The 72089-nt window shown below is 34.1% G+C and overlaps 2 protein-coding genes across 6 annotated transcripts in view; both read left to right on the forward strand.

Moving 5' to 3' along the window:
- The first annotated feature begins 1913 nt into the window (after positions 1-1913).
- Positions 1914-51090, forward strand: LOC106053598 (phospholipid-transporting ATPase ABCA3-like). 4 transcript variants are annotated; one of them, XM_056025845.1, is made up of 26 exons: positions 1914-2072; positions 28488-28977; positions 31130-31360; positions 31813-32075; positions 33109-33346; positions 34307-34480; positions 35369-35550; positions 35760-35885; positions 36455-36572; positions 36746-36900; positions 37113-37268; positions 38641-38851; positions 38991-39240; positions 39872-40089; positions 40499-40833; positions 41544-41717; positions 42063-42281; positions 42945-43233; positions 43707-43919; positions 44675-44834; positions 45260-45399; positions 45910-46124; positions 46747-46934; positions 47204-47374; positions 47630-47834; positions 48008-51090. In XM_056025845.1, exons 2-26 carry the CDS (start codon positions 28659-28661, stop codon positions 48269-48271), a joined length of 5214 nt encoding a protein of 1737 aa, XP_055881820.1. In that variant the 5' UTR covers positions 1914-2072; positions 28488-28658; the 3' UTR covers positions 48272-51090. The 4 variants fall into 4 exon arrangements, with proteins under 4 accessions (XP_055881820.1, XP_055881823.1, XP_055881822.1 ...); XM_056025848.1 differs by lacking the exon at positions 1914-2072 and adding an exon at positions 13354-13479; XM_056025847.1 differs by lacking the exon at positions 1914-2072 and adding an exon at positions 18546-18689.
- A 9573-nt stretch (positions 51091-60663) lies between these two features.
- Positions 60664-72089, forward strand: part of LOC106053587 (POC1 centriolar protein homolog A-like) — a 19146-nt gene continuing 7720 nt past the window's right edge. The window contains exons 1-9 of one of the 2 annotated variants that reach the window (XM_056026347.1): positions 60664-61053; positions 62668-62752; positions 63218-63297; positions 63447-63538; positions 63867-63975; positions 64120-64190; positions 70029-70136; positions 70453-70568; positions 71059-71192. In XM_056026347.1, the coding sequence (XP_055882322.1) occupies positions 61042-61053; positions 62668-62752; positions 63218-63297; positions 63447-63538; positions 63867-63975; positions 64120-64190; positions 70029-70136; positions 70453-70568; positions 71059-71192 (807 nt within the window). In that variant the 5' untranslated portion in view covers positions 60664-61041. The remainder of the gene's footprint in view (positions 61054-62667; positions 62753-63217; positions 63298-63446; positions 63539-63866; positions 63976-64119; positions 64191-70028; positions 70137-70452; positions 70569-71058; positions 71193-72089) is intronic. The other variant, XM_013209171.2, reaches the window with a different exon arrangement.

The following is a 72089-nucleotide window of genomic DNA, read 5'->3' on the forward strand; positions in this document are numbered from 1 at the left end:
TGTGCAAGCACTCTACGTAACATAAAAATACAAAAAGATAAATCGCATCAACAGTTACGGGAAACAATTAATCGAAACGCTGCCAGGTCATGTGCTATGCGCTCTGGACTGTCCTTTCGATGGTCCCACATTTCAACCCTGTCCACAGCCATTCTCCGTCGCCCTGTGGGAGTTTTGGGCTACGATGTTTTAATATAATCTTCAAATCAGAAGGAACGCTCTATATATGTTAAAAAATATATTGTCTTTTAATTCTTTCACAAACAAACAAAACGAATTGTCTTTTAAATCTTTATTTCAATTTTTTTAGTGAACAATAAGTATATTTTTTAAGAAATATGACATTGAATCTTTCTTTGTCGTATCGTAATTTCCTTGTAGGTATACGTCTAGGTTGTTCTCATTCAAGTAAAGCAAAAAGTTGCGTTATGTAAGTCAAGATTAGTCACGAATACCTAGCTATACACACACACTCACACACACAAGCGCGCACTTGTCCTCAAACAAAGTAGGCCACGCATCGTGCAACTACATTCTAAGTTCGCCCGCACCCAGCATTCTGTTACCCTGTGACGTCAAGGCAGCACCTGATCACGTGACCGTGACGACAGATGCCGAGATCAGTGTCTGTGCTGGATCGCTAGGCCGTGTAGCTAGTTGCACTCTACACTCAAATGCACATCAAAGAGATTCGATCAGGGGAGTTGCGTCTTCCAAGTTACACATATTGACCTAAAAACACGATCAATTAAACTAAACATTTTAAGCACAAATACCCCCCCCCACCCACGTGATACCTTTTTTTTTCTCTTTCCCCGACATTTTTTGAGAGGTTGCGTTGGGAAGGTTTCATTCAAAATGCCTTCAAGTGATTATGTTGTGACACATTGACTCCCTTCGAATGAAAAACCAAAGACGTGAATGTGTTAATAATACAAATACAGAATGACGTCATCGATTTAAGTGTAGTTTGGAAAGAACTGAATTGTAGATTGTGTTGACAAACTAATACTATCACTTGTATTTTCTGCCTCAGTTACTCAATTATTTTTTTAAAGTTTTTGACTTCAAAATTAATGTTTGCACCAGCGGCTTCGCTTGAGGGAAAGCAAAGGATCCGGGCAGCACCTGGTGACAACTATAATGGGTCCTAGTAATTACAACTCATTCTCAATAAGGATCAATAAAATAGTTTAAGACTTAACAGGCTTTAATAAACAGAACTCGTATCGTCCCTTTTAAATCAAGTTTTTTTTTTTATAACTCAGTCAAACATCAATATGCCACAATTGCTACTTCATCACTGTTACCCACCCCCGTTCAGGCACACATACTAGCTTGCTTACCCATTTAAACACTGGACAGCCACACAAGGGCATAACTTAAAGGGTGAACATATAGACTAAAACACAAACCCTATCACCAAAATCCTAATCACAAAGTGAATACACAAACCCATGCTGCCAAATGTGAATCAAAAATACCAAAAACTGTACTCTCTCTACCAGGACTTTACACACGACCTTCAGCCAAAAGTCAAGTGCTCTACCAATCAGTCATTTTTATTTTAATTAGTTGTTCTTTATTTTATTTTACTGACTCACAGTTCACTTGTAAACATATTAGATCTAGGTCGTTTAAATATCGATCGCACTACCACGTGACCACATGAGAGAAAGTTACATCTTTAAACCTTTTAAATTCCTAACTAGTGCTTCATTAATGACAGCATAGCTTCGTGTTGTAGCCTAGATTGTAGATAATTGTTAGTCCACTAAACTGCTGATGTTATGGATAGGGAAACCAACTGGCCTATGTGTTTGAAGAGAAAGATACACGATTTTTTTCCCTTCTATAAATAGCAAGAGCCAAGTCAATAGCCCGTGACATACACATGGCACAGTATAAAAACTAATTCAGCAGTGAATTGCTGAGATCCAAGCGTGTCTTGCTGCGGGGCATTTGAAACCAGAACAACTGTAAATGTGTACTATTTGTTTGTTTACATTAAAAGTGTTTTGAGTCAGTTGTTAAGACCTTTAAAAAATTTAAATTGTTGCGCCTATTGAAAGGTAAGACGGTGTCAATATTTATTTTTAATGTATTAGATTTTACTCTCTGTTTTTCTCTATCTTTACTTACAGATGCTATTTACCTTTGCAGCTACCTATGACGTAAAAGCCTACAAAACATTTTTGTTCCAAAGTTTCTTTCGAATGTTCTTTTGGAATTGAAGATATCTATAAACAGTGGCTTTTTTTTTGTGGGAAAAAATATAAATAGGTGCCGGTACTAAGAGGTGGATAACTTAACTTTGAACTATGAATAAATTAATAATAAACTTTAAACTACAAGAAAGTAATATTTTTTCTCAAATTGAAAAAGGTGCCGGTAAGGCGTACAGGTGCACTGTATTATATATATATATATATATATATATATATATATATATATATATATATATATATATATATATATATATATATATATATATATATATATATATATATATAGGCCTATATATATATATTGGAACTTGTATAAATTGAAAGCTCAAAAAATTAATTTTGAATTCATGTTCAGCCATTGAAGGCATAGTCAACTCTTCAATGACTAGACCTACAAGTTTGAAATGTAAATTACAAGGAAAACACACACACACACACACACACACACACAACAACAATACAATTTTTATTATTAATTGGAAAGAATGCAACAGACCACTGCATGGGTGCATAGAAGTTAAACCATTTTAATCATAGAATTAATGGAAATCAGGGCCGGTCTTAGGCCACTGCAACCTATGCGGCCGCAGTGGACCCCGCACTTTCATAGGCCCCGCGCGGTACGAATTCTAGGTGTAAATGATTATTATTTCGTGAACAATTATAAACTAGTAGAAAAGTCACGTGACATTATGAAACATCTTCTGAAAAATGATGCAAATCTCCTTAAATCAGACAAAACTGTCATTTCTTGGTGTCATTCAATATGGAAAACGCCAATCCTACTCATGATTAAAAAAAAACGGCATTGTCAAATATTGAATTTAGTTTTATAGTTACTGGCCTACACATCTAGATCTAAATCTATCTCGACCTTTTAGAAAGACAAAAACAAAAACGATATTTTGCTAGTCGTAGTAAATCTAAAATGCAGATCTAAATGTTTTGTTAGAAAACTAACTTCTATTGTAAAGATAATTTGAAAGTGATTTTGTACTTAGTAAAGTATAAATAAAATGCAAAGACGAATTTATTTTGTAATACAAAATATTAATTTTCACTTATTATTCTTATCACAACCCAAATTAGGCCCCGCGCAATCCGTTTCGCATAGGGCCCCGCAACCTGTAGGACCGGCCCTGGTGGAAATTATATAAAATGCTTTGGACATTTGGCATGTGTGTCTTTTAAAAGATAAAGTAAATTTATCTCTGTAAATAGCTAAACGATAAATATTCATAGTAAACATAATATTTATTAACAGGTCGTCAGAGGTAAAGTACTGTCTGCTCTGAAAGCACATAGAAAGCGTCTTTGTCTTGTGAAATAACTTTATGAGGAGGAAAATATTTTTTCTTTGTACTCTCTCTCTCTCTCTCTCTCTCTCTCTCTCTCCACTCACTTTTCCGTCACAACTAAGGGCTAAGTTTATCATATATTCAGATCTAAAATAAAATTCAAAGGTAGTCATGATTTGTTTCATGGGAGAGTTTTCGTTTTATAACAAGTCATCTACCATGACCTTAATAATCTCACTCTGTTTTATCCCAAGTCCAGCTACCATGACCTTAATAATCTCACTCTGTTTTATCGCAAGTCCATCTACCATGACGTTAATCTCACTCTGTGACACACATGATTTAGTCTCTATCTCACTCACAATCACCATTGTCTTATTCTCCAACCACTTAACGCTGGACCGAAATTTAAGACGCTTAGAAAAAAAGTATAAAATCAGTGCAATGTCCGTTACAAAAAATAAGCTAGGAAGTATAATTATGGTAACTTAGAAGCAGAAGTAACTGAAACATGTAAAGCGGAAGCGAAACTTTCTAAACAAATGGACAGCTTGTAAAATGATCTAGCAAGGGAAAATGTAATTCTTCGGTATGAACTTCGACGTTGAAGGAAGTCAAATTACAAGCTGTAAATCAGACTTGGACAACTCAATGGTTTTCAACTTTGCCATCTCTTTAACTTCTTTACACGTTCTGTTCTTTGTTGTTGGTATATACTCTCTCTCTCTCTCTCTCTCTTACTCTCTCACCAAACTGGGATGTAACTCAATGGTTGTTGTTTTTTTGTTAAATAAATATGTTGCGTCCATGGCTGTGGTTGCGTCAATAAGTATTTTAAATTCGGCTTTTCACAGAATAAATAGTACACACATCTAATAGGGTCACATGTTAAAAATATAGAGTGGTCACGGTTAATGTTTTTATTATATCAATCATGAATTTTAGGAGCATAGGAACTAGAAGTTTAATTACTTTTTTTTTAAATATAGCCTAAAAAGAAAACAAAATTCTATTAGAAGCTTGGCTTATGACTAGATATTATATTAATAATAATATACTATATTAGTGTATTATACTATTACTAGTCGACCGGCGGCGTAGCATACGCCGCTATTTTGCAGGGCGGACTTAGGCCACTGCAACCTATACGACCGCAGTGGGCCCCGCACTTTCATAGGACCCGCGCTAATTCTAGGTGTATAAATTATTTATTAAACCATTTCATAACTTATAACAGATTTCCCGCGGCCTCCTGATTTACCAGGAGCTCCTGGAAATTTCAATTGCAAAATATACGAAAAGTCCTGGAAAATCGCCGGAAATTATTAAAATCTTTAGAAAACTCATACAAATCTCCTGAAATATATAGACGAAAATTGTCATTTTGGGGTGTCATTCAATATGGAAATCGCCAAAGTACGCGCGATACCCATAACTGCGGAATCTAGTGAAAGAAGCTTCTCACGTCTCAAACTAATGAAGAATTACTTGATGTCAACAATTCTCGTAGATAGATTGAAACATTTGGTAATTATTGCTATTGAGCGTGATCTATGTAGGAAACAGAATGTTTATGATATACTGTATGACTTCGCTACACGCAAGGCTCGTAAAGTAATTCTGTACGTAGTAAAGAATGAATAAAATGCAAAGACGAATTTATTTTCTAATACAAACTCTTAATTTTTACTTATTATCCGTATCCCTAACTTGGCCCCGTGAAATCCGTTTCGCATAGGGTCCCACAATGGGTAAGTCCGGCCTTGCTATTTAGTGAAGGGTGAATACAGAGTAGATCACTTGTTCTCCTCCCCCACCCTCTTTTTTTTCGCCGCTCAAACTACTTGGGGTAGAAATAAAAAAGAGTGATCTTTCCATGACTTCTTGGCCACAACGGTTGAGTCCGGCCCTGCTATTTTGTGACGGGTGACTCTAGTCCGACTTGCAGAAATAAAAGAGGATCTTTACTTCTAGTCAAAACTCTTGAGCCATGGAGAGAATTATATAGATAGATTATACTACATACAATACTATTATTAAATAAGTAAAAGTTTTTAAAAAAGTATCCCTCAGTAATGTTTGATTCACGTCAAGCCCTGAACATTTGAAAGCGAACTCCTGGTCATATTTCGATTGAATGTTTGACTTGACGCTAGGAGCTATTAGATGCAAGCAGGAAGTCGTACATAAAAATAGAGATTACAAACAACTTCCATCCTCTTTTCAAGCAACATAAAACGCGTCAGTTTTGCTCCAAGAGCGAATATTCATAGTCTTTACGCCCATTATACTTTGAACTATCAATTTAGATAAAGAATTCCAAGTTGGCCAGTATATATTTATATGTCAATGTTTATGCACATACGAAGTTGCACCAAGAAAGAGAGAAAGTAAAAGTAAGCATTTAAACATCTTGTAAGAGAGAGAGAAAGAAAAAGACCATAGACTTAATACTATTTGTGTGCCTTTACCTTGTCTAATTATAGAAATGATAGATTTGTCTAATCTTAGTTATAACCCCAACCCATCCCTCGTTTTCCCTACTGACTAAAGAAAAAATTAGAATTTCAAAAAATAAAATTCTGCAGTCTAGCAATTTTTTTTCTTTAATTCGTCGATGGAACATAGCATTTTCTTGTATCACGCCCTGGTCTGCGCATGTGTCGAGAAAGGATAATCGATCTTTCGTGAGCAATTAATCGTCGATTTCTTCAAGGTGAACCACTTGTGTGTGCACTGTACACTCGCAGACTGGCTCTGGCGCACTCACTTACAAACACACGCTCTCACACACACAAACGAATGCAAAAAAACATAGCCCTGGACGCCTGCTATAAATTTCACTGCAGCGTGACCTAAGATAATTTGTAGTTGTCTGGGCTTAAGGTTTCTCCAATCCTTCTCTGTTGCAGTGGCGTAGCATCCATGGCGCGAAGGGGTTCAATGAACCCGGACCCATGACAACTTAGGGGCCCACACCAGATAGTGTAACAACCATGGGCCAGGGCCGGATCTACCTCTATGCAACATAAGTTCTAGCTCAGGCCTCCAAGAAATATTTAGTAGTTACATACAATATCTGGACTTGTATGGGGCCCCATAGTTCAAATAGTTTATGGCCTTTTCAACTCTAATTAAGGCACTGCATGGCGCGTAGGGGTTTCATATCACCTGGTCACATGACTAATGACCAATTGTGGCCAACCCCAACACTGCAATTTTGTAAAGAAATGGTAAAAAAAATATTAAAAGTTTCCTTAAGATATCCTGAACGTCATGTCAAATTTTACCTTCAAATCATGTTTTCATTTGGAGTCAGTTCTTTCATCAGTTTTATCGTATTGTGGTAACGGTGTGTTTGTGGTAACGGTGTGTTTGTGGTGACGGTGTGTTTGTGGTAACGGTGTGTTTGTGGTGACGGTTGGGTCCCATACTTCCATTCTTTCGTGTTTTTTCCCGCTGTGTTAGTTAAATCATTGATAGTATTAGGCTTACTTTTTTTAATGCTTGTTTTTTTTTAAGTAAGCATCGTTGTTGTTGTTTTTTCATTTTTCTATAGCAAGAAATCTAGATTTAGACTTTTAAATTGAATATTATGCAAGGAAAAGAAACCTCATACTCCGTTACTTATGGAAACGTTAAAAATGTTGACTTTTTAGCTACTTATTGTGACTGAATTTGGGAGGAGGTTTATAACAAACATTTTTAAGATAGAACGATAATTACATTTATCAAGGACTAGTGTCTTTCACTTGAATGGCTGCTTTGTCGTCTGTTATGTGCACTGGAAAGTCGTTCGCATGGTCTCGATGGTCTCGGGTTTATACCCTGACACAGCATCAATGTTGTTTGTTTTCCAACCGAATCGTCAAAAAAAAAAGATAGGCCTACTAATGACTTAACTTCATCAACAATCTTGCTAAGCCTACAGATAACATTAACGACTGAGAACGGTGGGTGACAAGGAGCTCATTGAAGAAGTTGACAATTACTGACTGAAAGTAACTCATCGCATAGTGAATGTTTGTTGTAACTTGAGCATGCAACATACTTTCATTTAGTTGTCATCGCGAAGAGAATCGTTTAGGTGAAGCAGGTAACAACGGCAATGTCTTATCAGTGCATACATTCTTAAGAACACAAGCCTTTACCTCGACCCACAGATTCAAAATAATAGACCTGTTGGGCAATGCAATTTTTGCAAAAAATACTAAAGGAGATCCAATCTGCAACATTTTTTTCTCTATCATGGTTGACAGCACTCAAAGAGAATACAAAATGTATTTAATTTACTTTTTTTTTCTGAAAATGTTTTATGAACTCCTATGACGAACCATCCAAAGAGATGTGTCATTTTTAGGTTTTCATACTTGTGAGAACCAGGGGTCTGAAAGATGAACTGAACAAATACTCCAAAGTAATAAAATATCCCCATCTTTCTTTAAATTACTTACAATGCCAAGTACATTATGGTTTTTCAACATCAGCGGACAGTACAATGGCCTTCAAGTATTGTTTCAACAAAGTAGCCACTAGCGCATTCTGTTCACTGTGTTATACAGTACTTAAACGTGTCTTAAATGATTCTGTCTGCTGTGCTCATGAACTTGCATTGGAATGTCTTTTTGTAAATGTACCGATACATAAAAAAAAGCTACTGGATTTCTATGTCACAGAAAATATTTGTCATACTGGATGGGGGGAGGGGGGCCCATCAATATATTCTTGAACCCGGGCCCCCGAGTACCTTGATGCGCCACTGCTCTGTTGATGTCTAGTAGTCTGGGCTTATAGTTGAATCTATTTCTCCAATCTTTTCTCTGTTGACGTCTAGTAGTCTGGGCTTAAGGTTGAATCTATTTCTCCATTTTTTTCTCTATTGATGTATAGTAGTCTGGTCTTACGTTTGTATCTATTTCTCCAATCTTTTCTCTATTTTTGCTTAGTTGTCTGAGCTTAAGATTGCATCTTAACATGTCTTCTTTCATTCAAGTAAAATCGAGTTACTTACATGTATACATTAGATCTGATGTAACGGTTTCTTTAACCAAAATACGATAGATCAAGTGAAAAAACAGTGTTTTTTAAAATTATAACTTGATAACATTTATACAAGAACCTACAACATTGGATTTTGCAGCACAAAAAGTGCACAACAACCATATCTCTGTAACTCTCGATGAAAAAGTCATGGAAAGATAACTCATTTATTTCTGCAAGTCGGGCTAGAGTTACCCCACGTAACTTTCGATGCGACAAAAAACGCGGTTCAGAAAAGAAAGAATGGGGGGGGGGGTGAACAAGTAATCTTTTCTCTAAATAGCGGCTTATGGTCGGCTATCGTATCATAAAGATGTACAAATGACGTTAAAATTTTAATTTTTATTATGTCTATTATGTGTCGGGATAAAATATTGGAGATTTATATATTTCATATGAACTCAAACGCCCATGGAGTCCAAACCTTGCTATAAACTGCAGACCACATACATGGCATGGGTAGGTTTGGTACGCTGCAGATATGCCTTCATCTTTTCTAAGTTTTATTTTTTATTCGTTCTTTTCTAATGGCTGATCACCTTGCCTCGTATCTCGAGACTCCGACACTCATGGCTTCACGCCATGAGAAGCGATCGAGAGCTAGCCGTTAGTGTCCATTGAGATCTTTATTGTAAGCCCCAAAGAGGAAATTTGAAACAGGATCACAATGGCAATATGACTTGTTGACCAGTAAGAAAATGCAAACTTAAATTGAATCTCCATATCGGGAGGTCCTCTGGATTTGGCAAAGATCTTCCTGCAGGGAACGGTATCAGGGAAAAGAAGAGGCATACAAAGAAAACGACGAAAAGACAAAATAAAAGAATGGACGGTCCTTTTATTGAAAGAAGATTCTTGTCGAAGTGAAACAAAGAGAGGAATGGAGATAGATGGTCGACAGATCATGCGTGGTACCCTAACGGCCCAACAGACTACTGGATAGATGAAGGTGAGTTGATTAAGACCGAAAAACCGTACCGAACGCTTGGGTTTATAACTGAGTGTCCCAAAGTAGAAAGTAATGATGGGTCACGATTTAAAATTTGTGAAAAATAAATAAATGTATTTATTGTAAGATATATAAAATGTAATCTGAATAACCTTTTACATGAACTGATCAAAGTCTGAGGTACCTCATAACCTGAAGTGCACCCTAAAAAAACATGGCACTCTCAGCAACTTTCTACTTTGATAAGCCTGTTCCAAGATATTACCTCATCGTACACACAATTAGAGTCGCAGTAGAGGTTACATGTGACGCATATTCAATATTGGTCTACAGCTCATCTTGACACGACATCGTGACTCAGAGTCTGGATCAAAATAATAGCTGTCATGTCTTGATGCCTGGGAAAATAGTTTTAAAAATTCAAAATAAAAAAAAAATATACAAAAATAAATACATAACAGAGGAAGGATTCTTTTTCGGCATCAGCCTTGAGTTCAGCAATGCAGTAATAAAGACAAATTGAAGATAGGTTTTAGACCTAATCAATATATACATAGGCCCAGTGCTAGATTTGAGGGAGCGCCGGCCGTGGCCATGAATTTTGTGGAGCCCCCCCCCTCCCCTCAAGCTTTAAAATAAATGCATCTCTCTCTCTCTCTATGTATATATATAAACGTAACATACCACTGGCTGATTCATCAAGAGGACTCTGCTATTGCCGAATGGGTTTTCATGAAAAGTATTAAACAGGTTTCTTTTACGTTATCAATAAGAAACGGTTTAGAGAGATTAGAAATCTGAACGCCGCAATTCACGAACAATTGCAAGTTTCTTATTTTTTTTACTTTTTTATTTCATATTCGATATTTCCTCAAAAGGCCTGTCTCGATATCAAAATAAATACAAATAGCACAAATATGTGATTACCTCGGTATTTTTAAAAGCAAATTTTGTTATTTTCCTTTTTAATTCAATTTATTTTTCATTTGCCTCACGTCATGGTGCATTTTCCATTCCGCTTTCCTTTAGAGGTAAAGAACAATACTTAGCCTAATTGCATCAAATATATATATATATATATATAAATATATATATATATATATATATATATATATATATATATATATATATATATATATATATATATATATATATATATATATATATATATATATATATATATAAATATACTGGCTACGCCCATGTATATATATATACATACATGTGTTCCATAATTCACAAGCTAAAAGGGTCAAGTTAAAGAATCAACTGAATCCACTAATCAACTTCTGTTCAAAATAATTGACCATACATATGTCTAAAACAGTTGATGCTAAAATAAGTCATAGTGAAAAAGAGGCAAAATAGAGAGGGCAGATAGAGAAAGAGAGAGAGAGAGAGAGAGAGAGAGGGAATAAAAATAAAAGATAGCATTCATCACTACACCGACCTAGTTAGATATTTCTTTATGTTGAAACACAAATTTTTTTTTAGCGTTGTCCATTATATTGCATAATTGTGTTGTATTTATATATATATACTAGTAGAAGGCGTCTAAATCATATCATACTATGGCCGAAATTGATTGTAACCTACTTATGCTCCTTTTTAAAGGCCTATTATCAGTGAGTAGTTGTCAAAATGTCAGAAATGAAATAGTCATCTCAGTAGGCTTTCAACTATTAAGAAAGACATAAATGATACAATTTTCTTTTTTTAATTGTAATATAATCCATTATCATACAAACGTACACATTATAATATATATATATATATATATATATATATATATATATATATATATATATATATATATATATTAGTAAATTTCTTTATAATATGTATATGAAAAAAAGTATGTCAAATATGCGTGTGACTATTTGAATAGTAGCTTATCTTGTTATCAGCTTCTTAAGGGAAGCTTGAGGAAAAAAAAAAGTCTTTAGCAGCTTCCAGAAGTGGAACGCGGTAACATCGCTATCTGATCAAATAAGGATTATGGTTATTGGATGTTTTCAAATTTTTTATGTTTTTTTTCTTCCTTTTTTTTTTAAGCTGCCCCCGAAAGGGGAAAAGACGCTTATTAGTTTTGTGTGGCCTGTCTGTCAGTCTGTCCATCCGTCCCGTTTAGATATCTCCATTACCGGAGATATTAAATTTTTTGCGAGGGGAAAGTCTTGTCCAAGTCTGTCATGTCATTTCTAACTAGCTTAGTACCTAAAGTAGGTCAAGAATTATTTTTTTCGTGTTGTCCGTTTATCTAATTTTGTAAGAAGAATAAATCTTTTTTTAGTTTCTCTTTATTACATGTAACATGTTATTGATTTTGAATTTTTTGAATAAGGTTAATAATTATTATTTTAAAAATATTAGTGTACGCTAAATGAATTATGGAGATGCTGTGGCTGAGGGGTAAAGCACTTGGAACCGGAAGTCCCGTGTTCGAATCCTGATGAAGACTCTAGGTAGACCACTTCGGGGGCCGATTTTGAGTTTGTGTCTCCACACAAACTGTCCTTGTAACCTTGTTTTGAATTAGAATAGCGGACAGTTCCTGAGTAAAGAATATGGGGGAAACTGCAATAACTAAATAATAAATCTTAATCAATAGTGACATGGAAACACACAAGGAACACGTTAGCTTAGAAATGCTAATCAAAATTGTTATTTCTATAGTCGATGGTAGTCACAACAAATATAGAACTATAATTTGTATAAATAGGCTACTAGGGCAGGGCCGGCCTTAGGCATAGACAAACTTGGAAACCGCCTAGGCCTCCAATAGTAGGATGAGAATATTTAGACCATATAATTATAAAACTACTTCCTGTCAGTAACCTAATGAGTTCAGAGTTTGAGAAATTATCTTTACATAATAATAATCAAAATGTCGTTCATGCGTTCTAGAGTTCTAGTTACATAATTACACACACACACACACACACACATTTTCCCTGTAAAAAAAACTGTAGGCCTATAATTAAATAATCTTAGTGTAGTGAAAAAAAAGGACTTATAAGAGTCTAGATATCTATCTTATGGGCCACATTTTTTATCTCAACTCCACGGCGATTAAAAATGTTGAATTGGAAGCCACGTGACGTCGTAACGTTAACGGATCAAATTGTTACAGTTGTATAACTAATGTGTAGCGGGCTTGGAGAATTTATGACTTACTATCAAAACCATGAACACGCGGTCGATGTACACCCACCTTTTCTACAATGAAAACCTATTAATACAATAGCAAAAAATAAAAATCGGTTTTGGGTATACATTTTTTTTTGGGGGGGGGGGGGATGGAATGTAATTGTTTTTTTCTTCAAAGTTTAGATTTATTTCAAGTTAAAACCTTTTTTTTCCGAATTTCAACTGTTTTTATGCATGCAAAAAATAATATTTATACACCTTTTAATAATCCAAAAGTAATTCAAACATTTAATATATACATAGAAAATATGAAATTAAAATGTTATAGCCATATGAGAGTTCTGAATACTTTAAAGAACAATGATTTATGTCCAAATCCATGAACTATATATACCAGTCAAACTAGATTTTTCCCATTGTTGCCAACGAGCTAATAATATTTTCCTTAAGATATAGGCCTAGATCAACTGTCGTATTTCCAGGAAAATCGTTAGAACCGTTTTCGAGAATCACGTAATCCCCCCCCCCCCTGAAAGTTCCACTCCGAAAGTATGACAATAGAGGTATTGAAATAAAAAAGCACACGTGTGTATAGGGCTGCCAAAATCCCAACCAAGGCCTGCCACTTATAGATTCTCTAACGTCGTCACGTTTTTCCGCTCGTGTTAGCCTCGTGACTTCTGCATTGTGTGATCACTCATGTGTAAATCATCGGGTTACTAGACTGGCAAATAAATCCCCTTCCTAGACTAGTCAAACTGACTTACAGAACTAGGAACTATGTGGTAAATCTTTGAGATGCTCGCATCACACGGTACTGACGTTCTATTTTATAGTTATATAAGTTAAAGGCCTTAGTAAGTTAGTAAGTTATATACTTACTATTGGTCATTCATTGATTTTAAATTACTATTTCTACTTTGATTTTTCCTGAAGCTGTTTGAAGCTTAAAAATGTACAATTTAGAACCACTGGCTGTTCCTGCACTCATTGCTAAAGATGATACAAGAGAACTGATATAGTTGAAATCATGATGATACAAATGAATCCTGTGCTAGTTGTGGCTGAGTGGTAGTACGCTTAACTTCCGAACCGAGGGGTTTCGACTTGACTCCTACCGAGTCTGGGATTTTGAGCTTGAGGATGTTGTTTGGACACCCTTAAGTCCAGTTTGTGGCCACTTGCTATTAGTTGGGGGGGGGGGGGGAGACATCTTCAGTATCAAGTCAACTGTTACGGGCTAATCTAATCTGACTTCGACTTTGTATCAATTATTACTTCACATTAGCCACAGAACATTACAAGTTAAATATATACTTAATAACAACTTTCAATTCTATAAAATGAGACTTTTATTTATCACTGGGAAATCCGTCCAGTCTTCCTAAACGTCGCTTTTTCTAACTACTATAATTCAACTACTATTCAAAACAGCCTACTTCTAGATTAACGCCATGTTGGTCTCTTGTTCGCCTAAGTCTACTATGTCATTCGTCTGTCTTACTACGTCACTACTTTTACCGTCGCTAAAAACAATACACAATATATTTGCCTAACAAAACTAACCTACTCTCTAATCTAGTACATAACACAACCATAGACATAAATATACATAGACTGGCCGATTAAAGAGCTTTATGAAACGAAAATTTGTGACTTGCAATTTTGTGTACTTTATTATACAGCATTTACGAGCAGTATAAAAGTTAAGTATTCAGATCTATTTCAGCCATAACCTATATAAGTATTACAATATTGTCACTAGTGTTTTGTTTAATCTCTAAGAATGAAGATCATGCAATTTTTCATAATTCGGAAATCCGAATACAATAGATATACATGTTTTCAAGTTACATGAAGTTACTTCCTTCGGCCAGTCTATGTTTATTTATGTCTATGAACACAACATTCACACTCTTCCGTATTCTTGGCTTGATCGGAAGTCAATTTGTATTAACCTATAATGCGGAGCCCCTCTCCACCCCCACATTAAACATACACATAAATAGGCAATAGATTCACGCACGCACACACACACACAAGAGCCTGGCACCCAAGGTACGCCACTGGTTTCTAGTGTTGATTTCACCTTTATGTTTGTGATGCCTATTTGGACAAGGCAAGTTATTAGGCTTGAGACAAAAGTCCACCCATTAAACACAATCGTCATCCCTCCGAAGACGTATGCATGCGTGACATGGAAGTCATCTGCCAAAATCGAGAAAAAGCTAAATGTGGCACAGCAAAAATGGCTAAGACCGATTTTAGGAGTCTGTTACAAGGAAATCCTATGCCCAACTAGGACTCGACCACTTAATGAGGTAGTGACCGAGAGTCGCATGAAGTTTGTTGGACATGTCCTCCAACAGAATGAATAACACACACCAAGAGTCGCTATGACATGGAGGCCAATGTGAGTAAAGCGCAAATAGAGACGTCCGCGTATAAGTTGGCGCCACACTTTAATGGAGTACATCAGAGCAGAGTGTTATGTAGTGTATTTTTGGACATGTCCTCCAACAGAATGAATAACACACACCAAGAGTCGCTATGACATGGAGGCCAATGTGAGTAAAGCGCAAATAGAGACGTCCGCGTATAAGTTGGCGCCACACTTTAATGGAGTACATCAGAGCAGAGTGTTATGTAGTGTATTTTTGTGTTTCCTAGGTAACGAGTGTTGGTTTTTGGGTCACGTGGAATGATGAAACCATAAGCTTTTGTCGTAACTCATAATATATGTTAAGTAGGCACGTGGGTCAGATTTGAACGAGTGACCGAGAGATTCAAAAGAGTAAAGATGTGTTTTATTAGCCTACTATATGTCGGTCTATATCTCTAGTTAAAACTATGTATATTGTTAATAAAAAGTTATATTAAGTTTTGTTTTTATAAAAGAAGTTTATTTCAAATTCTATAATTCTATGATTAAAATATAATACAGCTACATCGGTTTAGTTGTACCGGTACTAATAATCTAATATTATAATCCATCGACCGACATACAAGTGGACACCAGGAGGGAAGGGACTGCAGACGTAGCCAGTGGCAGATCCTTATGGAGAGAGCTTGCCTCCCTATGCGTCGAACGGCGCGGGAGGATCTAAGTCTAAGTAATTTTTAATAAATGTCAACCGATGAAGATGAACTTTTTCCTTTCGTGTGACTTGCTCATCATCGACTGTATGCTACATTTGGAATCATTGATGACTTCGTGCTTCTCTCCCCTAGTCTTATTTCTATAAATAAACGCAACACGATTTTGATCGCTCTGATGATACAGGCTGTGTTCAACGAATGAGATCAAGTTTGAAATAAGATGTAAATCTAGGTCTACAAGAAGTCAATTTCTTTCCCGTAGATCTGATAGAGATTATCACGATAAACTAAATAATTTCAAGGAAGCTTAATTGGACTTGACAGTAACACTATCTCAATGCGTGACAGTTCATCTTCATAACAACCCCCCTTTATAACCGCTACTTAAATGAACATTTGTTTTTTAAATAAGTGCTTTTTTTTTGACGGTACGCACAGGTACGGCGTACCGGCACCTTTTTTTTAATGTGGGCGAAAAAATATACTTTTCTTGCATTTTAACGACGTTTATTATTATTTTAATAGTAGTTAAGAGTTAGGCAATCCATCACTAAGTACCGGTGCCTTTTTTTAAAACACACACACACACACTATATATATATATATATATATATATATATATATATATATATATATATATATATATATATATATATATATATATATATTCATTTATTTTACCTTTACCTATGCCTTAGGCCTTAGTCTGTTGGACCGTTGGGGCACCAAGCAAGACTCGTCGACCGTCTTTCTCCATTCCTCCCTCCCCTTTGCCGTGTTTAGAACCTCTTTCAATGGCAGGCCCGTCCATTCTTTTATGTTCTTTTTTCCTGGTACTGTTCCATGTAGGAAGGCCTTTGCGTGCCACGAAGATCTTGTAATATGGTCATATATTCTGAGCTTGCGTTTTTGCACTAGAGTTAGCAGGTCATCATGGGGTCCGATCGCTGCAGTAACCCTGTTATATACAGTTTTTTTTTTTTTTTTTTTTTTTTTGTAAAAAAAAAAAATAGGTGCCGGTACTCAGTGATGGATTGCATAACTTTTAACTTCTTTTATAAAAATAGAACCTTATATAACTGTTATTAACATGATACATAGATTTAACTTGAGATATAGACCGAGATATAGTAGGCTAATAAAACACATCTTTACTCTTTTGAATCTCTCGGTCGACTCTTGTTCAAATCTAACCCACGTGACTATTTAACATATATTATGAGTTACGACAAAAACTTACGGTTTCATCATTCCACGTGACCCAAAAACCAACACGTTACCTAGGAAACACAGACATACACTATAGGGGCCTAGATAGATAGATAGATAGATAGATAGATAGATAGATAGACAGGCTAAATAGATAGATAGATAGACAGGCTAAATAGATAGATAGATAGATAGATAGGCTAAATAGATTGATAGATAGATAAATAGACAGATAGATAGATTGATAGATAGATAGAATATATATATATATATATATATATATATATATATATATATATATCTAAATAGATAGATAGATAGATAGATAGGCTAAATAGATTGATAGATAGATAAATAGACAGATAGATAGATTGATAGATAGATAGAATATATATATATATATATATATATATATATATATATATATATATATATATATATATATAGTGTTACAAATGACCAGTTACAGGAAGAGGTTAACGTGTGACCCCGACGAGATAACACAGCAGCGGGTGTTCTCTGGAATGTACATGTATCAACAAAGACAGGATGTGACGTGTCCTTACGTGTTATTCCAGAAGGTACTAGCAATGTCCAGTGACAGATAGAGGTCACAACTTGTGACCCCGGCAAGATGACACTGCAGCCGATGTTTTCTGGAATCTACATGTATAAACAAAGACAGGATGTGACGTTTCCTCACATGTTATTCCAGAGGATACTACGAGTGTTTGTACAACTTTAGAGGAGCGATTAGGGACTCTATATAAGCCAGAGAGTTAATGTGAAAGTCAGTCGTATGGAGTCGTGAGTGAGTCGTCGGTACTGTTGTCTACTGTGCGAGACAGTAGAAGAGAGATGTGTACGACTCGATGCAAGTTAACTAGGGTAGAGTTAACTGGAGTGGACTACTGTCGTTAAAGTCTATACAGTGGACTTGAGCCGTTACAGTCGATACAGTCGATGTAAGACGTGTGCGGCTCTGATTCGGTAGACTTGAGTACGACTTGGTTCAGCTTTGGGAGACCTGGAGCGACACTGGGAAGTGTGTCGTTGGTCTGTTCTGTGGAATACGGCTAGAGGAAAGTTGAGAAGAGATGAATTGCAACGAAGTGAAGAGATGAATTGCAACGAAGTATAGCTAACTGTAAACTGACAGATATTGTACAGTCTTCTACGCTACATGTTACAGTAACGAATTGTTAGAGTTAATAGTCATTAAAGTTATATGAAACTGAAAGTTTAGTCGTCAAGTTCTTTGCTGTGTTTTTATTTGTGTGCCAACTAATACATCTAGCCAGAAGATTCAGAAATACGTAACAATATATATATTATATATATATATATATGAGAAAGAGTTACAAAGATACATTGTAAAGTAACTCTTTCAGACCTTTCGATCTATAGAGCATTCTTTTCATTTTCCTATTGGGCTGATCATTAAATATTGATTAATCGAACAGCTGCATCGTCCATAGATTGTCTCGCTGGTACAGTGCGTCTGATGCCGATCTCAAATACGTCACGTGATGCATTTCTCTGGCGCTCTCCCCGCCCCGTGACCTAAAAAAAAATAAGCCATTGCAAAGGAAGTAACTTCAGGACTAGGGGAAAATCTGACGCAGTGCTGTAGTGTTGGTACCTTTTTATCGTTAGAATTATTCTCCAACTAAAATAAAACAGTGAATCAGTAAAACACTGGATTAGCATGACTGCGTAAGTAATATTTTAAATAAGATTGAATGATCCTTATGATCCTTTTTCGAGAAGATAATATAATATAACAGATTGATAGATATCTATAATCGTTATAATAATTGGCTGCCTCAGCCCCTCGGGGCAATTACATGAAACACCAGTTATAAGTCGCATCGCTCATTGTGCACTTAGCTCTAAAAGTAGACTTTATGGGAGGGCAGCCAGAGCCTGGGACTCCACAAGAGAGATTTTTTTAAATGTCAAAATTTCGACGGGTCAGAAACTCAATTTTATTGACAATACTTTAAATCTTACGGTTGGCAACACTGTCGTTGTTGAGTGTCCGCTTGTAATGTGCTCGTAATATATAAATGCAGCCCCGGATTAACGGCTGCTCGTCAACTTAGGGCCCTACCTATAATTACTAAATTATGCATATTTATTTTTTTAAGAAGGAAAATATTAAATTAAATTAATTTTCAATGTAAAGATAAGAAAAGATAATTTTTATTGATCCAATCAAATGGAAATTCAGTTTGACTATAATTGACAACCTCAGCGTAACTACTGTACAATAACATTATAGATGCTAATACGAACACTGTTGTATTGTTTAAACTAGGATCTATAACTGGAGAGCATTGTTCGAATTTAGACGTCTCAATTCTAAGTGTTGTGCTTACCTGGTATAGATTGCTGACAAAGACGGAATTCAACAACAATTGTCCAACTATTTTTCTTGTTATCATTGTGTTGACGGTATTTCTATTTCAATGTTTTCAACCCCCGGCAGACAAAGACTTTGTCCGCATCAGATGAAAAATATGCAACTGGTTTGCTTAGTCATATGAAACACTGAACTCATCTTTCATCTTCGAAATCAAAGACATTGCCAATATTATTGTGTATTTATTTTTCGAAGCAAAAGCCAAGTATTTATCATCTTTTCATTATGTTTATCGTGGAACATGGGGTCAGGCATAAACAAAAAACAAACAACAACAACAAAAAAAAAACAACAAAAAAAAACGCCACACTTTAATGTCTCTTGCTAGACTTTAAATTGCTTTCTAGCGTTTTCCTGCAGTCTCAGCTTCATCTAGTAAACTGCTTCGCCATGTTCTTTTTGGTCTTTCTCTGCGTCTTGTTCATTACGGGTTCCTAGCTAAGGATTTTCTAGCTCTTTCTTACTAAGTTTCGTCCTTCTTTACACTACATTTCCTCTTCACTAATTATGCAGCCAATGTTTGCTGTATACGATTCAGAGGCATATACGTTTTTATATGGATACAGCCGATAAACGTGATCAAGATCTAAACTTAACCCTTCCTTGATATTTGCACAGCAATGCTATTTTTGGTTGGGTTTTAGTCCTGTTTAGTCTCATTTACCTGGGGTGAAAAGTAGTTGCGGTAATTCATTATGTCCTACCCTACCTGACAGACACACACACACACACAAACTCATTACATAAACCAAGTTTAAAACACTAGTGTCCCCCACCCCCACACGAAACACACACACACACAAACTCATTACATAAACCAAGTTTAAAACACTAGTGTCCCCCACCCCCACACGAAACACACACACGTGACATGAAATATGTCACCCTTACATAAGGCCATCGGTGAACCATAAAATCCGGGTGAACAGTTTGGGTTATGAGACCAGTCATTTCTTTGGTAAAAGGGGATCATTGTGGTTGATCACAATCAAAGAAGGATAGACCTGTTCAGTTCGTGTTTTTTTTAAAAGAAACAAAGGGTATGTTGTACAACTAAATACATGGTATTATCATGATAGTGTTATTATGCCATACAGTTTTATGTTAATTTTGTTTAAACAAGAGTGATTACTACTTGTATTTTTTAAGAATACCAATAAATTACAAGATACTCGGTATTCAACATCAACAACCAAAAAATATACTAAATAAGTTGATCGTTAAGAAGTTTAGATCGGTCTGTAAACTAATAAAATAGACATGACATTGTTCTTGTATATTAACCATTTAGAGCTGCTAACAGCTGTTATCGCATTTACTCTCGATCAATATCAATACGTAGACTACACACAATGTTGGTAATGTTTATTTGTTGGAGGACCGTCTTCAGCAAGCCAATTCTGAATACACAAAAAGTAAAGTTGTAGGTCCGAATTTGATGTGTACCCGATTGTAAATTATGTTACATTTAATGGCTACTTTACTTCTCTGTGTACATTTGACCAAGTGAAAAGCTGAAACCATTTTATAGACCATAGGGACATAAGGGTGTGCTTTATTTTTGTAGCATATAGATCTATAAATATAAATACTAAATGTGTTCTGGTCTCAAAGCTTAGAATGAAATCAATCGGAAAAAACAGTTTTAGTTGCTTTGTTTATTATTTACGTTAGAAAGATCTATTGATATTGAAACAAACATGTGCACTTCTATATGCAACACCAGACCTGGCTTTCAATAAAGTTTTCTCCTCGAGGGCTCTGGTGCTTCACAGGAGAGTGTGTTTCATTGGTCTGGTGCAGCCTAGCTAGGCAATAAAATACTGTTTGGGACTAGGACTTGTCTTGATAAGAGCAATAAAACACGTGACCAACGTCCTGTATTCTGTCGACTTTTAGAGGGCTATGACGCAGCATTGGGAGAGTAGGAACCATGGGCGTATCCAAAACGACTGAAAAATGAGGATTTGATTTTTTTTCTATGATATCAAATAGATGAATAAATACAAACAGTTTTTTTTTTAAGTTGTCGCCTTAAAATGTAACATAGTTCTGTGGTAATAGCCTAAGAAGAGGTGGGGTGAGCATCCCTTGACACTTTTGCATTTTTCATTTATCATTTTTGCTCTTTTTTTTTTGGGGGGGGGGGGGAGCGGTGCTAATTCACGGAAAGGACTAAGACACTAGACTATACTGTCCATCTCCTCTACCTGTATTTCTCAACCTGATATAAACTTTCTTATTTACACTCATTCTTGAATTGGAAAGAAACTACGAAGTGTTTATAAACATCAATACGTATGTATACCTAATTTAAATATCTTGAACACAGATCGTGTGATTTGTCCAAAAGACAAACCTCGAAGTAAGACGGACAAGTGTGAAGAAGAGATCACATGTACTGTCCTTTCCTGACACCGCTAGTGTTCAATTTCCACACATCTTTTTGTTAACACCTGTCTTGCTGCACAGTGTGCTGCAGGGAACGAAAAAGGTGTCAGACTAATGAGAAGAATGCCATGGAGTGAAACAAAGACAACGTGACTAGTGAGATCAGTGAAGCTCAATCATTATTACCGTGGCTTACAGATATTGATTTGTACCAATGTTGACATTTACGTTAGCTAGTCTGTTCAAATATAGGCGCATGCATGTTAAGACATTTAAGTCTTTCGGAATGGTTGGCTGGCACCGTGTTGTCTTAACCGTAGCCTTCGTGAGTTTTAAGAATCTTTTCCCATCATTGCACGAGTATTGGAATAGAATTCGAGTAGGTGAATAAATCAATGTGACCATCACCACGTTATCTTAGCGACACACAGATGCAAGTAGGCTGTACATTTTGTAACTGGAAAGTATACTTTCTAGCACAAGACATATTAATCTACTTCAAAAATTATGTTAATTCAGAAAATAAAAAATCTCAAGAGTGTAAAAAAAAATATAATTTGCTAATCGATGACGTACACATTAGACATTTGGACGTAGCTCAAATTAGACATTTGGACGTAGCTCAAATTAGACATTTGGACGTAGCTAAAATTAAACATTTGGACGTAGCTCAAATTAGAGGTTCAAATGGAGCAATATTAGAAACACGTTATTAGTTGTTATTCGTTGTCCAATGATTTAGATTTGATATAAGTATTCTGTACCATTCAGTTAGCCTCTTAAGTATTCTAAATTCATGTTCTGGAAGAACTTTAAGTACTCTAAATGAGCTAATAACTTTTTTAAAAATTTTAACCATAATTTTATTCATTAAACAAAACTTTCATATATATCTAATTATTTTTTTTTTATAATTTAATTTAATTTATAATTTATTAATCTCTACTCCTCTGTTCTTTGCCATTATTTTGAGGTGACCTGCCCAACATAGTCTGTTCCTTTTTATTTCCGTCATCAAATATCTGGTATAGTTCTTGGTTGGTGAAAGTCCTCCTTCCAGTTTCGTCATGTATGTCACCATACATTTTTCTGAGGGTTTTTTTCAATGAATTAACAACTATCAATATCGCTCAACGATAGAGGTCCTAGTTATGTATGCAACTAATATGTGTTGTCTATTGTTGTCTATTGTTGCCGGTCAATATATTTCTGAATGCCTCTGTTAATGTTAACATAATCTTTTCCTCAATAAATAGACCCAGTATTTGCTTTACAGATCAACGCAAAACGAATCGAGCTATCAAATAGATGTTAATGGAGATGTTTGCCAAGGGACTGTTTGTTCTGTGTTCCTCTCTTGTTCTTTGTTTTAAAGTATGATTATATAAACATCCACTTAAAAATATTTCAGTATCTCGAGAAAGATTTCAAAATAAAATACGCAAGTATAATGCACTACGACTAGTCAACACACACACAAACCAAATGACGTCAAAATGAAAAAAAAATGTTAATCAATCTGGACTTGATCTTTAGAAACTAGACATTGTGCCAGCGTTATCTTTTGGGTGTCACACGTGTTTAAATACTGGGGTAGCAAGGTGTATGTGTTCATGAGTCCATCCAGTATGGTATCATGATTAATTAGAGTGTTTTCAATGAAACTAAAAAGGCAAATTAAACGAAAGGCATATAAAAGGATGCTACATTGCGTACAGATTACTTTGTCTATAAGCAGAAAAGCTTAAAATGTATTTTAAAAGTGCATAAAAGTTGATTTTTAAAAAAATGCATAGCTTTTCATTAATTCTGTTGAAGCTACATATTTATAGTTTTTTTTTTCGCAATATACGAAAATCTATTATTAAGACATTAGTTTGTGTGTGTGTGTGTGTGTGTGTTGCTGTCGCCAATATTTGCCTCCTAAATAAATACCCGTGTCTGACATGGGCGCCAGCAGGGGGTGCAGCTAAATTCTAGCCATTTTTTGTACCATCAGATCAATCAAAATTTAATTAACAACTGAACAAGTAGTGCTTCCACTGGTGACTGAAGTACAGTTGTAGTAGACTAGCCTCAGGCTTATCAGGAATTGATGGCTGGCCATGTACGTGCACCCCTCTGTATTCTGAGTAGCCAACTTTTAGCCAGTTTTTTTACACCTTCAAATCAATTGACCTCTGTTAGGAAACAACTTAGCATGTAGTGCTTTCACTGAAATAAAGTTAATTAGGAAAAGCTATTATTGTAATAAACTAGAAAAGGGTAATCTGTAGTTCATGTCCGACCATAAGCGCTTTATTATAGGCTTGCAATTCAATAATCTATAGCATGTTAGTCGTGACGATTTGTTTTCACTTGCACACTATTATAGTTATCATTATATTTTGTAAAGGCCTAGATAAAAGTTTTTGTTTGTAATTGGAGGATAAATCCTTGCCCGCTATCTTTCGATTTGATATATGGGAAGGTTTCTTTGAACAAGATTGAGGAGTGCGCTATCTTGGTAAATGTATATACGTCTTGCGGAGTTGCGGTCATTGTTAACGCTTAATAAAATAGCAGGTTAAACACGTCCGCCAGTTTACGATAGAAGAGATATAAGAAAGTTCTTCCCATGCCATCTGAGTCAAAACTTTGATTTGTATCGACGGAGCACTGGCAATATCATGAATTAATTGCGTTTTCTTCGTATTTCGGAAATGAAAATTCAGATATCTCTGGCACTGAATTGATGTGTTTAAGAGTTGAATTTGTTGATGGCGATTGTATTCAAGAAGAATTCATAGGTTTTGTCCCTGTTGTTAAGAGAGACAAACGTCTTTGTCTGCGAATACATTATGTACAGACTAGACATGGACAAACTACTGGGCCAACTCTACGATGGCTGCCCCGTGATGGGTAGCATTCAGAACTGTGTTCAAGCTAGGATTTGTGAAAAATATCCAAAAGCAGACCTTGTCCGTTGCGCTTCCAACAAACTTAAACTTGTTATCATTGACCTGAATGACGTATCAGATATATGTAATGCTTTTGGTGTCTTCAAGAAGATTATCTATTTCTTCCGTAACAGACCCAAGTGAGAGCGTTGGTGTTAAATTTACCTCTTTTGTGTGAGACACGATGGACAGAGAAACACGAATTAATTCGCGCTTTAAGTCACAACTTTGAGAAGATCTTTGACTGTTTGGCGTATTTAAAAAAATAACGGTTGTAAGTGAAACCAGACAATTTGCAATAATCTGCATATGTGTAATCAGTGCCTGCTTCTCGTGTGTTTCTGAATTGTCTTTTAATTGTCGTCAATTATTCATCTGTTCTTGAACCAGTTTCCGTGATGTTGCAGTCTGTCCATCTTAGCACAAGCGGCCGCTCAACAGCACATCAGCAGCCACATTAATGACATAATCAAAAACCAACTTAACCATGCTGAGGAACACCACGTGGATCTCATCCTGAGTAAAGTGACACTGCTGGCAGACAAACTTGGTAATGAGTTGGTGCTGCCGACAGATACACCGAGCAAAAACCCCAGGTTTGCATTTCGGGATTTATTACAGAACACGACTTTACATTCCGTATCTTGATTCGTTAGTTTCTTCATTAACGTCTCGCTTTTCAAGCAATCATAATGTTCAGTTCAACCTGTTTTGTCTTCATCCTAAAACGATTCAAGAATTGCAACGTACAGAACAATATCAGAACTTCCATATAAGAGTTCATCGCCGGCTTGTCCATCGCGACGAGAAGCAATTCAGTAGTTAAGTTATTGACAGTTTTGGCAGCGTTTGAAATTTTTGTTTGATCGACTTTGGGATGCACGGGCCGCACGGAGAAATAGTACATAGATTTTCAAGGTAGTTTTTTTTTTATTTTATTTTATTTCATGAAACAAGTATTTAATGTGATCTTAATATCACATAGATATGGGAAAGGGGGGGGGCGGGGATGCACCAATTCTTTTGTTTAATATTCTCTGTAAAAAAAAAAGTTGAAGCTACGACTTTGAGCCATAGGGGGCAACTTGCACCCCCCCCACTGCAAAAAAATCCTTGCGGGCGCCTATGGTGTCTGATTAGGACAGTGGTGTAAGCTACAGAGAACATAGTCTATTGTGCCAACAGAAGGGAATCGCTCCTTGGAGATGGTGCAATAACATTGATCAGAACGTATCGATCTTTGTCGCTGGTCTGGTAAAGTCACAGCTTGTACATTCTTTTTTTTTTTTTTGGATTGAAAAAAAAAAAAAAACGGATTGTTGATAAAAGTAAAAGACATAACTCACTATGGACCTATGTGGAACATAAACTGAGTTGTAATATGATACGATCTGTCTTATCACCATCATTTAATATCTAATATAAAGTTCCGTTCAGTTTTGTTCAAATTATTTGTCTGACGTTGGGAACATAAAGTGAAAAAAATGGTAGCGAAAAGAATGGCCATTGATCGAAGTTCCCTTATGCTGCGTAAGTCTAGACCTTTATTTGCAATCTAGTATAACTGCATTTTCAACGACCTTCATCAACACTACAAAACAAGCAGAATACACACACAAAAAATACATAAAAGAAAACTAAGATTTTATTAAGCGTACTTGAATCAATTAGATTGGATCAGTCATGCAATTAAATTTGCAATAGATCTAGACTAACAATAAAAAAAAACATTTATAAAAATTTTAAAAAGGGGAAGATTGTACAGTTATCTATTGCTTCTATAGTTTCTTCCTATTTTGTATGCTGTGTTCACGAAGACTTAGACGACGATGTATAAAGGGGACTAATTCAACTTATACCACCACTTCAGTCAAGTACAAATTCTTTCCCTTGTTTGAGATACCAAACAAACGAATTAATTTCTAATATTTAATTAACTAATTGGTTAATTTTTTAAAAATTGATTCTTGTATTGTCAGGTAAAAGAAATAGTTGTGCAAAATTTCAGCTTGATCCGAGATTGTGTTTGGGAGAAATAACGTGTACAAACTTTTGACCAGACAGAGTTGATAAAAGCTTTGTAAAACAGCTATTGCTTTTTATGTTGTATGTTACGTTTGGTATCAAAATTAAAAGCGATATTAAAAATTCGATTTCGTCATCACATTTATCTTGCTTTCAATGTTTTGGCAGACAACCTTTTTTGAGTTTTTAAAAAGCGTACCGTTAAAAAATGAGTAGGCCTATGCATACTGTATAACACTTATTAATTATTAAAACAAAGACAGCTCGTGTTTTCTCGAGTTCTCTAGGATAGAGATGATCGGGATCTCAGACAAAGATGACACAAGAGGTTGACAAAGATGATCATTTTTCTCCTTAACGATATCAATGGTTTCAAATTAATTAATGCGAATTTAGGAAGTCGACCTAGCGAGAGTTGTTTGTTTGTTTAATCATATAGACCTAATGTCATTTCTCATCTTGTTTTCACTATAATGAGGTCAGCTTGTCTACATTTAGGGTGGATACCACTTTAAACCCTAAATATACATTTTATCTGATATATTGAATTTGTGTTTGTGTAGACTTTCACTGCGATTTCTATTCATGATTTTTTTTTTTGGCTTCAAGGTGAATGCGTTATTTAAATTTTAAATGTGTTGCTGAGTGGCTACCTATCCATGAAGGCTCGAGATCATATCTGCACTTGAACTGACTTGGTATTTACTGAGAATAAAGGCAGCACGAAAACTAGACAGATTTCCCCTGCGCCACACAAGCATGGACATTGGACCATAGCGCCCTGAGCGTGCGATAGATACATTATAAAGCATAAAACACGCGTTATGCAAAATCTTAAAAAAATAAATTATTTAGGTCCGTTCAAACCTAATCTTTATATTCAAATGAAACATTTTTTGTTTGTATATCCATTTAACTTAGCATGTATCCATTTTGTCGAACACTTCTAATTAACCAAGAAGCTATTTTCCATTTACATTATCGTCGCAGCCTACTTTAAGAGCGTAAGAAGTGAGTTTCGTGGCTGAACGTGTCAGTGTACTTCGATCTACTCGTGTGTTGTGACACATTCTCATCACATATTAATGCCATCGATTAGCGTTATGGCTTTCCTGCACAGGCACTCTATTTTACTCACCAAACATTGTCGATGTTACATAAGGAAGTGAGAAAGCCTTGTCCAAAGAAAGTAGGAATATCTCTTTGCCTTGTAGCATAATTAATTTATATATTTTCATTCGAATATTGCCTGTTTTTTTTTTTTTGTCTGTTCATATTTTGGCTGACCTACATTTGTTAGTTGTAAAGCATGCCAAATAAAAATGTGTTATAGGCTTATGTATTGGCATAGCGTTTAAAGTCTATTTCTACATTAAACTTGTAAGTGAAAGTTAACTAGTGTATAAATCACACATGTTGGACACGTGCTTCTAACATACATGCATCAGGCCGGCTTTTTAATAGGCATAGGCAAACTAGGCAGCCGCATAGAGCCTTCGATTGGTGGGGGCCTCGCACAGCGTAGGACTCTTTTTTTTTTAGATAAGAAATAGCGAAACTTGTGCCCAATTTTATTGTTGGAGTACACTAAGTTGTAAATAAAATACGTAATGTTATTTTTTCGCTGTTTATTTTTCAATTCATTTGGGGCCACCAAATTCACTTCATCGAGGCCTGCCCTGTATGCATACACACATATATATACTTATTTATTTATTTATTTATTGCTTACAGGAGCTACACACGCCTAGTGGCTTCTTTTTAAAACGATCCTTCAATGGCAGTACCAAATATTAGATCAAATATTAAAAGACTTTGCATCCAACAATAACAAGTTATCTACGCCTTTGCAATTCAAACCATTTGTCTCAAAACAAAGATAAAGATCTACATTTATCAACGAAAATGGGATTTTTTAACCAGCTTGGTTTACTTTTATGGAAAAACTGGCTACTGCAGAAAAGAAAATTATGCGTGACAATTTTTGAGGTGCTTCTTCCTATTGGATTCGCAATTCTTCTCGTGCTAATCAGATTAGCAATAAAAAGTGAGTCTTTTCCAGGAGGGAAATTTTACGATATTTCGTCCACGCTTCCTGCAACATTTCCACAGTCAGAGATAGGATACACACCCTCAACAAAAACAACGGACATGGTGATGGAATACTTGGCTGATATACTAAACGAGGAGAAAAACAAGAGTAAAAGTATGATCAATACGACATGTAAGTCTTTTAGTCTTTTGTTATTTGTTTACATTGGTTACAATTTAATGCTATGAGTATGAGATGCTATTACCTCTACCTCTAGACTAACGCTAAGACAAGATTGTTATTATTGTTAAAATTGTTTATTGTAGGAATGCAGATCTTTTGTTTGAGTGTTTTAGTTTAGATACTTACACTAGTCACGTCTTACTACTTACACTGTACTACACTACAGTTTTTGTTGTTGTTTTTTAAAAAGGGAGATAATGTCCTAGACCAATCTGTAATGTTTTACAATTGACACCTTTTCGATCTAAATCTATTAGATTATAACGTCTATATATAGACATCTATATTGTTAGGCATCTCCTATGCTGTGTCTTGTGTGGATAAGGCATAAGTCCAAATGGAGGTAACATTCAAATAACCAAAAACAGGTGAAAGGCCAACAATATAAAAGTACTCGACACTGAGCAATAAAGCGCTTGGGTTCAAATCCTTGATTTTTTATTCCGGGATCTTTGGGCGCCTCTTAGTCCACCCAGCTCTAATGGGTACCTGACATTAGTTGGGGAAAGGTAAAGGCAGTTGGTCAATGTGCTGGCCACATGACATCCTCGTTAACCGTAGGTTACAGAAACAGATGACCTTTACATCATCTGCCCTATAGATCTCAAGATCCGAGAGGGGAACTTTTTTTTTTTTTTTTTTTTTTTACATGTAATGAAGGGAACCATTGAATGTTAAGCTAAATCTCTACATCCATAAAACCTGCCTCTCTCTAAAGCCCCAAAAGTATTTTGTGTTTACTTTCATTACACCTAGTTTTTAATATACACATCAATGTCGCTAAGCCAAAAGTTTACCCTTTGGATAAAACAAATAACTTTTTACACCGAATTCCTAATCCTTCCCAACACATATTAATATATATTATTAGATTCACACTTAGATCTTAGAGATGGGAATTTAACCCAATATATAAAGATATGAGTTTGGTTCAGTTTAATGTAAGGTTTGAGTTTGGTTCAGTTTAATAACAAGTATGGTTCACGTTTGGTCAAGATAGAATCAGCTTTGATGCTGTCAAATTTAGTAATAACAGAACTAAGTACATGTAATGGGGCTCAGTTCAATTTATTACTTAAAACACTTGAGCTTGAAACTTTACATAATGATAAAATACAAATAATGTGTAATGTACTAGCTATTGCAACTTCAAACATTAAAATTTCAAATGGCTGCAGTCAAAATACATAAACTTTGAAGCAGTAAATGTGATGACTATGATCTGACGTTGAACACAAGTAATATGGTTGCTTAAGTAGCAGTCTGTCAGTTTAAATCATTCTCTTTCCAAATTAACAAGGCATCGCAGTCATTGAGCAGTGCCAATTTTTTTTCAAGTTCATGTATTGTTTCATTACTATCAGCATTAGACAAACAAGTAACAGCTGTCTTAATGTTTGCTTGTAAATCATATGATTTAGGGTCAACTTTGTTCTTTTTTGGAAAGAGGCTGTTGAACTGTGTGACTGAATTCACCATAAACTGTATTTATTTGCAGTATATCTTTGTGCTTTGATATTGTTCTTTTGTCACAGATTAATAATAAATTACTGTAGATGTTACTAATTAATAATGATAATAACGAGACTCTTTATCAAGGTAGACATATATAACTAACTTTTATTTCCGTCCGATCCTTTGCTTTCGCACAAAACATAAACAACAAACAATGACGTAATATCATATAATATTAGCACATCCTTCCTTTTGAAGCTATTGTCACAGATATCATCTTATTTAAATCTTACATATTATCATCTTAATAAGCTAATTTGCAATCACAAATGGCAAATATTTTTAAAAGTGTTGAAAGTTGTTACAAAAGATAAATAATATATTTTCATCCAAGCTGTACAATTACAATAAGTATGCATAAGAGTGATAAAAAGTCATTAATTCTATTTTTTCCTCTTTCTGAAATTAATTGAATGATTGAAATAAATTAAAGTGTCTATGATGATAATTAGCTTATGTATGTATATATAGAGATAAAGAGAGATTAGAGAAATTGCATATAACAAAATTTTAGCCTTACAGCATTCATGTCTTATGCCATATACTAAATAACTGATTAAAATAAAACATTCATTCTGAATTCTAGATTCTGTCGTGGGGTTTGGATCTGAAGCTGCAGCCTTGGAGTATTTCCGCTACAACTCTAGTAACATGCATCATATCATTGTGTTTCCTGATATCTCCAACACCAGCAATGCATTCCCAGAAAAGATCAAAGTTACACTGAGACCATACAGTGGTTCCGACAGATGGAGAACACAGTTTACATTTCCATTTTTTCAGAGTAATTCTCCAAGATCAGATACTGAAGATCCTAGTAAGTTGTATGCCATTGTTGAAGCCTATTTGAAGTATTGTTAAAACTTATTTGGATTAGGCCTAAATGAAAACAGATTGCATAATATGTATTTTTAAAAAACTGAAGTAGAGTTGACAAGCTTTTTCTGAATAATGCTAACAAAGAAAATCAGTGGCTGTTGTACAAATGATTGGAGTTTTTCTTCAAAACTAAATAAAAAATTGTAAAATGTTCATATTTCTTTACGTTAACATTTTTTTCTAACATTTGGAAATATTTATTGTTTTTCAACCAATCTTTTTTCAAAATGGTTAATTTGTTAGGGACTTAAAAAACGAAACTTAAGAAACAAATTATGTTGTGAGAGCAAGCAATAAAAATTATGTGGAAAATAAATATTGCACTGATGTTTTTTTATGAATTGAAAATACAAATCTAAGTGCTTAATGTTAGATCTTTTTCATTTTCAGAATACGAGGCCAAAGGATTTATATATGTTCAATACCTGATTGGTAAAGCCATCACATTATATTGGCTGAATAAGACTGGGAAAAGTGTTGATGACATGAAAATAGACATCTACAAACAGCGCATGCCTTACCCTCCTTATGTCAATGACCCTATGATCCTCATTTTGCAAAATCAGCTGCCTTTGTTTATTGTGCTAAGCTTTATTCTCAGTATTATTATCAACACTAAAAACCTGGTCTATGAAAAAGAAAGAAAACTCAAGGTAATTAAATGTTACTTTAATTGTTGCGTTGTCAGGTCACATTTTACGGAATGTTTATTTTAAACAAACGGATGAACATATTTTAGCACTGTACTGTATCGAAGGTTATTGAATTATTTTTTTTTACATTACCTGCTGTATTATAAGAAATATAATAATTTGGTTGGTGAGGTCATGTTGCAGAGTAGGGCATGAGACTTTTTATTTATTGCTATTGTATATATTAGTATAGGATATGACAGACATGATCAGCTGACTTATCTCAGAAACTTATCTAACCCATGGCCTGCATAGTGCAAATTTGAACAACCAAACACTTAACCAACTGGAAACAAAGACTCCTGCAACTTTAAACCCTGTGAAGAACATTATTACCTGGTTCCGGGGACCACAAAGTGTTCCATGAAAAGTTAAACTTAAACCATTTTATTAATCTTAAATTTTAAATGGTGGCAGAATGTTTTTTATGATGAATGTCTTGTGGGAGATTCAAGAAAAAAAACTTACAAACTCCTTTTTACCTAAGCAAGAGGTTTTGGCATTTATTGTTTTAGATACTTTTGTATGTCCATTTAATTTTGCCAAAATTCTAGCTTGTGTATGAATGTATATTTAGAGTTAAGAGAAATATTATTATTATTCAAAATAGTTTTTTCTTAATAAGTGAAGTCATTAACTTATTTGTCAGTTTGAATTATCATTTCTGTCTCGATCTTCTAGCTCTTGCTTTCACCTGTTTTATCTATCTGACAGGTCCACATATAGAGGGATGGTGTAGGTCTATTAGTATAGTTTGTTGAAATTTCTCTAAGCCTTTAGTGCCAAAATGGCCCTTGCCAAAACTGCCTTGCCTAAAGGATGTTGCCAAAACATTGCAAACCATTCATTACAGAGCTCAAAATTATATTTGTGTAAATTTCCATAAATTTTCAAAGCTATTATTTCCTCCATCATTGACTTGTTTTTTGTCCTATGTTTTCTATCACATTTGACTGAGTTGCTTATGATTACCTATTACTGTTTTGTTGAACAGGAGGCAATGAAATTGATGGGTCTGAAAGCATCTGTCCACTGGGTCTCTTGGTTCATCACTTTTTCTATCTACTTGGTTCCGGCCATGGCCATCTATGCTATCCTGTTCAGCATCCCTGTGTCCCACAATGGATCAGTCTTTGATAAAACAGATGCCAGTTTGTTCTTTGTTTTCCTCCTGTGCTATGCCCTGGCATTAATTTCATTCAGTTTTATGGTTAGCACATTTGTTCAGAAAGGTAAGCCATTATGTGTTGAGATCTTTTTGTATCTGTTGTAGATGCATCATTTAAGGTTTTAAAATAAATTAACTTTTTATAAACTGTATTTAATGATGCAAAATATATTGCTGCGCCAAATGCTTTCTATTTCAAAGCTTTGTTATTGAAATGTAATCTTTCAAATAGAAAACTCTTTATTTTTAGTGGCAAAAAATGCTCAGGACTTTTAACTTGCTCTCCCCATCATTTGGTCATGATCAGATCTTGTATTTAAATATTGACCCAACTTTAAGTGGCCTTTATTAAATTTATTTTCTTATATTTGTTGAAGATGACTTTATTAATGATTAATTCTCTGGTTCCTACTGTTTTAATTTTTGAGGACATTTTATTCTCAAAAATTAATTTGAACAATTGCATAATACAATAATGAGACTATAAACAAGGGTAAGGAAAGAAATAACAGTAATCAGAGAAAAAAAAAAGTGAAATAATTAACATTATTTCAGTAATTGAAGAGATAACAATTTGAAATTTTTCTAGCTTTTTAAAAAAAATAAAATTGTATGCATATAATATAGGTTCAAAACCAAAAAAAAAAAATTGGGCTTCCATGATAAAATGTTACCTACAATATGCAATTTAAACAATGCTAGAAATGACCAGAAGTAAGCCTTAAAATCATTAGCTAAAACATTTGAGTATATTTTATAATGATTGTTAAACATCCTTTATAAAACTTTCAATAAGTATATATAATTTACAAATTGTTATGGATTTTAATTGTATCTTATTTAAAATGTTAAAAATAATTTTAACTCCATTACTTTTTAGTTGATATAATTGTTTGAAACTAATAATTTTTTATTATTTGAATAATATTTTAATTAATAAAAATAATTAATAATACATTAATAATTAGTTCTGCAAGTCCATTTTTTTTAAAGTATTCATAATGTGAGTTTTTCTTTTTTTCAGCCAATGTTGGTGCAGCTGTGGCTGGAGTTTTATTTTTTGGATTCTTTTTTATCTACTATTTCATTCAGCCCAACTATGAGTCTCTTTCTAGGAACACAAAAGTTGCCTCTGCTTTATTGTTCAATGTAGCCATGGCCTTGGGGGCTAATGTCATCAGCATTCATGAAGGCACAGGTAAAACAGCTATAGTTTTCAGATAAAGTTTCAAATAGTCATTGTATTATGTAATAATATGGTTTTAACAGTCTATAACAAAGAACTACTCTCATACCTAAATGAACTGATCTCCCCATATATCTCTCAAGAGTTAAGGTTTGCTGGCATTTTCAGTGAATTATTCTTAGGCTTGGCGTTCACTTCCAATTGAATTAAGCATATTTCTTCTTCTTCCTTGTTCTCATTATGTTGGAGCGTTCAGATGACTAGACCAATATATGAGATGAACTGCCCAGTGGTTTCCAAATCAGTGAGTTCTCCATATAGTTTTCTATCTTATCTTATATAATACAGACGTTACTTCAAAAAAGAAGATGATTACGTCCTACGTGTTATGCATTTAGTCATGCATGTTAACCAATGACTTAAATTCTGCCAAGTCACTGGTTTTCCTGGCTAGCTCAGGCAACCCATTCCATGCTCTAATAGCACTAGAGAAGAAGGAGTATTTGTACAAATTTGTCCTAGCATATGGGACAAGGAATGTGCCTTTATCTTTGTGTCTTTCAGATTATTTTATTAAATTTTGTTTTTGTATTTGAAAATTATGGTTCAGTGTTTTATGTATAATTGCTACTTTATGGTATATGGCATATGTTTTCACTATATTCAAGATTATTAAGACCTACTTTTTCAAAACTTATTTAGAATATAAAGTATATATTTTAATTCCTGTTTTATGCCTGTTATGTTCTTGAATAGCCTTAAGCCATCATTATGTTTTTAACAGCACTATATAATCAAATTAATATTATTATGTATGTATATATATATATATTGTCTTCAACTAATTCGTCACAATTTTCCAGACACCAAGATTCTGATTGGTTCTTTTTCTTAATTCAGGTGAAGGGGCTCAGTGGACCAACTTTCATAAACCTGCCACAGTTGATGACAACTTGAGCTTGTTGGCATGTATGATCATGTTGCTGGTAGATTCTGCCATTCATTTTATAATTTGTTGGTACCTGGACAATGTCAGACCAGGGGAATATGGTATTCCTAAACCATTTTATTTTTGCTTCACAGTAAGTTTGACTTGTATTAAATAAGAAATCCTATTAGCTGATTGTATTAATACCAAAGGTGTTTTTCATAATTTTGTCATTACTGAATATAAAAAAAAAAAAAGGTCAATTTTTTATACACATTTCCACATTGCTTTTGGAAATGTATATTTTTAGAAATTAAAAAAAAAAACAACATATTTTATGTTTTATATTTTATTTTAATCTAGAAAACTTACTGGTGTGGGGAGAAACAATCATCTGATGCAGTTTATAAAAATGAAAATTCAAATACAAAATACTTTGAGAAAGAACCTACTTTACCTGCTGGTATACAGATCTTGGATCTAAAAAAGGTAAAGACTTTTTTTTCCTCTAATGTAGAGCTTTCCTTTTAAAATATAGTTGAGATAATTGCAAACTGACTGCAAAAGTCATAGAAAAATAAAGACATTAATATAGAAAATTCTGCTGGACAAAACTAAACTAGCAGGATGGCTTGTTGTGCAAGATCTTCATAAACTAAAAAGAAATGAAAACAAAATGAGCTTTTATTTAACTTATCTATCTGATCTTGTTGGCTATTAAGGCAGAAAGAAAATGAGCATATGCTGGTGTAAAAGTGCAGGAAATTGGGAAGATCAAGTGGTACTATGATGAATGCGTGTGACAGATTTTTAATTAAAAGGGAAAGGGGTGGGACTTTTTAACTTCATCTCATTCTATGGGAATGTATATTGATTATTGATCTGGTGCATATGAATGATACAAGATCTGTGTACAAAAGTAGTTGTGTACCTTTTATTGAATTTTTCTATAAAGCTATTTCTTCACCCTCTAGTAAATCTTTATATTAAAAACAAAACTTTTGTACTGTAATGTGGATGAGATTTTAAAACAAGGTATACAATTTCTTAATTTCTAGACTTTTAATAGAAAAGTAGCAGTAAAAGGAACATCTTTGAATATGTATGAAGGTCAGATCACTGTCTTGTTAGGCCACAATGGAGCAGGAAAAACAACAACAATGTCCATGCTTACTGGTTAGTAGATTTATAGCATAATTAATTTTCACATTTTTTTATAGACATAGGTAGTTGTGGTCCATTATATTACCATTTATTTAACCTTGCTACTAGATTTTGTCATTTGCTTTATTTGTTTCAATTGAAGTACTTTTTACATTTACCTAAACAAAGTGATTTTATGTTCTTAGGTTTCATTCCACCAACCAGTGGTACAGCCATAGTTAACGGACATGATATACGTACAGACATTGTTGGAGTTCGAAACAGTCTTGGCATGTGTCCTCAGCACAATATATTGTTTGATACCATGACAGTCAGAGAGCATCTCAAGTTTTTTGCCAAGGTAAGTAGAATAGTCTACTTGTAGTCATTGATTAACATGCATGACTGGATTGACCTGGGAACACATGTAGGACGTAATCATCTTTTTTTTTAAAGTATAGTCTGTATTTTATAATTTCAGATAAGATAATAGTCATAGTTTTATTAAAACTAAAAATGTTGATCACTAATTTGTAGAACACTCTAGAATGCTTCTACTTTTGTTTTCTATAGTTGAAAGGTTATACTAGTTCCAACATTGATGAAGAAGTTATTAACATGGCAGAAGAAGTTGGTCTGGCCACAAAGATTGATACAGCATCAGCCAATTTGTCTGGAGGACAAAAAAGAAAGTTGTCAGTTGGTATTGCATTAATTGGTGGCTCAAAGGTAAATGATGTAGTTTCTACTATATCATATGAAATCCAGGCATTCAATTGAATGCCTAGCAGTTTCAAAATAGGAAATAACTTTTCTATTTCCCAGTTTGCCTAGGATATCTATAGAATGGCTAGAACTTTTTCAGGCAAAGCAAGAAATGTCCAATCTAGACAAATATTTATAAACTGAACACGAATAGAAAAAAAAAGAAATATAAAATGAACAAAAGGATATTTTGAGATTGAAAATACATTTATTTGTCTTTTTAAACTTTCCATTTTTTTATAACACAATTAAAGTCTTTAACGAACATAAATGATTGCAATTATGAGTAAAGGTCTTGTATATGGGCATGTGCTCTAACCATATGTCCTCTGTCACCTTCAAATGTAAATTATGTCAAAATTTAAAAGCATGAAAATGGATAGAAGTGATACTTTGTTGAACAAAATAAATGAACTTGCGTTTGTTTACAATTTTCTTTGCATTGAACATTTTCAGTAATTTATTTTAGTCTTATTCATACCATTTACTTTTTTTTTTAATATAATTCTTTAAAAAAAAAAAAAAAAAAAATTCACCAGCAATGGCTCACTATAGAAAAAATGCTTTCTTAACTTTTGTTTTGTTAGAGTATCCTGATATTTCCTCATACACTGTATTTTGTTCTTTTCTTCAACTTTTCACAAAACACATTATGGAACAGTTTTCTGTATCAAAAATTTACTCAGCAGAATACTTTAAAAACGGATTCTAGTCTTTTATGAAACTGTTTACAACACTGATGAATAGAAAGATTGTGAAGAGAAACGTAGATCAATATCGTATGTAAATATATCTATATATATAATATATATATATATATATATATATATATATATATATATATATATATATATATAACATACTTATATCAATCAATGATTCAACTTTGCCTGAACGAATATTAATTATTTTATAGAATGCCTAGGCAAAATAAGATAGACTTATTTTCGCTTTGACCTAAAAATATTAGGCATTTATTGGAGTATCATATTTCTTAGTAGTTTTCTGGTAACATATCTTTTTCACTATTCTTAGTGTATTAATTTTTATAAGTCACACTACATCTAATAAAGTGGAATTTTCCAGATTGGGCTAAAGAAGCATGTATTGTTCACCTATATATGTGTAGCCAATGTCTTACAAGAGGTTTGGTACTTCAAACCCACTTAACTATTTTCTTCTCAGAATTTAAGCACTTTTTAATTATTTTTGCCGAACTTTTTTATTGATTCCTATTTTTATATTTATTTAATGTTTCATGTGGTACAATAGTCAAAATAATTAAAATCAAAATAGAATGTTGCAGTTCATTTTAAAATTATTTTTTTATTTGTAGATTGTGTTCCTTGATGAGCCAACATCAGGTATGGATCCAGCGGCTAGACGTCAGACTTGGAATGTCCTTCAGTCTGCCAGACGTGGACGTACAATTGTGTTAAGCACGCACTACATGGACGAGGCTGATTTACTTGGGGACAGGATCGCCATCATGGCTGAAGGAGTTGTCAAATGTTGTGGAAGTTCAATGTTTCTCAAGAAACTTTATGGTAAAACTTTACACTGGATGTTTTATGTTTATATACTTTATATTCAAAACATAGACAAAGAGTTTAAGTAAAATTGGAAATAGATTCATGTTATAGATATAAACTTTAGATTGTTTTTTTTAAACTTTTCCAAAACCAGGTGCTGGCTATCATCTAGTTATTGTCAAACATCCTCATTGCAATGTTGAAAATCTGACAAGTTTTATTAAAGGAGTCATCAACACAGCAGAGCTTGAAAGTGTTATCAATTCTGAAGTCTCTTACATTTTGCCAGACAATGAGTCTAGTAAATTTGCTGTCCTCTTTAACTCACTGGATGACAAGAAAGAAATGCTGGGTATCATTAGCTTTGGTACTACTGCCACCACCATGGAGGAAGTGTTTTTAAAGTAGGTAGATAATAAATAACACATTTATATCAATTCTCATTTTATTTTATATTTTCAATATTTTTTGTACACAATTTTATTGCTATTGATTTGTAATCTTGTGTATAATTTTAATATCATTAGAACATTTCGGAGATAAAAGTTAATGACATTTCCAATGTTTTATATTAAAGGCATATGGTAGTTGAAAGTTCCACTTAATATACCTGCTGAAATGGATAAACACTATAAAGGAACACTTTTTTTTTTCGTAACTTAAAATTATAGTTGTCCTTAAACTAAAACTATCAGTATTTTAGTAGTGGGTAAGACTAAGTTGTACTTCACACAAGTCATGTTTAGTTCAAAAGCACTTGATTATAATGTATTTGGTTAATTGGTTAAAGAGGAATTCAGTAAAAATCTTTAATGCAAGTGAAAATACTACATTCCTTCATAATCTTCAATCTTGAGGACAATGTCTTATAATTATTATAGTAATTTGATGGTCTTCTAGAAAATGGATATTCAGCAGACTATCAATAAGTATTGAACATTCATGGTTTTTCTTTCATAACCACAGCTTCCTCCATCCGAGCATTTTTACATAGATGATATTATTATATTAACTTTGATCCTTGCTGATTTTCAGAGTTGGCGACAGTGGTTTTGATGAAGATGAATCAAGCAAAAGTGAGGAAGACAATGGCTTGAGCTATGCATTCACCAATGGTTCCTTCAACCATGAAAAGATGCATGATGGGATGGAGAATGGCACTCATTGTCCACCATTTACAAACAGCAATAAGGTGGATGCCATGAAAGAAAAATCCTATGGAATTTGGGAAATGGGCTCCTCTGATATCATGTGTAAGATATGTTGTATATGCTTGTTATAATGTGCATGTTATAGTAATTAAATATGTATTCATAATTCTTTTAATTGATGTTGCTTTCGTTTTAAGGCAAGCAATGTTTGTGTTTTAAAATGATTAATTAAAACATTTCATAAATAGAACACAATTTGATTTTATTTTCCTTGATCCCTTTTAATTAAAGCATACATAACATGACTGCATAATGTAGTTATATAAAATCACTTTAATGGGTGAGAACTTCAGGTAGCTTTAATCTGTATTATATACTTTTGCAAATGCATTTGAGTCAATTTTTAAAGAAAATACAACTAAAAGGTGAAATGTTCTAAAAGTTATTTTTGAACACCTCGTACAAAAACATTATCAAGTATTTCAAACTATATTTTTCATTCATTTTGCAGCATTCAACAAAGGATTTACCAAAAACACTGGACTTAGTTTGCAGCGCTCTAGGTTCTGGGGACTTTTTGTCAAAAAAGCTATTCACACCTGGCGTAACCGTGTGGTAACTTTGGTACAGCTTCTGCTTCCAGTTATCTTCACCATTTTTGGTCTTGCCATAGATGAGGCTAGACCCAAGTCATCCTCTGAGCCAGCACTTAACTTTGACCTCAATGCTTTCTCAGACCCCATCATACCTTATTCTATCAGAAATTTATCTTCTCCTATTGAAAAAAGCTTTTATGATTTGTATGGATCCCAGTTTTCTAATAAGGAGCCTTTTATAACTAATGAAGTGAGTATGCTTACAATTATTTAAGTGTCATTTTTAGAATGAGATAGATACGTAAAGAACTGATTAAAGCCTTTCATGATTAAGTATAGGCTGTATAAACTGGTCACATTTCATTTATATTTATGCCACAATGGCATACCACTGAGATTTAAAAAAAATAGCAGCTTTAAAACTTTGACTTATAGAAATAAGTTGCTTGTGAACAAGTAAAAACAAAAAGCATCTTTCTGCATTTTAAATATATAAAATTAATAATGAGGACTTAGTAAATATCTTATTTTCTAAATTTTCAGCTGCTAGTAGTTAATTAATTTTTGTAGAGTATAGCTGTATACATTTCTATAGTCATAAAACAACCTAATATATAATATAAGAGGAGTAACTGCAGTTGTTGTGACTACAGTATCGATATTTGTCACTCACTATACTTAAAGCATATTGAACTTGCTGGCCTTGTGATAATGAACTAACTTTCAAACTAAATGTATTGATATGAATCTTAGTGGAAATTAGGATTTATTCTAAAGCCTCAGGGGGTCACTGACATGTTGAAAGGAATGGCTTTTTGCTTTTATGCTGAATATAATATAGGCTACCATTATCTTTAGGCCACCAAAACAAGTGATTTTTAATATTTTCTATCAATGAAACTAAGTGAATTTAACTCTGTGCACCTTTTATAAGGCTTGTGCTTTAATCAAATCTTGCAGAACTATTCATTTGCCAACTACACTGTTAGAAGAGCTGTTAATCTTGGAACATCAACATACAACAAGAGAATGGTCATTGGCATGGCATTGCTTGAGCCTAATGCTTCCTTGAATAAAGATATCAAAGCTGTAGCTGAATACAATGGACAACCTTATCATGCACAACCAATTTCTGTAAGTCTTTGATTCATGGAGTACCATAAATACTTCTAAAATTTTATTCTAGGTTCTAGGTTATTTATATATATTTAACTAAAACTAGTAATGGAGGCATACTGTTTTAAAATTAGGAAATTACTACCTTCAAACTATCATCTAATAAGAAAATTTTATGTACAGTAAGAATTCATTGAGTACAAAATAATTAATTAATAAAAAGGTTTTAATTATTTTTGTTATCTCTTTTTTATGTTTTTCGAAAATCGTGTACATTGTTGAAATATTTGTACATAAAATTATTCATAAAATTAGGTTTGTTATTATAATATTGATGACTTCAGTTATTCTGATTCTGTTCAGATGAACTATCTGTTGAACAGCATCTTGCAGTATTATGTCAACTCTAGTAGCTACAGTTTTCAGTCCAGCATTAATCCACTGCCTAAGAATGAAGAAGACAGGGCTGAGTTTAATCTGCTTCTGGCTCTTGGGGCTGGTTTCTCTGTTGGATTATTTATCAGTTTTGGAATGGCTTTCTTGACAACAATGTTCATTTACTTTTTGATCAAAGAAAGACAGGTAAATATGCTTGAAATAAAATGTTTGTAAAATGTTTTACTTGTTTTGGATGTTCCTTCAGAATTGAAGATAATTTACTTCCTAGTCCAAACCTCCCACAGGATGATGGGGGATGGCACCTGAGGCCATCGAGAAGTCTGTTTGACTGAATTTACAAAATATATGGGATTTGAGTCCAGTGATTTTAGATACATTGTTACTTTAACTATATTATGTAATAAATTAATTTCAACAAATAGTATAGGATAGTGTGGCTGCTGAGACTGTCATTCATTGGTCATTAAGGTCCTGTTTTCGAACACTGCCCGCTACGATCCACCATTGTCCTGTGGGAGATTTGGGCTAGGATAAAGTTATCTGAAGAAACATCCGAAACATATATAACATTTACAAGAACTGTACAGAATCTTCCAGATTTAGTATTAAATTAGTGTTAATTTTCTTGTATATGCATTTAGAAGTACATGTAGCTTCAGATGAATTCCTGCACCAAGCTAATGTTTAAGTCAAAACAATATTTTCACTCATATTTGCCATATACAATTTCTGAAAACCAGATATGTTGTACTTAAAACAGAATTTTTTTTTTATTACGAACTTGTATCAAAAATATTTATTGCAATATTTTACAATATTTGTCTGTTTAATGTTTCTTGCTCACAGGTTGGAGCCAAGCACATGCAAGTTGTGAGTGGGGTTGGACCCTTCTCCTATTGGCTGCCAACATTCTTATGGGACTTCATCAACTATATTATACCAAGTCTCCTTCTAGTGATTGTATTCTTGGCTTACTCCAAGACTGCCTACATTGGTGATGGAAGATGGGGTCTGGTCATTCTAAACCTTGTCATTTATGGTTGGGCTGTGCTACCCTTTATGTACGCTCTGCAATTTGCCTTTCAAGCCCCTCCAAGTGGTGTTGTGGTTGTTATCATGCTCAACATTTTCTCAGGTAAAAGAGAAACTTGAAAATTTGTCTTTTGTTTCTTCTAACTGATGTCTCACAACATATGAGAAATATTTTATCAGTTGTTAGCATCACAAATGGTAAATGTGAAATCATTTGATTCGTTAGAGTATATCATATTATAATAACAACAAAATTTATCTTATTATCCTTGGGAAAAGTTTTCTTGCAGTAGTGAAGATTGCAATTTTAGCTAAAGAAATGTACATTCATAAAGTTGGTGCTTATTCGGTAATTGAATGCAGCATAACTTGTGACCTATTTACTATATTTTTTTTTTTTCTCTATATATTGAAATATATGAAATTAATTTTTTTTCTAAGTCCATAAATCTGTATCATTTCAATGACTATATTCACATTATTTGTATCATTGTATTATAAATTAATTTCTCAGCTTTAGAATATTTTTAGAAACAAATTTGAATATTCTACATCAAAGCACTGAATCTTTTGCAGGTATAATCACCACAACAACAGTGTTTGTGTTACAGTTTCCCTCCCTTGGAACAGAAAGTATAGCTGAGGTTCTAGACTGGATCTTTATCATTCTCTTCCCCAATTATAACATGGCCACTGTATTTATCAATCTATATACCAACTATCTCAATCTGGACTCTTGTCTGCCCATTGTGAACGCCCCTGGAAGATGCAATTCTCCTTGTTGTCCAGGTAAGTTATCCTTTTGGCGTTAACAAAATATGTCAACATTTCAAATAATTTAAATAAGTTCTATAAAAACAATAACACTACTTTATTATGTGAATATAGATAATCCTTTACCTTAAGATCTTTCTTAATTACACTATGTTCATACTATGATAAGCTTGTGAATATTAAGCAAACAAATACTTTGTACATGTCACATAATAAAAACATTCCACTTATTATTGTCTGATCATTATCACATTGCAAGCTTATCTGACAAGCATCCATCTGTTATGCCATTTTTATCATATTCTAGCTAGAACTAACAAAGCTTAAAATATATTAGAAAAGGCTATCTCAGCTATTTCCCCTTTCTCAGGATTCCAATGACATAGAAAATGAAAATCTAGTTAACTATATATAAAAGGGAGACATAGGCCTATGTGGGTTTAGCAATCAGTGCACTTTTGAATTTTCTTTCTGTATCCTAAGTACACACATTTTTTCATTTAATTTTTATTGTTTCATCACATTTAAAGAATATCTTTGTAGCCTGTAGAAATCAGGTTTGTGCTATTTAAATTATTCAGTATTGTAAACTGCATTTTATTTCTGCTTTCTATTTCAAACTTATTCCCATCACCATAGAATACAGATACAGATCTAGAATCACTAGAATGTAAAAACTATACATCACCAGTGTGACAGTATGAAAGATGCATGCATTTTATGAAACTTTTGTAAAAATATTTTATTCTTAATCTGATTTTGTTTCACAGGTGTTTGTTCTAAGTTCCCATTCTGTGTAAAATTCCAAGAAAATTATCTGGCATGGGAGAAACCTGGCATTGGATCTTATCTTATTTTTATGGCCATCCAAGGAGCTGTCTACTTCACTATTGTACTTCTTATTGAGTATCACATCTTCCAGAGACTGTGGTAAGGAAGGGATAAATATTGAAATAGATGGGGAGTGGTGGCCAGGGGATAAAGAACTTGACTTCCGACTTGCAAAAGTTGGATTCTAAGGTGTTTAATTTAAATAAATCCCCCCAGACCAGCTGGCTTTGATAGGTACCTGACATTTATTTCGGAAATATTTGTTTCACTACTAGACATTCAAATGACAATCTAGATTTATTTTTAATATTTTGAGCAGTGTAAGTTAGTTCAATAAAATACAATGCCATTAAATATAAAGATGATACATGATAACTGTGAATGTCTAGTTCAGCACCATAAAAATTATACAATTTGCTAGGAGAATGTAGAGCCTGTTTTTTTGCAGTGAATGATTTTAGACTATTAGAAATTCGGCAGCATTGTGAGTCTTTTGGTTACTAAATACACTTTTTTTTAAACAGGTACTTAATCCGAGGAGCCCCAGATTCAGGTCTTGAACCTTTACCTTTTGACCATGCTGCAAGTCATGTTGAGGACAGTGATGTGGCTGCTGAAAGACAGAGAATCAATTCAACTCCAGCTTCAGTGCTATCAGCTACAGGTTGGTTGGCCCTGTTTTAAAAAAGATTTCATTATTAAATCTCTGTATAATTAAACTGTTAAAATAACTTTCTTTTAATCTAAAAGATAAGTTTCATCTGAATTTTAACAACATTGGTACAGGTACTTGTAAAAAATTTTAATGTATAACTGAATAACACATTAAATAATGTTATAAAATTAAATTATTTCATTAATCAATGGTGGAGTTAGGCCTACTTGTCTTTGTCTCATTTAAAGAAAGTAGGCCTAATTTGGCCTCCCGCAAAATAATGTATATAGCTATATATAAGAAGGTATTTAAATGTTAAAATCTTTAAAAATATAAGTAGCTTATAGCTTTATTGTGCCACATTTTTATTAAGTGCAAGTTCAACTCAATAGTGAAAAATAAAAGTTAATTTTATAATAATATTTTTTGCTAATCCTTAATTCTGACACTTGACAACCTAATTTACTTGAATCAATATATTTCAAATGGTAATGTTTCATCTATTCTATTTTTCTTCAGATTCTCTACTTCTAGTCAACCTGAACAAACGCTATGGGAACTTTGTAGCAGTAGACCATGTCTGTGTGGGTGTACCTGAACAGGAATGTTTTGGTCTGTTGGGACAGAATGGTGCTGGGAAAACCACAACTTTTAAAATGTTGACTGGTGATGTGATGGTGACTGGAGGAAATGCTTACCTTAAAGGTTATGATGTCAGGAGTGATATTAAAAGTGTAAGTCTTTAGTAATGAAAAAGTAGGAGAAAAATGAATAAACTACCAGTGTTCAAAAGTAAAAAATTTTAGGAATGAAATATTATGGTAGTGTCAACTGTGAACACTTATGTGTTGGCTCCATATACTTTCCTTAAAGTAAGATGAAAATTAAACTCATTTGTGCTTTGAAGTAAAAATATAAAGAAATAGCTCTTTGCATTGGGAGCTAGGATTTGGACAAGAATAAAAAAACTTGTCTATGTTTGAAAGGCAAAAGATAGTTTTTGGTTAGGGGTTAGAGGTAGGGATTAGTTTGAGGGGGTAATAAGGGGGTAACCTTATAATATAGTAATCAAGATAGCACAGACCTATAAATATGACCCCCTAAAAGTGACAGAATCATGTGATCAGAGTTGACGGCACCATATATTACTTTTTAGCTACCTTAATAAAAGAAAGGTTTTATTTTCTTATTGCAAAACAACAGTCCTTGATTTTTTTTTCTTTCAATAATGCATGAAAATTGTTAAATTAATAATTTGTACTTAAAATTGTGATGCTCTTGCCTAATGAGATTTTAAGTTTTAATGTATCTGATCTTTGTATATTCTTCTTATTTTTTTCCTTTTTGTTTTCTTAGGTCCAAGCCAACATGGGTTACTGCCCACAGTTTGATGCTTTAATTGATCAAATGACTGGACGAGAAACATTATTCATGTATGCCAGACTTCGTGGTGTGCCAGAAAAATATATCCCAACTGTTGTCAACACTTTAATTGACATCCTAATGTTGAGGCCACATGCAGACAAACTTGCAGGCTTGTACAGGTAAGGAATCAAACTTGAACTCTTGAGTGAATTTTGGTAAAGTTATTATAAAATGCTATGAGGATTTGTTGTGATGTATGTACCCTTTTAATATCTACAGAAATATTTTAAAATATTTTGTATTGAAAACCAGTAACGGTACTTATTTTCTATAGGTTTTTAAAATAAACTTTTATAATAACAATGAAAACAATGGCAGAAAAAACGCACACTCTACAAAAGCTATCAATATAAGAAATATAGTATATATGTATTTAATGTGTTCACAGTGGAGGCAACAAAAGAAAGTTGAGCACAGCAATAGCTCTTATCGGAGACCCTCCATTTATTATGTTAGATGAACCTTCCTCTGGTATGGACCCTAAAGCTAGAAGACAACTTTGGAATGTTTTATCTCAAGTCAGAGCTTCAGGACGTACACTGGTCTTAACTTCTCACAGGTAAGCTACCCATATTATTAAAACAAGTTTATTTTAAACTAGCTCTTAGTAGCAGTTATCAAATGAAGGGTAATGTTTCTCAGAATAACTTAAAACTATGAATTTTCACATTGTTGAGTTTGGGCTCATCTTTACTTCAGAAATTAATTACTATATTACAAAAAAAAAAGAATATTTATTTTGAAAACAGGTTTTGTTGTGATTACTCTGTTTATTCAATTACATATCATAACAAATCTCTTTTTATTTCCTCAGTATGGAGGAATGTGATGCTCTCTGTACTCGTATTGCTATTATGGTGAATGGTAAATTTATGTGTCTTGGAAGTCCTCAACATTTGAAAAACAAATTTGGTCAAGGTTACACATTAATTGTCCAGCTTGGGACTTTGCCAGATGGAACCATAGCACCAAATGAACCAGTTGTGGATTATATTTTGGAAAATTTCCCTGGTACAAAAGTAAGTAATACCTTTGTGTAGTACACAATAATAATGTTTAACTAGAAATGTAGGTGTCAAACTGGAAAAGAGAGTGTTTGATATTATGATAGATAGGTGACTTAATTTTTGCAAGTTTAAACTGTAATTCAGTTGAGACAATTTTGATTTAATGTTTTTTTTTATTCCACCAGGTGTTTGATGACCATCAAGGCTACATTCACTTTCAAGTACCAGACTCCAGGGTCAGACTGGCTGATGTGTTTACACTGATGGAGACTACAAAACTCAATTTAAATGTTTCAGATTACTCCGTCCACCAGACCACACTGGAGCAAGTCTTTTTGACATTCACCAGAGCGCAGGTGGCACCCAAAGAGGAGAAGAAAATCAGTGAACTCACAAAAATCTGTTGCTGTTGCTGCATCAAGTCTGGATGTTACAAAACATCAGAGTGAAATCTTGTTTTTCTAATATTACTATTGTCTTTATAGACTTCAAGCACAAAGAGAGATTAAATAAAGTTGATTTGATCTGAGTGTGGATGGAAACTGTTGATGAGAAAACTGACAGGTGGACTTCAATCAGTGCAATATAATCTGAATGTCCCTGTTTGATTTCGCACTTTTCATCTCATAACTGATTATGAAAAATATGAATGTGTACAGACATTCTCACAGTGATAACACCATCTCTTAAAATATCTCATAGCAATGTGTACTTATTGACCTATACATTGGTTTAAAAGTAAATCCTTTTTTTGTCAGTTGTATAAACCTCTATTAATGGGTAGAATGTATGTATGTGTATTTGATAGTTGTTTTCTTGTAAATAGTTTTCTTATTTATTTATTGAAAAAAAAATTGAAACATGTTAAGTGTTTAACAAGGCTGCTGTGCCTGATGTTTATTAGTGATATACTTATTCTGAGTAATGTTTGTTGTATCTGAGAAGTCCAAGAGAAAGGCATTCCCTATATTGCTTGCTGCAATCATTATGAGTCTCAACAATGCAGTGTGTTGAAGGAAAGGCAGGGTTAGGAGATGTTGTTTAGCTCCTCACAGACATACAAGGCTGATGATTCCAAGTTGACCTAGCTCTTATTAAAAATGTTAGTTTTGGTGGGAATGATATGTTTAGTCCTATGACTCCTATTGGAAACATTAATTTTGCCCCCAATTTAATTCACCTTAAGCAGACCCTATTGTCACAACAACCCAAAACTCTGTTTGGCAGTGCCAAACAGCTGAACAAAAAACTACTACTTTTTTTCTTGGTAGACAGCTAAAGATCTTACAGTGCAGCAGCTAAAAGCTGTATGGAAAAAGAAGCATTGATGGAGTCCTACATTATAATGTCTGCTTAGTTTCAACTGGCGTACCTCCTGTTAATAAATACACTGACATTTGTTAGAGCAGTGTGTGTGTGTGGGGGGGGGGTATCACAGTGCACACTGTGTCATATATAAAAGGAAATGAAATAATGTCAGTCTTAATGAAAAACATGTGCAATATCTATTCAATAGATTTTCATGAACTACTTTGTTGTACATTATATTCTTGATATTTAGCCTAGAGCACATTTTTATTATTAAACAAACTGTTTATTGAAATTGTTGACATCCACAATATTTGTCCATAGTAATATTTTGTTTACATTGTTTTTGAGTGTTGACAATCTGTTGGCTTGTTTTGTTGTCTCTATTTCTGTATGCAATACTTGTGTATGAGCTAACATTTTGGGGTTAAAGTTAGAAATGTTACTCAAATATTTGTCTTTCAATTTGATGTCAGTTGTTTTTTGTGTTTTCTGTTTTGTTTTGTTTTTCTAAGTTTTTTTAATTACTTTTTTTTATAGATTAAATTTTATTACAAAAACATATGATGAAAATATCTATAGAATTGTTCATGTAAAAAAAATTGGAAGAATACAATTAGAATTATATAGAGATTAATTGTATATTTCTATTTTAAGCTTTAGTCAAGTTTTAGACAGTCTACTTCAACAATAACAATTATTTATACAAGTTTTAATCTAATATAAAAGTACATGATTCTATTAAAGCAGCATTTTATTGCGTTCAGTTTTTTCATAAATGGTGTAATAACTTTTTGTTATTTAACAATCTTGCTATTGAGCTAAATATTTTTTAGTTTGATTACTTTTATGAATGAAACCAAAATCTTTTATAGGCCCATGTGTAGTTACTTTTTTTTTATAATAATATTTTACACATTTTTATTAAACATCACTTTGAAAATGAGACATTTTTTTCATGTAATCAATATTTTTAACCTGTTTGCTATCATGCAATACAAGAAAGGGATTTTCTTATTTGAGTAATCTAGTTTGTTCATCTCTTTGAAAAACAATTGTATTTTCATTCCTACTGGTGATTTATCATTTTTTTCAAAGAAAGACAAAATGTATGCATATCTTGAAAATGTTGTTTTACAGAATCTTTTATGTGATATTTTTGTACAAAATATTTTCATTGGACAAACTACTTTTACACTGCAACATGCCTGTTTATATATATTTTGCTAGACTTGTACTATATGTATGTGATATCTTTTTTTCTTTGATTCTGAGATTGTGGATAGGCCTTTTTTTTTTTTCTTCTTTTTTCTTTTTACCTTGGTTGACCGTCTAATGAAGTAAAATATACTTTCTACAACTTGTTCTGTTCATATTTTTTTCTAACAACTTAAATTCTTTTCAAAAGAAAAGCTCTGGACCTCTCCCTCCCTTTCTATGTTGGTCTTGCAAATTATAATTGAACACAGTTTACATAAGACACAGATGCTCCAGAAGAATCTTATTATCAATGTAGCTGCTTAAATGTAGCACATAGGAATGTTGAAGTGCTGATCTTCTTGATTATATTTATAGACTCGTAGTAAAAGGTATTTTTTGTTATTAACAGGGAAAAATTTGTAATAAAAAATAAAGCCCAGTATTTTTTTTAAATAAAAAGGGTTCAAATTTGATAATTACATAAATATTGCTTATTAGCTTTTAGTCAATTTCCAAATTTGTTTTTCAAACCTTGAGCAAAGAAAACATGAGATGTACCTTTCAGAACCAAGTAAAGCCTAGCAAGTTAATCAGAGCCATAGCGCGTCTTAAACTCTCTTTTTGGGATAGAACAATACAAGGCAAACTTTTATCAACAAATTCCATTCAGATAGAATTGTTCCAAGAAACATAATTGTTTGAACAGAAATGTACTACTGTATGGTATTTGCCGTATGAATAAAAATGTCTTTTAAAGCTATGCAATGTGTTTTCATATTTTGTTATAACTGGTCAGTATCACTCAGTAAACAGGAACCCAAATTCCCTGCTCGGACCTGAGACAAAGTATTGCCTCTGCCACCTTTCGAGAGTGGCAGAACCGATGGGAGGCTGAGACTCACAGTAAACTCAGGCAGATTGTGGCGGATGTCAGGTGGCGGCCCACATCTAAGCGTCTGACAATGCATGGTAGCACAACCATGTCCAGACTTAGGCTTGGCCACACCTACACCACGCACTCTTTTGTACTGACGAGAGAGGAGCCCCCACTTTGTGAGTACTGTGACTCTCGCCTCACCGTAGATCATATCCTCGTTGATTGCCCCAGATACCAGGATGTCAGGGAGAAATATTTTAGAGTCACTATAATTTAAATACACTATTTGATAATGTCGACCCTGGGAAGGTACTGGGCTTTATCCGGGAAGTGGGGCTATCTACGAAGATGTGATTTCTGAATTTGTGAACATGCACTATTTACATTAGATTTTTACCAAATATTAAAATTTTTACTACCTTTACTATTTTAACTGTGAATAGACCTTGATTTTAATGATATGACTGTATAGAATCTGGCCCTTGTTGTTTAGAGAGAGAGAAGTCCTTAAGGGACTGCAGGCACGACATGGACTAAATTGTGCCGATGTGCCTCAAATCAAAATCAAATCAAATCACTCAGTAAACATTATTTCTGCCACACCCATGTAGGATCAAGTTAAAACTTTGCACAATTATTCATTAGCATAGACAAGAAACAACAAAATAAATAATTACTGGTAACTAATTACTTTGTTTAAATATTGAATAATTGAAATAACCTCTACTGAGCGATTTAGTTCAGAGTTCTTTCTCTTTGATAAGCTTTCTATTTAAAAAAAAAAAATCATTTCTATTAATTTCCCCTACACAAAGCGACATTTCAAATACTTTCAAACAAAAGAAGGACTGACTAAATGATAAATAGTTCAATTAGGTTTCTACTTCCAAACAAATGCTGCCAAGTAAATATTCATGTAAAATGTTGCTAACGATTTTAAGAAGTAAAGTATAAAACAATACTTTAAAATGAAAAACAAATCTTATCCAGTAGATTAAGTGTAATTTTATCATATCAAATATTTTTAAATTAATCGTGCCATCTATAGATCTATATATAATTCTCTTCATGGCTCAAGAGTTTGGACACCACGTAAAGATCACTCTATTTCTACAAGTCATACTAGTCGAGTTACCTTACGGGAAAAAAGTGAAGAAGGGGGGGGGGAGAGAGAGAGAACACGTTGTATTCACCCGTCACAAAATAGCAGGGCTGGACTTAACCATTGTGACCAAGAAGTCATGAAAAGAGGAGTAGAAAACAAGTAGCCTAATCTACTCTGTGTTCATCCGTCCCTAAATAGCAGGGCCGGACTCAACCATTGTGGGGCCCTATACGAAAAGGGTTTCGCGGGGCCAAGTTTGGGTAGGGATACGGATAATAGGCCTAAGTGAAAATTAAGAGTTTGTATTAGAAAATAAATTTGTCTTTGCATTTTATTAATCCTTTACTACGTACAGAACTACTTTACGAGCCTTGTGTGTAGCGAAGTCATTTAGTGTAGGCTGGGTGTTTCCTCAGGCTTTTTAAAAATATATAAATATATAGTCCCCGCATTTTAAGGGAGTTTTCGGTCTTGGCAATTTTCTCCAATACTGACATAAAAGGAAACATCTAGGTCTGAAGACTGTAACCGGAATATCCATGGGACAAGGTGGGGTTGGCCAATGGTCCATTCTCCGCCATCCATAGAGCTCTCCAAATGGAACTTTTCTGCAGTAGAAAGCTTAAAGTGGACTGTGCCCTGGGTATGCTCTGTGGAATCGTCACATCCTGGATCCAGGCCCCTTCACGATATCACATTCACCAGATCCAGAAAAAAAAAACACTTCATGATGAATTTATGTCTAGTTTTAGAATGTAGTGAGACAAGGACCTCCGTCTGGTGTAGTGCAATCCAGACCTCCATCAAAAAGCACCTAGGGGGGGGGGAAGGTCCACTATTATTCACTTAGTGAAATGCAAGTGGAAAGGCAGTGGGGTTATTTATTTCTCTTGGTCATTTCCAAGCCCCGATACCCACACGGGGGAGTATCGCCACAGAGTTTAGGTTTGGAGTCAGAGTTTTCCTTCTCCTAGATGAGTTGCGTTATTTAGGCTGACGTGCCCCATCAACACGAACCTAAACTGGTTTTGAGGCGCCAGTGTTCCGCCTTTCATCCCTTCTCCTGTCAGTTCACCCTAAGGTCAATGTTAGTCAACAATCACAAAGAGGAGTGGCTCAACCTATAGGCATCAGGAAACACAGGCAGAGCCATGTACAGAGAAATGACTACGCCTAACAAACTGGACAGTATTAACTTCCTCCCCCGCAAAGAACAATCTACAATCTTTCAACTAAGAACAGGACACACACCACTATTAAATTACCACCTGAACAAAATAAACTCCACACAACTACCCCTTTGCAGACACTGCGCCCATCCCTTTGAAACCGTAAACCATATCCTCTTTGAATGCCCCTCCCTAACCCACCTTAGGCAGACCCCACTTCCACTACAGCCCAACATAACCAACACCCTGTACGGCAGTGCTGAACAACTGAAGAAAACAGCACACTTTTTTTCCTTGGCACAGTCTGCAAAAGAGCTCACAGCTCAGCAGCAATAAAGCTGGCTAGAAGAAGAAGAAGAAGTAGCGAAGTCATACAGCATGACGCGTAGGACGTAATCATCTTCTTTTTTGAAGTAACGTCTGTATCATGGGCGTAGCCAGGGGGTTCAACCGCCCCCCCCCGAAATCTTCCCCCCCCCCGAAGGGGGGAGTCGGAATTTAGTGACTGATTTTTTGCTTTGATTTTGTTTATTTTAGGTGAGATTTTAATACTAAACCATCACTTGCCCCAGCACAACCAAATGGGTTTTGAGTTTAAAACCCCCTACCAGGGGGGTTCGTGTTTAAAACCCCATACCAGGGGGTTCGAGTTTAAAAACCCCTACCAGGGGGGTTCGAGTTTAAAACCCCTACCAGAGGGGTTCGAGTTAAAAAAAAACCTACTAGGGGGTTGAGTTATAAACCCCCCTACCAGGGGTTTTGAGTTTTAAACCCCTTACCTGGGGTTTTTGCAGTTAACTCCCCCTCTTCTATAAAACAAAACAAAAAAATGCAAACGAAAATCCCCTAATTCCAAGAGCACAGTTAAGGAAGATTTTGATTTTAAAACCCTGTCTAAAATTTACGATAAACCCCCTCTTTAATATAAAGCTTCAGCGGGGTTTGAAAATAAAAAAAATACCTCTTTAATAATAAAAATATAGCAAATTATACACTAAAAATGTTATGAGTGTAGTCAAAGGGGTTTTGAAACTCCCCTCCAGTGGAGTTTGAAGCTAAAAAGTACCTCTTCAATATAAATAAAAGAAAATTACTCACTCTAAAATCTATGAGCGTAGTCAAAGGGGTTTTGAGTTTAAACTCCCTGCCAGGAGGGTTTGAGGATAAATTTAAATACATCTTCAGTGTAAGAAAAAAGCAAATTACGCACTCAAAATGCTATGAGTTTAAACCCCCATTCAGAGGGGTTTGGTGCTAAAAATACATCTTCAATATAAAAAAAAAGCAAATTACACACTAAAATTATTTGAGCTTAGCCAAGCCAATCGGGGGTTTTGAGTTTAAACCCTTCTTCTACAGATGGCTTTTTTTTTTAAAGTTTAAAACCCCTCCAGATGGTTTTGAGTTTAAGATCCCCCTACAGAGCATTTTGAGGTGGAAAACCCCCAACAGATGATTTTGACGTTAAAACTTCTCTTTTCGATATAAAATCTAAAGCAAACTACAGTCACTTAATTCCAAGAGCGTATTCAAGAGAGGTTACACATTTTTACCCTGGCAGGGCTCCATTAATAAACTGCAGTGAATAGTCATCTACCGAAATCGAAAAACACTAAATGTAGCTCAACAAAGATGGCTAAAACAGATTTTAGGAGTCAGTTATAGAGATAGGGTCTAAATCAAAGAAATCCTATGCCGAACTGGGAGTCGACCCCTTAGTAAGATTGTGAGAGAACGACGCATGAGGTTTGCGGGACATGTTCTCCGACAAAATGAATTACGCATAAGAAGAGTTGCAATGATATCCTAGTACAACTTGACGCCACTCATTCATGGAGGTCCTCATGGTAGGTGGGAAAAGGCTTCAGACATTAACAGTGACAGATTTTTATGGAAACAGCTTGACGTCAAATGCTCCGAACGGCGTGGGAGGGTCTAAGTCAGTAAGAATAGCACATTAGGTTTTTGAAATAAAACTTTTAATAGCAGGAAAATGCAGTGTAGATACCTCAGAATATGCATTTTGTTGGCTTTCAATACCAGAAATAGTGCTTGGCGGCGGGGCTTCGCCCCGCGATGGGGAGCTCCTAGCGCTCCCCCAGACCCCCTTGCTAGTAATGGCGGGGAGTCTACAATTTTTATGAAAACAGCTTGATGGCAAATGCGCCGAACGATGAGGGAGGGTCTAAGTCAGTAAGAATAGCACATTAGGTTTTTGAAATAGAACTTTTTAATAGCAGGAAAATGCACTGTAGATTCCTCAGAATATGCATTTTGTTGGTTTTCAATATCAGAAATAGTGCTTGACGGCGGGGCTTCGCCCCGCGCTGGGGGAACTCCTAGCGCTCCCCCAGACCCCTTTGCTAGTAATGGCGGGGAATCTACAATTTTTCCACTTACTCATGAAAGAACTTATTCTAGGGCACAATAAACGTCTTTCGAAAGAATGTAGGGTCAGAATGTAATAAAGATTTTGTACGCACACAAACACACACAAAATACATATATTTTTTTTTCGCGGGGGGGGGGGTCGGAAATTCACCCCCCCCACCCCCCACCCCCCCACCCAAAAAAAAAAAAACCTGGCTACGCCCATGGTCTGTATTATATAAGATAAGATAAGTATATCATAAAAGTTTTATTTCCTACATAGATCATGCTCAATAGCAAGAATTACCATATGTTTCAATCTATCTACGAGAATTGTTAACCTCAAGTAAATCTTCAAGCTTTTTTCTCAGATTACACAATTACGGGTAATGCATAATCCCGTTTTTTTTTTTTTTATCGCTCTTAGGATTGGAGTTTTCCATATTGAATGACACCCCAAAATGACCATTTTTGTCTATATATTTCAGAAGATTTGTATATTTTCAAAAGATTTTAATAATTTTCGGAGATTTCCAGGACTTTTTTGTATATTTTGCAATTTCAGTAGATTTCCAGGAGCTCCTGGTAAATCAGGCAGCCTCGGGAAATCTGTTATAAGTTATAAAATGGTTTAATTCAATAATTTAATTTATGCACCTACAATTAGCGCGAGTCCTATGAAAGTGCGGGGCCCACTGCGGTCGCATAGGTTTCAGTGGCTTAAAGCCGGCTCTGCAAAATAGCGGCGTATGCTACGCCGCCGATTGACAAGTTAATTTATAATAGATCTAGACCAGGGGCGGACTGGGTGTCTAAATAGGCCCAGGCATTTCTATACCATTCGGCCCATAAATTGTATATTATTTGATGGGCACTGATTTCTAGGTCAACCTGTCCTCAAATCATTCTTTTAAGTTTGATATGTATCGATAGCTGTAGGCCTACTCATGCATACATTAAATATAAATACGTCACTTAGAGGGACCGTTTTGTTAGAGAATACTACAAAACTTTTAACAATTTAATATGTGCCTTAGTGACATACACGCGAAGCTTATCTTATAAAATACAGACGTGATTTAAAAAAAAAAGGTGATTGCTGTGGTCCTACCGGCCCATAGGGAACTGGCCCACCGGGCATTTGCCCGAATGCCCCTATAGCCAGTCCGCCATTGATCTGGAAATATTTTTACCAAATGTTTTTGGTTTGTGCAATGTCATGATTAGGACCAAGGCTGTGGCGTCAATAGGAGGAAGGGGGTGGAACATGGTAAGACTCGATAGGGGCACAAATTTAAAATGAGTGTCAATTGTATTATAAAATCCCATTGATTATGACATTTATTCAATAGTTATTGCATATTTTACAATTTAATATTTTTTAAACATTCGAAACAGACTGAACAACACTTATGAATATGTCTCCATTGTTAGACTTTTAGACGGAAACGGTATAACATTATGATGTGTTGTTATGCTATGAATATAAATTTTGCATGAGTAAATTCAAAAGCAATAGATTTATAAGTTTTGAAACGAAGCATTTCAAAACTAAAGTAAATTAACTTTTAATTATAATTTTTGGGACATAGATTTCAAATCGAGCAACTCTGTTCAATGAAAACAAAATCGCATAAGATATAAATAAAAACGTTACTTCAAAAAAGAAGATGATTATTAACCAATCCTATACGTCCTACGCGTCATGTTAACCAATGACTGGCAGAATTTAAGTTAACTTAAATTTTGCCAAGTCATTGGTTTTCCTGGCTGGCTCAGGCAACCCATTGGTATTGACCACAGACCTATATATAGGCCTGTATATTATATCTTGCTAGACTGGACATAGATTTTTTAATACTAAAAAAAAAAGGCGTGAAAAATTTATAAAAATCTGAATTAAGGCTTTGTTTTGTAAAGTATATATATAGTTCGTCCATCGTGGTTCGATGATGACCACTTTTATCATCCAGGGGGCTGAGGGCTTTGCACTGGGGTCTTGTGCCTCCTCATGTGGCTGGTGAGACCTATTTGAAGTAATGTAAACCAGTTATTAGAAGTAAAGTTTTTTTTTCGACTCTAACCCATGTAACATATAATAATCGGAACGTCATACTTTAACATTGACATGGGAAGAACAATTCATTGTATAAGACAGAGAAAGAATTTATGAAGCTCAGAACGTAGGAAAACGCTTTCCAAGAGGTGATGGAAACCTCTCTTAAACTATATCCAGAAAGAGCTTTTTTCGGTTTTACAAAACACTTTAAAACTACAAAGCATTATTTCTGAAAAGAAAAGATAACGTTAAGCTGGGCGCCAGCGGTAAAAGTTTGAGAAACACTGCTCATTTGGCTTAATTTAATTTTATGTGTCCTGTTATATTCTTACTATGAGAAATAGTACAAGCAAGACTTAAGGAGAATATGCCTATGTTTCTGAAGCTCGGAAATGCTTAAAGGCCTCTGTGGAAGCTTTAAACACCAAATGCTGACTAAGGATGCCTATACACTGTATGGTTTAAATTGTATTCATAGCATAACAACACATCATAATGTTATACCGTTTCCGTCTAAAAGTCTAACAATGGAGACATATTCATAAGTGTTGTTCAGTCTGTTTCGAATGTTTAAAAAATATTAAATTGTAAAATATGCAATAACTATTGAATAAATGTCATAATCAATGGGATTTTATAATACAATTGACACTCATTTTACATTTGTGCAACAGTCAATAAAAGTAGGTCATCAGCTCACTGTATTGGACTTGAACTCGAAGAAAAGCCTTATTATTGATTCGATAAAAGACTAACAATAATGATTCTGTGCGATTAGAAACATTTTTACCAATTGTTTTTGTTTAGCGCAGTTTCTTTCCTTTAGCTTCTGGAACAGTTGGGGGAAAAAAGGGGGGGGGGAGGGGATATCTTATGAATGTTACCGCAATCACTTTTTAAATACATTTATTTAAAAAATGTTGGAAGACCAGATTTCAAACTCAAGTGCTCAAGCCTGCTCAAGCCAATGCACTAACCACTGTGCGAGCGAATCGCTAATAAAAAAATCTTTTAAACGTATCCATTGTTAGCTTCAAACTTTAAAGTGGCTACATACATATATAGTATAAAAGTGTCTAATTCAAATTTTACCACCACAATAATACTATACAGTTTCTTTCCCTTGTTCGATATCAAACAAAATAATTCATTACTAATATAACTTTTTTTAAATTCTTGATTTGTCAGGTAAAATAAATAACTGTACAAAATTTCAGCTTGATCCTGGATTAAGTTTAGGAGAAATAACTTGTACAAACATTTTACTTGATAAAAAGACAAGAGTATAAGTTGATATAGCTTTGTAAAAAGGCATTCTTTGCAAGAGCATACCGAATGTCCTCTTCAAGTCTGATTGTGTAACTCATAACTAATAACCTAAAAAAAACAACAAAAAAAAAAAAAAAACACCTGAAGTGGAAATGGAATAAGAAGGCTTAAATAATACTATCTAAGTCAGAACGGGATCTGATTGCAAGCACTGGCTCCAAAATTATGCAGTTGAATTATAGTAGAGAAATCATTTGAGATGCATCACTTTAGATGAGTTCAGTAAACTACTAATGTGACGACTCTAGCGCTGGAACAAATCCAACTTTGAATGTTGATAGGCCTATATTGGGAAAGTATGATGAAATTTTGTTCGCAAGCATACCCAAATATTAATTCTTTCACAGCAGGAATTATCATAGCATTCCGTCAGTCCGATTCCTCCTTCCATATGCTAGGACAAATTTGTACATTATATGCTCCTTCTGTAGAATATTTCTGTTACACAAATAACAAACTAGTGTTTAAAAGGGAAGACCTATTAGGAACTCCAATTATTACGTAAACACAAGCGGTGTTGCACTGAGTGCAAATGTACATATTATACCAATATGTCACATCTCTCTTCTTTAATTCAGTAAACATATTTATCAGAATAACTAACTAGCTAACTAAAAAAGTCAATTCAGTTAATCACAAATCAAGTCTCTTGGGTTTATGTTAACTATTTTGCCTGAGCGTGTTACATAAGGTTCATATGTGGTCTAGAGGTGTTAGAAAAAGCAGTGTGTGGCGGCTCAACATATATATATATAGTGTATTATATACGTATAGTTTGTAATTTTGGACTCGCTCATCTAGATCTACTAGTGGTTCTGGTTATTCTGAGATGTCATCTGGAAAATCATAATTATTGTCAAATCTGTTTGCTGTCTCAGAAGACTTTCTGATGTGTTTTCTGTTTCTTAATTTTGTAGACCTTATTTCAACTTTGACATTAGGCCTAATATATGATATAGGCTTAGAATGCTTCGAAACTACTGTCCCTGCAATGGTTTCCCTAAGTGCTATTAGAGCATGGAAGGGGTTGTCTGAGCCAGCCAGGAAACCCAGTGACTTGGCAGACATTAAGTCATTGGTTAATATGCATGACTAAATGCATGACACGTAGGACATTAAATTATCATCTTTTTTTGAAGTAACGTCTGTATTATAGGCATGAATTGCGCTAAACAAAAACAGATTTATTATTATTAGTCTAGATCAAAAACAAAAACAAATTTAGATGATTTTTAGATGAGAAAAACATTTTCAAAAGTTGTAGACGATCCGAAAGGGGTTACGATCCCCAAGATGAACTTCTGTATCTGGTTAAAAAACAAACAAACCGAGAATATTATTTTTGTTAAAAGTTTTTCGCCGAAATAAAAAAGATTATACATTATAAATGTTGGATTGGTTTACGTGAAATACGTCATTATTTAAAGTGAAAAAATTCAAAACAAGAACAGACCTGATAAATTAATTATAGACTAAGACTTCGATCTAGATCTATAATCTAGTCTAGATCTAGTCTTGATATACACTGAATGTTTTGTTTAATTTGCTAAGACCGTAGTCTCTAGATCTAGACTAGTCTATGATATAGATCTATCTAGAGTAATCTAGACTAGATCTAGTCATATTGACCAATGATCAATGTGAATGTTTATGTTACTATTACCTCAATACTTGTCGTAACTTGAGACTTGAGTGTAGTGTTACGTGTAGACTAGTGTAGACGTAGACTGTACTGAAATCACAGTCACTCACAGTGAAATAGCAAATTCAAATACTCATATTTAACAATACTTATACGGAAAATGACAACCTTGGTATGAATAACTAAAAGTACTATAATCTATAAAAAAAGTTACTAGACTAGAATTTATATATAATATAATAATGTATACTAGATCTATGACTGTTATTTGTTAATTAAGTACACTTCTCTAGTAATCGGGGCATCAGGGGCGGACTGGATATACTACACAGCTATTATAATTAATGGCAAAGTTATGCTTAATATAAAGTCCATAATGACGGAAATTCTTATAATAATTATCTGGTTTTATGTATTATATAGCGCTATCACATCCGATATTTAATGAAAGGCTTTCAGAAAAGGAGATTTATATCTTTCATGTGTGGCTCAAATATTGAATCTGCTTACTATAAGCTATCCCGACAAGACCAACGTCTAATCTTTCGACTCAGGACCGGACACAACAGAATGCGACAACACATGTTCCGGAAGCTCAAAATTGGAACCAGTGAAATCTGCCCATGTGGAGTATCACCAGAAAATGCCGACCACGTCCTCCAAAACTGCTCTCTCTACCAAGAGGCCCGTATAAGACATTGGCCCCAAATCACCCCAATAGAAAGAAAACTATATGGAGAGCTCCCTGATTTGGAAACCACTGCGCAGTTCATCTCATGTATTGGTCTAGTCATATGAACACTCCAACATAACAATGAGAACGATGAAGAAGAAGAAGAAGAAGAATCTGCGGAGCTGTTTTCATTAACAGGAGAAGGGTCAAAGGCGAGTAACTGGAGTCTAAACCAGTAAGCTTCGAGCAGGAAGGGCTCATTAACCTTGGTTTGCTACCCACCTAGCAAAAGGAAAACTGAATTCAAACCTCTGCTGCCTTGCTACTATACCCAAACATGGAAAAGGTCTCGTGGATCAACCCTAAGGAAGTATAAGGAGACAGTGACCATTAGTGCCATGTATTCCTGGGCCGTCCCCTCTTTCTCTTTCCTTGGAGGTACCAGGTTAGGGCTTGCCTTGTTATGTTGGATGAAGGCTTGCAAAGGGTGTGACCTATCCATCTCCAGCGTTCTGAAGGATATCTACTTCAATGGGCTGCTGCTTTGTTCTTTGCCACAGTTCCTCATTCGAGATCTTGTCTGGCCAGCGGATTATAAGAATCTTCCTCAGGCAGGTATTAATGAATACCTGGATTTTTTTCATGGTGGTGATAATAGTTCTCCAGGTCTCAGCGATTTGGAAGCAGATGGGCAAGACATGGGGACAGTTGGAGAGATTCGCCCAGAACCGAGATGCCTGAAGGAAGCTGATTGTTGGCCTATGCCCAGAAGGGACCACAGGCATAGATGAGATAAGATGGTGACCATTAGACAGTCTATATTTATAATTTAAGTAATAGCAGTGCTCAGCCATTATAAAATAAATTACTAACAGACATTACAGAGCTCTATAAAATAAATTACTAACAGACATTACAGAGCTCTATAAAATAAATTACTAACAGACATTACAAAGCTCTATAAAATAAATTATTAACAGACATTTACAGAGCTCTATAAAATAAATTACTAACAGACATTACAGAGCTCTATAAAATAAATTCCCTACAGCTATAAAATAACTTTCCCACATTTGTACAAATTATGATCATATCTATCTCTTACAATTACAGGAAGATCCATCATTAGAACGCCATTTTCGAGGCCACAGAGATGTAGTCACATCAGTGGACTTCAACCCTAATATGACTCAGTTGGGCAAGTGCCTCATTAGTTATTACAATATATTTGATACACACATTTCTTAAAAGTTTTTGTTACAGAATGTCAATCAGCTTAGTAAAGTTTAAATTGATTTTTGAGTTCAATATAATCATAATCTATTTTCCTACCTGGAGAATATTTAACCTTCAATAATAAACACAATAATTTTATGACAGCAACAATTTACAAAAGACTTTTTAGTTTTGGAAACAATTTATCCTACTCAACCAAGATTAAATTACAATTCTTCAATTTAAGTTGAACAGCAGTTGCACAAAGTTCATCTGAACCTTCGTCCTGATTAAGTACCCTGGTATATGTTGTTAAATTATCCCCCTTTGCATATGGAAGATAATAACATTTTAAATGTTAATTTAAGATGCAAACAGATCATAACTAATTATAAAGTAATAAAGCTTAAATGTATTGATGTATATTGATCTTATTTGTTGTCTCTAGCTTCCAGTTCACTGGACAATAACTTGATGGTCTGGAATTTCAAAGCTAAAATGAGAGCCTACAGATTTGTAGGCCACAAGGTCAGTGGGTGCTATTACGTTTATTTTCTGTGTAACTGTTAATTTTATTTAGTTTTATACGTCTGGATAAATTAAATATTATTTCACCATATTTTCTATTTACTGTGAAGTAAAATTTTGGATTTCTTTTCTTTTTCTTTTTTTTAAAGGATGCAGTCAATTATGTCAAATTCTCCCCATCTGGTCACTTGGTAGCGTCTGCATCTAGAGATAAAACTGTGCGGCTGTGGATACCTAGTGTGTGAGTATCTAGTTCTATGTTTTGTACTTATTAACTAACAAGTAAGATTATCTAATCACCAGTACACTGTTACTGCATATCCAAATATTAATGATGTTCAGTTTCCTAATATATAAAATTAACTCCTATTAACATTCTTTTTTTCCTGACTAATATGTATACTTTCACTACCACCTTCACTTGTGTAACCTGCTACTGAATGATTGTAAATGTTCATTTGATACTAAAGTGAAACTAAATGCTTTCATGACCTTGGCTGTGGTAAATGCCAATACTATTTTTCTTTTTAAATCCTCAAATATTTATGGTCTTAAAAAATTGTCTGCAGAAAAGGAGAGTCTACAGTATTTCGAGCTCACACAGCAACAGTCAGGAGTGTGGAGTTTTCTCACGATGGCCAAGCCATGGTCACAGCGTCTGATGACAAGACTGTCAAAGTAAGAAATAACAATTTGTCCAAAAATGATTGTCCCAAGTTAGCGTTCCATTTAATGGGCTAATTTATACTAAGAATATTTATCATCCAAGTATTTTTTTTTACTTTGCTTAAAAATCTAAATGCAATTTGTTTTTGTCTGAAGCTCTGGACAGTACACAGACAAAAATTTATGTTTTCTTTGACACAACACAGCAACTGGGTGAGGATAGCCAAGTAAGTTTGTTTTTATCTTATGGAACATCTATAGATGTGAAGAAATGGGAATCAAATTGGAGCATGTTTTTACACCCAGAAAAAATGTCAGTTATTAAGAGTAACAAAAAAAACTAAAACAAATTAATTCCACATATCTTATTCATGGTAAATCAGTAACACAGACTAAAAACACAAAATACCTAGGTGTTATAATAAATGAAATAATGTCCTAGAATCCCCAGATTGATGAAACTCAAAAAATCAAACAAAGCTTTAGGGTTTATTAAAAGAAATTTCTATAAATCAAATAAGAACAAAACTAAAATGTTATTTTACATTGGTTTGGCCAATAATAGAATATGCATTCTCTGGGACCCCTCAACTCAAGAAGACATTAAGAAACTGGAACAGACACAAAATATAGCAGTGAGATTTATAACAAACGAATATTCACATTTGACTAGTAACACCTTTGGTAAAATCACTAAATTTAGAATAGAAGACTTAAAAGTAAAGTAACAATTATACATAAAACACTGAACCATAATCTTCAAATACAAAAACAAAATTTAATAAAATACTCAGAAAGACACAAAGATAAAGGCACATTCCTCGTTCCATATGCTAGGACAAATTTGTACAATAGTTCCTTCTTCCCTAGCACTATTAGAGCATGGAATTGGTTGCCTGAACTAGCCAGGAAAACCAGTGACTTGGCAAGATTTAAGTCATTGGTTAATGTCACATATCATCAATAGTGCTAATGTCGAAATCTAAGATGTTACGATTATACTTGAACTATATTGCACTATCAATGATCGTGGTTGCCGAGGTTTCAGAAATTGTCAGTTGGTAAGATGATCATTTAGAAGTTGCTAGTTGATAAGATGATCTTCTAGAAATTGCCAGTTGATAAGAGGATCATCTAGATCTAGAAGTTACTATTTGACAATACGATCTAAGTATTTTATTATATTCAATGAAGAAACTTCTCTTCGTCTAAAACAATTACTTAAATTCAGAATTGAAAAAGCTATTCACAAATAATTACAATGGTTAAATGTACTTGAATAAAATAACTGATCTACACAATAATGTAATTGAGTTCTAATACTAAACTCTAGTACATGTTCTCATGTTCTCTCTAACACGTTCCATACGAGACTGACTAAATATCTAGAACCTTTCCCCGGGTATAGCGTTCTCATGTGTCTAACATCCCCTCGTTGCAATGCCAACCAATAAATGCAGCTCAATGTACGATAATTAATATTTCAAAACCAATCACATTTATTCTGAACATGATTCTGCTGCGTGATAGAAAATTTCCCGAGGTAGCTAAAATTCTGCCGACAAGCTAAATATAGACTATGGCTAAATATAGATACAGTGTACATGACAGTTAATATGCATGACTAAATGCATTATGTGTAGGATGTGATAATCTTTTTTGAAATAATGTCTATATTATATAAGATAAGAAGAGGACCCCATTTGGAAATTTTTATGAAAGATATTTAAATTTTAAACATAAAAAAAGTTAGAGAAGATACAAGACACAACTCTTTTGTTCCCACAGCAATTAAATCACTGAATACAAAAAATCTAATTTCTGATGTACACTTTGCTTGTAAAATTTGAGTGATCTATGGTCTACATATGCTTTTGTATAATTTGTTTCTCAAACAATATACTAGTATTTATAATGCGCCTTTGTAAGAAGAAACTTCCATGAAGGAAAATAAAGATTGTTATTGGTATTATTCAGGTGGTGAGATCAACTTACTTTACAGTCCTTCACTCATATAGCCGTTATCATTGAGACAAGTCTAACCACTTTGAATTGTATCAGCCTTTTTAGTGGCAATACCAAAATTTAAACCTATTAAGTTTATAGTTAAAGCTCTATGAATGTATTACATGACATATCTATTAGGAGTGCACCGGATAGTACTTTTTGATATCCGACCGGAGCCGGATATAACCGGATAGTAAAATAAGATATTCGGCCGGAGCCGGATACCTACATGACTCAAACAGCTCGTTTTACTGAAGTTTTTGCAAATCTTTTATATAACATACCTATATTCATATTATTTTGTTATTTACTTTCTTACTTTAAACTCTATCACTGATTGATAAATTAAAATGAACAGCATTTTTATTTACAGATATGCTTATCATAAACTAATCTTTGTAACATGAGATGGTGTGTGCGTATGTATTGTAAAGTAGAATGTGGGATAACTCATGCAGAATATATAAACTTGCAGCCGTATGCTGGTCATTAAATTTTGTACAATGCAAAACATAGCTGCTTCGGTCAAATGACTCATTCAACCAATGGGCAGTTAAACCAAAATATGATTTGGTGGTATTATCAGCTGTCCAAGTGTCTGTTGAGAAAGCGATGCTTTTAGCATCAGATAGCATTTCACGAAGCTTTGAGGAAATATTGTCGTACATATCTGGAATAACACGTTCTGTAAAATATTTGCGACTAGGCACAGTGTATCTTTTCTCCAGTACTTGTAAAAGTCCAATAAATCCAGGCTTCTCAACTACTTGGTAAGGTTCCATGTCAGTTGCAATCATCTTTGCTATGGCCAAGTGAATGCGTTTAGCATTATCACTATTAATATCCCATAATTTAGCTTTGTCTAAGACCTCTTTAATCCCTGGTTGCTGCTTGTGTGTGAGGCTTGACGAATCACTGGAGCTCGTAGACGTACTGGCACAGGCAGTGATATTACTTGATGCTGATTTCAATGCAGTCATTTCGTTGAATAAGTCTGGGTGTTTCGAGCGTAGATGACTAATCATAGTGGTGGTTGAGAAGTCTTTAGGTTTGCCTGGTTTACCACATGACATTACTATTTTACAAGCATTGCAAACTGCTTTAGAGTTGTCCATTGTTTTGACATTAAAGTCAAGATAAGCCAGCATCACATGTAAAATCCTAGAACACATAATATGTAGCAACATCATAAACCACTTAGACAAACATAATGTCCTCACACCATACCAACATGGCTTTAGGAAATATAGATCATGTGAAACACAACTAATAGGACTAATTGATGATTTTTCAAAAGGTTTAGATAATAGTGAACAAATAGATGCTATCTTACTAGATTTTTCTAAGGCTTTTGACAAAGTTCACCACCATAGTTTGCTTAAAAAATTAAAATATTTCGGCATTAATTGTCCACTGCATCAGTGGATTAAAGACTTTCTGATAGGGAAAGAACAAACTGTAATAATAAATGGCTCTAAATCAACACCGATAACAGTAAACTCAGGTGTACCTCAAGGAACAGTCTTGGGTCCACTACTATTTTTAATTTACATAAATGATTTACCAAATTGCATTACTTCAGGAACAAAAGTCAGATTATTTGCAGACGATTGTATAATATATAGAACAATAAAAACAACACAAGACACAGATATTTTACAAAGAGAATTAGATGAATTACAGAAATGGGAATCAAATTGGAGCATGTCTTTCCACCCAGAAAAATGTCAGTTGTTAAGAGTAACAAAAAAACTAAAACAAATTAATTCCACTTATCTTATTCATGGCAAACCAGTAACACAGACTAAAAACGCAAAATACCTAGGTGTTATAATAAATGAAAAACTGTCATGGAATCCACATATTGATGAAACTACAAAAAATTCAAACAAAGCATTAGCATTTATTAAAAGAAATTTCTATAAATCAAATAAGAACATAAAACTAAAATGTTATTTAACCTTGGTTAGGCCAATAATAGAATATGCATCCTCTGTTTGGGACCCCTCAACTCAAGAAAACATTAAGAAACTAGAACAGACACAAAATAGAGCAGTGCGATTCATAACAAACGAATATTCACATTTGACTAGAGTAACACCTTTAGTAAAATCACTAAATTTAGAAAGCCTTCAGGACAGAAGGCTCAAAAGTAAAGTAGCAATAATACATAAAACACTGAACCATAATCTTCAAATACAAAAACAAAATTTAATAAAATACTCTGAAAGACACAAAGATAAAGGCACATACCTCGTCCCATATGCTAGGACAAATTTGTACAAATACTCCTTCTTCCCTAGTGCTATTAGAGCATGGAATGGGTTGCCTGAGCTAGCCAGGAAAACCAGTGACTTGGCAGAATTTAAGTCATTGGTTAATATGCATGACTAAATGCATGACGCGTAGGACGTAATCATCTTCTTTTTTGAAGTAACGTCTGTATTATATAAGATAAAGTAACGCCATATAAGTGATGACTTTTTATCAGCCATTATTATTAGTATTTAATTTACTAAATGCCCTTGCAAGCCACTTTTATACCCGTGGCTTGTGTAACAAAATACTTGTAGAGGTGTGTCCTGTAGTTCAGCGCTCTAATTTACATTTCTCTTCAAGTAAACAAACTTAGTGTCATCATCTAGTGACCTCTAGACAGTGTCAATATGTCTTAACAATTTGGTTTGTGGTCCAGACCCTTGATTGACAACCTATCTCATAATAAACAAACTCATACCAGATTAACCTTATAGAGATTTGGCTTGTAGTCCCGCCCCTAATAAAAATTCTACTCCAAGTAAAGAAACTCAGTTCCCTCATAAGATGTGACCTCTAGAAAGTGTCAACACACTGACATCTGGCTTAATGTGGTCAGCTGCCTATCCGTGAACTCAATTTTATGGACTAAACAAACAAAAGGAGGTGGGGGTGCTCATCTCTACCTCTGGAGATATACTCGCACATCTAGACAGATTATCAGCGTGACGTAGTTAAGGAATATTACGTGTTTACAAGACCACTCAAAGGTCAAGATAAGCTTTTAAAATGTGCCAGACATCGCTGCTACGTATGTAATACGAATTTATAATGTAAAGTCTAGTCCACCCCCCCCCCCCCCCAAATAACAAACCTAGTTCCCTCGTGTGACCTCTAGAGAGTGCTTACGTCGATCGTATCTGACTTGGGGTCACCTGTCAATCAATGAACTCAATGTGATGGGCTAAACAAATAAAAGGGGGAGGGAGTTGTTCATCTAGAAATATACCTGGTTACCTTAGAGGTGTGGCTCTTGTAGTCCAGCCCCCCCCCCCCCTAATAAAGATTAACTACTTAGTAAACAAACACAGTTCCCCCGAAAGGTGTGACCATTAGAGAGTGTCAATACGCTGACATTAAACCTACGTCCATCGTATTTAACTTGTGGTTACTGACCCATAAAAAATTCAATGTGATGGACTAAACAAATAAAAGGAGGTGGGAGTTGTTCATCTCTACCTCTGGAGATATACCCGCACAGCTAGACAGACATCTGGTCAGCATGACGTAGTCAAGAATGTAGCATTTTAACATGTTAACTAACTTACTCAAAGGTCAAGACAAATTGAAAAAAGTGCCAGCCATTGCTGCTCTGTATGTAAGCGCATTTATGATGTAAAGTTTCATCTCTATTTATATTAAGTTATTAACACGCCTTGTCTTTATAATAAACGATGTTTGGTGCATATTCATAATGGCTCTATTTTTAAGCACATTATTTTGTTTTCATATAAACATTAATACATTCTATAACAGACATTAATGGAACTAGGTCCACTTTATGCATATTAAATTATGTACTTTTTACTATCCGGTTTACTATCCGGTAGTGATATCCGACCGGAGCCGAATAGCACCGGATAGTAAAAAATGCCGGATATTCGGCAGAAGCCGGAGCCGGAGGGACTATCCGGTGCACCCCTAATATCTATATAGCTATTGCTAAAATTGCACCATGGTTTACTATTAGTGGATTTTGTTCTATCTTCATTGATAGCTAAATTTATGATTTTGTTTGAAAGATTTTCACCTGATGGACGAATAGTTGCTTCAGGAAGTGATGATAAAACAGTTTTACTCTGGGACCTCAACAGTAAGCAGCCAACACATACATTCCATGAGACTGGAGGGTAAGGAAAAATGTTTTTTTTTTAATGTTAATATTTTGTTTCCTTAAATATAAAAAAACTTGCATTTTTATATTTTAATTGAAATATACAACTGAATCTAGAGAATGATTAAAATAATTTCAAATCGATCATTTATCCCTCATAAAAGAATTAGAAATACTGTAAATTGTCGATAATCAATGGACCCTTCAATATTTTTCATTTTGAAGCAAAGCTATCAATATTATTTCCAACTACTTTATGTTAGGATTAATTCTATGTCTCCCAGTATTAAATTCATATTTATCTAGCTTTAATGTTTCCCTTTTCTGCACAGTTTTGTCAATTATGTAGACTTTCACCCCAGTGGTACTTGTATAGCTACAGCAGCTACAGATGGCAGTGTCAAGGTATGGGATATCCGTGTCAACAAAATTCTTCAAAACCATACAGGTTTGTTATGTTCTCCTAGTAAATGTTTGTTAACAAATTTATTTAGAATACCGGTAGGTTAAGTTCTTGTGTTGATTTGTGAAAGCCAGTCCTAGATGTTTGTAATGGTCCTCTTGTAATAGTTTGTAGAAATAATTCTACATAGCCTTGTTCAATATTTTTTCCTCTTTTGCATTTTTTTCTCTCTGAAATTCATCAACCTATGTGGCCAAGTTTAAGAATGATTAGTAGTAGCCAGTATGGTATAGTATGCCACTCTAAAGATAGGTACAGATCATGGCCTGTTTTTTTTTTTTATCAGGCACATACAATTCCTGTTTCCTGAGATAATTTAAATCCACAAATTTCTCTGGTAGAGTAATTTATAACATATTCCATTTTTCACATAGTTATTAATGTTAAAACCAGTAAAGCCTTACTTGGAAGTTTATTGTTTAAAAAATTCTTTAAATAAATGATCCTAATTTTATACTTTAATTGTGCTCCACAGCTCATGCTGGTGCTGTCAATAAACTTTCCTTCCATGCCAGTGGTAACTACTTGTTGACTGGCTCTGATGATGCTACTTTAAAAATATTTGATCTTTTAGAGGGAAGAATATTCTACACACTTCATGGTCATCAGGTAGAAATAAGTAAACAGTAAAACCAACAAAGGTTTATGCAGCATTTATTTTTTTTTAAATAATTGTATTTGTTCACTTGCCATTTTTTACTACTTAAAATGATTGGCTTAGCTCACTCTCTCTAGATTTATTTTCATTGAGTGTACCAGCCAGTTTCTATCCATATCTCCTCTGTGTTCTGTCTTAGTGAAAGTTTGGACTCATTTTGCCATAAAAAAAATTTATAAAACCCTTACTACATGAAACACTCCTTGTTAGTGACCTCCAAAATCAGGAAAAGCTTCTAATGTTTCTGCAGAGTCAATAAGTTATTTTTAGGTATCAAAAAAAAACTAAATTGAAATCCAATTTCGAAATAGTCTCTATTAGGCTCGGTGCACCAATGCTTTTAGTCTTCTAAAAGCAAACCCTTTTGTTTATAAAATTAAATTTGTAAACAGTTTTGTCATAGACATAGACCATCTTTGAAATGGCATATAAAAATCTTATTTTACATTTACTGTGTATAGATATCAAGGTGTTTAAAGGAAAAGAAAAATGATAAAATTTATGTCTTTCATAACATTTTTAGATGACATTTTGTTCATTATTAGATGAACATAATATAACAAATTTAATTGATGCATTCTTAGGTACAACTACTTATGGTCTTTGAAAAACAAGCATTTTTTGTTTGAAATATCTTAATTTTCACATTCGACTAACATGCTTATAAAAGTTTTTAAAGCAAGATTTTAAAGGCACATCATGTTGTTTAATAGTTGTAAAATGCCCACGTTTATTGTAGATGTCAATCATTTTATCAATTTGTCTATCTACATGTAAAAAAAAACTGTTTTGTTTACATTGGGCCATATTCAGGCTGGTGATCAGAACTGTGGGCATTATTTTCATGC

Source organism: Biomphalaria glabrata, chromosome 4 (assembly GCF_947242115.1).
Source record: "Biomphalaria glabrata chromosome 4, xgBioGlab47.1, whole genome shotgun sequence".
Classification (NCBI taxonomy): domain Eukaryota; kingdom Metazoa; phylum Mollusca; class Gastropoda; family Planorbidae; genus Biomphalaria; species Biomphalaria glabrata.

Coding starts and splice junctions, on each gene's coding strand:
- LOC106053598 (XM_056025845.1), top strand. CDS start 28,659: ATGGGATTTTTTAACCAGCTTGGTTTACTTTTATGGAAAAACTGGCTA. Junction 35,886..36,454: donor AGATCTTGGATCTAAAAAAG/GTAAAGACTTTT, acceptor CTTAATTTCTAG/ACTTTTAATAGAAAAGTAGC. Junction 37,269..38,640: donor CATTAATTGGTGGCTCAAAG/GTAAATGATGTA, acceptor TTTTATTTGTAG/ATTGTGTTCCTTGATGAGCC.